General features: G+C 46.5%; 1 protein-coding gene across 1 annotated transcript; it reads left to right on the top strand.

Moving 5' to 3' along the window:
* Positions 1-15,024: 15,024 nt before the first annotated feature.
* Positions 15,025-48,647, top strand: ACKR3 (atypical chemokine receptor 3). Its single transcript, XM_085645095.1, has 2 exons — positions 15,025-15,179; positions 46,638-48,647. The coding sequence occupies exons 1-2, from the start codon at positions 15,081-15,083 to the stop codon at positions 47,763-47,765; spliced, it is 1,227 nt and encodes a 408-aa protein (XP_085501221.1). The 5' UTR covers positions 15,025-15,080; the 3' UTR covers positions 47,766-48,647.
* The last annotated feature ends 23,442 nt before the right edge of the window (positions 48,648-72,089 follow it).

The following is a 72,089-nucleotide window of genomic DNA, read 5'->3' as shown; positions in this document are numbered from 1 at the left end:
GCAGTGCGCTATACAAATGCCTATGATTGATTGATTGATTGATAAGCGCGCACCGTGCGTGCACCATATCGTGCGCGAGCGTAATTTTGATTGGTGGTTACATGTCAGTCAACATTCGAATCGGTCGAAATCAGGAAGTGTCGGCCGCCATTTTGTGTGTTTTGTGTGTGACAGTGAAAAAGAAAGGTGGAGAACGTGAAAAGGGGGCAGGGTAGAGAGTTCCTGACCCTCTAGCCTTTGTCAGGGGGTCCCTGAAGGACCCTGAAGGGTGAAAAAAACATTTTAGACGAGCCATTCCATATTACAGGATACAGTCAATCTATAACTATATACATAGGTAGCTTATTGTAAAATAAATATATACAAAATATAATAAAACATACATAACTTAGCATTAAAAAACCATAGGTTTCACACACGTTATAGTTAGGAATTAGCATTTAAAAAACCTTGCAAATTCACTTAAAAAAAACATAGGTTTCACACATGTTATAGTTAGCTGGACATTTCACTCGTAAAAAACCATTGAAATTCCCTCGTTATAGTTAGTTCAGATAACTATAACTCGCGCGACCGCCACTCTATCACAAGGATGATGTCATCAGTGATGTCATGAGTGATGCCACTGACCATGTCATGAGTGATGTAATATGTGACGTCATGAGCAGTGGATTGCGGGCACGCGAGTTATAGTTATCTGAACTAACTATTACGGGGGAATTCCAATGGTTTTTTGCAAGTGAAATGTCCAGCTAACTATAACATGTGTGAAACCTATGTTTTTTTAAGTGAATATATATATATATATAGATATATATATAGATATATATATAGATATATATATATATCCAATATCAAGACAAATGCTGTACACCCACCACCCTTTTTGGGGCTTAGCTACAGCCCCTCCTGCACTACACCTGATTGGCCCTTCCCCAGCCCTTCTGAACTTGCACGAGCCTGGCCTGTGATTGAAACTCAACCCCTTGGTGCATTTTATAATTGGTAACATGATTTTGGACTAACCCTTCTCCAGTAGGGTGACAAGGCATCCCGGATTTGCTCAGACAGTCAGCTGTCCCGGCAGATTTCTGCTATTTTGACTCATGTCCCAGTTTTTAGAAGGGGTCGACTGAAACCAAAAAGAGGCACTTATTGGGTGTTCTAAAGTTGTGCAAGTTAGCAGCTGTTATAAGTAAGCTATTTAATTAACAGGTATAATGCTGGTTTTAGAATTTGTTTTTATTTTTTATCATTTTTAGTGCTTCTGTGTTCCCATGTTGATAAGAGTTATCATTCTGCACAGCACAGCAAAATTGTAGTCATTCTTCTATTTTTGCAAAATGTCCCGGTTTTTGGTTCTCAAGATCTGGTCACCCTATTCTCCAGCCACCTGGGACTTTTAGAGGCAGAAGACCTCCAGTGGTGTATGGGCAGATCTCCTGGTTACTCAGGAGGGCAGACAGCCTCCATTCTGTACATAGGATGGCCAATCGCCACCTGCCCTCATTGTTCTTTGCATTTTGCAACTGTACCATAGATGTATCCCACAAATGCAGATTTTGACCCAAGGTGGGGCATTGTAGTCGTACGATTCTCATTAAGGGCTTCCCACGTACATGACTAGCAGTGCCACCGCCTCTGATATTCCCAAACTATATGAATTTGTTGGTGTCTCGGTGGTTACACCTTTATCGAGCTGCTGATGGGAGATGGCCTGTCTACCTTAGCTGGCCGGGGACCAAGGCCATCTATGATACACTTGATAATACCTGCATTTCAACCGTACTTCTCTGAGGCCTTTATCGAGGACGGTAATAGGTCCGGCCAATCTTCTGAACAGTCAAGTCAATAAAGCTTTATTCGATTTCCTTTCAAATCAGCACATATGCAGTACATTTGAATTAATTAGTCAATCTGCAACCTATGTTACCACCAGCCCTTCAAACCTCAAGCCAGAGCCCAAGAATAACCGGGTTGTTACAACTCCATAGAGAACCGGTATAGATCCCTTAAAGGCTCCCCTGGTTTGTAGGTTATTAAGTATAGAAGATAGTGGTAGCTTTTGGGATTGTGTTCCTAATTATTTTCTGAGGCAATGAGTAAGCTATTGATATCACCAGAACCGTGCAGGTGAAGCCCGAAATCTTGGTGTATTTCCGCAAAGGTGCTAAGTTTAACCCACATGACCATCTGCTATAGTGTAACCAAACTTTTTCAAAAGTCCTGCCAAAGTATTTCAGTGCCCTCTATGCGTATTTTTCGGTTATCCCAAACAGAGTACCCCACCAGTATTTAACTTTTCATTCCCAGTTTCTTTGGTGTTACAGCCAAAAAGAAGGGAGTGAGAGACAGAATTGCCTTTCTCTGATGTCTTCTTGTCCAAAGACTACAATAAACTCAGTCTTCCCACCCTTCCTAAAAAGGCCCTTTTATATTGTCCACTGTACCATACAGCAGGTATAATACCTGAGAGAGTTGGGATGCAAGCCCTATATTTCCAAGCAGCGGTCTTACTCCCCAAATTCCATGGCCGCATATTGTTTGGGTAACTTTAAATGTGGCCTAGATCCCTATTTATGGGTTCCGGAGTAGGTACTTCTCGCCGAAAAGCGCTTCAACATCTCATCAGGGGTAGCAAGTGCTATATAAATGCAAACCTTCACCCTCTTCTATCCCTCTACTATCCTTCTCAATCCAAATAACTGACTAACATATCCACCAATCAAATTACTCTTGTTTTTCACTATAATAATTCACCGCTAATCCTTTATGGGTTCCGGAGTAGCGTGCTACACAGCGAAAAAGTGCTTCAACACCTCATCAGGGGTAGCAAGTGCTATATAAATGCACACTTTTTTCCCCTCTTCTATCCCTTCACAAGCCTTCTCAATCCAAATAACTGACTAACATATCCACCACTTAAATGACTTTCATTTTTCGCTATACTAATTCACCACTAATCCTTTATGGGTTCCGTAGCAGCGTGCTACTCATCGAAAAAGTGCTTTGACAACTCTTCAGGGGTAGTATGCGCTATATAAATGTAATTACAATACAATACAATCCTAATTTTGCCTACTTTTGGGCCAAAAATAACGCCTCCTTATACTCAGGGCCACTGAAATTATGCAGATTTGCAGATGTGGTGTTTTACACATAAAAGTGGTTTTACCCCATTTGCCATATAATCCATGATCTGCTGCACAATCTGCTGATTTTAGCAATGGATTCCTTTTTTTGTTGTTTCTAGTCTAAAGTGGAAAGATACTAAAAACTGGGCAGTAGACGCCCCATTACAACCGTTTGCTGGTCCGCTTCCTGCTACATATTCATGTATTTCTATGCTAAACTGATACTAATGAGATGAAACCTTTGCCCGGTGTTAACATGTATCAAAAAGACAAATTAATAAAGTAATACTGTACTGCATGATGCTGCATAATTTGGCCTTTTCATGCCTGTAGTGCTAGAGGCACTCTTGTGGTCTGACACCCTGTGATGACCTTTGACTACCATCATTTTAATTGACTTTGGTGTGTTATATTATCCTAGCCTGAATGTACGACGTCCTGCATATGCCTTGTTTCTCTTCAAGGTTTTCTTTCTTGTAATCTTGAGAGAGCGAGAGAGAGAGAGAGAGAGAGAGAGAGAGAGAGAGAGAGAGAGAGAGAGAGAGAGAGAGGGAGAAGAGAGAGAGAGAGAGACAGTAGCGGTGCGTCCATTAGGGCGTTGGGGCGTAGCCCCCCCCGCCCGCAGCGTCGCCCGCAGCACGGGTGTCTTTGAACTTAAGTAAACTGAATCAGTTTACTTAAGTTCAAAGAAGCCGAGGGAGAACTGACAATCATGTCAGTCAGCATGACGTGGGACCGCCCACCCCCTTCAGAGTCTGAAGGGGGTGGGCGGTACGGCGTCATGTTGACTGGCATGATTGTCAGAGGGACCAGGCAGGGGCAACAGGCAGCAGCACAAGTGCGCATGATTGGGGAAGGTGAGTAAATTTTCGCTCCGTGCCCAGTCATGCACACTAGTGTCTGCTCTGGCTGGCGCATGCCCATAGGTAGACCGAGGGTTGAGCAAAGGCTCAAACCTCGGTCTCCCAATGGGCAGGCGGGCGAGCAGTAACAGTGCCAGGATTGGCTGAGAGCCTGAGAGGGGCTGTAGGCGCCAACGGTCGGACCCGAGGCGGCGCGGACATGCTCAGGACCTCAGGTAGGATAAGGATTTTTTTTAATGCATTTTAACACTCCCCACCCCCGCGCGCCTCCCCCTCCACCCCCGCGAGCCACGACTGGTGCCTGGTGGTATATTTACGTCTCTTTTCCATTGTTGATGGTGTGGCTTCATACTCGATCATACATGCGTCGCCTGGTTATTTGTGTTCCTGGCCTTTATTTCGGATATGATCTCGTGCTATGCCGACAGGGAATCCTTCCACACTACCCTGACTAATTTGTGGGTGTTTTGCTTTCTTGCCCCTTGCAATGGTAGTCGGAATTGGATCCAGGTGTTTATTGCGCTTCTGTTCTCTTTCCGGTCACATCATGGGAAAAACCTTGACTACTTGATTTTTCTGAACGGTAGATTTGCTGATAGGCCGCAGTTAGCGAGGCTTGTGAACTGTCTATATAGACGATGAATGAACAGAGGCCGCGGGGAGCCAGCTTGACTTCGAGCTCAGAAGCGTCTTTGTGAGGCACTGGTGTGGAGGACGTGGGAGAGGCCCAAGGAGAAAGCGAAAGCTGGGGGGACCTGCGGAATCCCCTGGAGTATGTTAGAGCCACGACAGGTGCTCTTTAATGGAGTTTGTAAAAATTAAAAGTGATTTCTTCACTTCAACTTGGAAAATCTGGAAAGAAAACTCTATTTGAGCAGCAGCCTGAGGGTGTATTAATTTATTTTAAACAAAAGTGTGTGTGGATGGTTCATTTGCCATAAGCGTGGCTACTGGGGTATTTTTGCCTGCAGCGCGTTGACGAGCATGCTCAGTTAAACATGCGGCAATTAAATAATAGAATTGCCAAGCCCTGCAAGTTTTGCCTCAGTTTGCAGCTCTGCCCTTACCTTGGCAAATGCAAGTGACAGCTGACAGGGCTTCCCAATTCTATTATTTAATTGCCGCATTTTTAAGTGGTGCATGACTGTGCGTGGCGGTGGCAGTAATCACGTGAATGTAGAAAGATTGTAACATCATGGCAGTCCTAGTTATTTATGATAGCTATTTTGTCTGGCAATGAGCTTCACTATGCATTGATAGTGTGAGCTTCTACGAAATCCAATCTACACGGACAGTACGCCTGGGCTGCTTCTGCCGTGTCAGAACACATGCAAAACGTCAGCACGGCCTTTACTTTTAGCTCAGAGACTGATTGAAAAATGTTGTTTCCGTATCCGAAAATACCAATAAGATAGGATGTGTTTCACTGTTTCTGTCATGCTTAAATTCATTCGGAGCTTAATACCATTCACTACATAGCTGACCTCTTTCCCACATAGCCATGTGTTCTGTTGTCACAGTGCTTGAAATAAATGTGGAATTGGGAACAGCGACCAGTGAGAACAATCCAGCATGGATAATGGCCGCTCCTTCTTAAGCCCACGAATGCCATCTTTTTTGTTATAATTGCTTTTCACATATTTACTCACTTAAACTTTAAGTTTTCCTACCATCTTCAGGAAAAGGAAAGACCTGTTGAGTTTTAGATATTTTTATCTAAATACACTGCTGTTACAGAGCAGCTACATCATTAACATATTACATGTCTTTACTGATGTCATAACTAAATGGTATAAAGAAAATGTCAGACGGGTTCTTATAAAGCCAATGTAAATTAATATATATGTCCTAGTGGCATAGTTTAGTACTAGATGTTTAAATAGTTAAAGTCCACACTTTCACTGTGCTTCATTAACCTTGCTTTCTCAAATTTGCTTTAAAATACACCATTTGCACACACTTTTTTCAAAATGTTCCCAGGGGGAGAACCCTCGAACCCTCCTTATGATGGTCGGGCTTTCTTGCCTTGCGCGCTTGCTGCACAACATTCATCCGCAACTTTTACACCCCGCCACTTTCAAATGTCACCAGCCACCACTGGAGAGAGAGAGAGAGAGAGAGAGAGAGAGAGAGAGAGAGAGAGAGAGAGAGAGAGAGAGAGAGAGAGAGAGAGAGGTGTGGAATGTACTTTTAGGTCGCAAAGTGCAGTGTTATGAGCAGTGGTGCACAAATGTGCACTGTGTTGTACATTGAGAGATGAAGTATGTGATGCTATAGGCAGTGGTGCACAAATGTGTTGTACAGTGGGAAGAATGATGAAGTTCTTACTATTGGCATTGACATGGCCTCATGTCATCCTGAATTTTGGCTCTGTGCACAGACACGCGGGTAAGTTGTTTGGGTTAATCACGTTCAAGGATTGTTTTGTGAGAGATTGTTTAATGTATCCTCGAAGACATTCGTGAGCTTTGTCAAGATAAAGGCTGGAACATGCGAGAATGAAGAAGGAACGTGGGAACTCCTTCCTGCCGTAGAATGCTTGCCTGGAAGTTGGCCAGTTCCAGTAAGTCTCCTTGGCGCAGAGGGGAAGACTCTTGAACCTACTAGTGTGAGTTTTGAGACTATAAAGCTGAGGGTTGTTGACAGCCAAGGTTGGGAGCTCACTTACAGAGTAGACGTACTGCTGTAAGACAAACGGAACCTGAGTCCCGGTCGAGAGTTCAAGCCCAGCTGTGAACGGGCCCCCCCCCCCAGCTTGAGTTGGCAAGGATGTCAAGTGAACGATCGGGTGAGGTGATTTGTTTCTGACTAGTGCCATTGTGATGCGTGGTTCCAGTGGGTGTGGTCAATTGAGGTATTTGAGTTTTGATTATTGCCATTGTGATGTGTGGACAGTGGCTCTGATCATTTGAGGTATTTTCTTTGTGATGTGTAAATGAGTCAGAGTGCACGTCCAAAGTAATCATTTGAAGTATTCAATGTATATATCTTTCTTATCTCTTGCAGGACGTCCAGTATATTTGCTTAAGTTTTATCTCATATTATTTGCTGCATCTATTTCATATTCATGCATTTAACTGTTGCATTTACCAAGTGTGTTATTATAGCTATATTTCAATGTTGTTCATTTTGGCATCTGGGAAAGCCTTTCTGTTAGAGAGCATTGCATAAAAAAAACCCAAGCCTTATTCCAAAAAGAGAGTCTTTGCATTTTGTAAAATAAAACCCTTTTCTAGGCATTGTTGTATTTTACGTTATGCTTCGCCGTGTTTGAGCCACCGTGTGGGAGATTCTGTATTATCTGAAGGGCGTAGCAAGACAATGCCACATAATTTTGTAAACCTTGTTGCATAGTTTGGTCCCGTGTTGCTCCATACTTTGGTCCTCCCCTGTTGCATAATTACATTGGCCCTCCCCTGGCGCTCAACGCCCATAGGGCTGAAAGGGCTTCACTCCACCCCACCCTGTTGTATGTCTCAGCCCGGGCTGCTGCAGCCTCAGCTGCTGTGGGCTCAGCTGGGCAGTGTCTGGAGTCTTATCTCTGGCACGCCCAGGACTGGACTGGCTACCGGGTGTTTTGGTCGGCTGTCAAGCTGGGGCCCGATCTTACTGCCGTGGGGGCTGATTTATGGTGATGGGGACCTGCATTTGCTTCTAAGTAAAGAAAGCAAAACAAATGGTTTTAAAGCATACTTTAAAACCATTTGGTTTTCCATTCTTTATTTAGAAAGGCCTGGTAGCCAGTCCGGCCCTGTGCACGCACGCCAGAGTTTTTCACAGGTCTTTAAAGACCATTTCCATATTTATATACCTTTGTAGACTGGTCACTGAGGCTTTGTTTTTTTGTTCTGGTTCAAGTACCCTCTGGGTCCCCACTATGTCTATTCCTTAGATTTGTATTTTACATTTACTGCCTTAGTGTGAGAATGTATTTGATGAAAAGGAATATAAAGTAGGGTTGCTAAATGAAACATACCAGCCATGTGTTGATTGAGCCTGCAATGACCTCGTCTTGACACTAAGGTGCCGATTCCGATCCTGTAAAACCCGGGTACAAATGGTCGTACGGAGCGTTTTCTCCGTATGACTCGTACCCGGGAATTCCACCGTACAAACCAGCAAGTACGATTCGTGCAGAAATACCATTTCCGTACGAATCGTAAAAAACACCGTATGGCTAAAAAATACATACAATTCCAATCCTGGACAGCGCGTACACGACGTCCGCATGGAGTCAGGCAGCGTTTTACGGACCAGCAAGTACGATTCGTACCCACAGCACTCCGCACGGCTATATTTTTACGGGAGCCAAAAAGTTAAGTACGCCGCGATGCACGAGGAAAAGGGGGCCCGATACGCGCCGTACACGCCATCACCCACATCGTACGTGTCATCATGCACGGTGCGTACCCCAACATTGCATATGTACGGACCGTACCCCCAGCCCCCCCGTATGTACGCGCCGTATCCCCAGCCCCGTATGTTTGCGCCGTACTCCCAGCCCCCCGTATGTACGCGCCGTACCCCCAGCCCCGTATATGTACGTGCCATACCCCCAGCCCCCCGTATGTACGCGCCATACCCCAGCCCCATATGTACGCGCCGTACCCCCAGCCCCCCCCGTATGTACGTGCCATACCCCCAGCCCCCCAGCGTAGCGCTGGGGGTACGGCGTGTACATACGGGGCTGGGGGTACGGCGCATACATACGGGGGTGGGCTGGGGGTACGGCGCGTACATACGGGGGGCTGGGGGTATGGCGCGTACATACGGCGGGTGGGGTGTACGCGCCGTACATACGGGGTGGGGGGTATGGTGTGGACGTACGCAGGAGGGGTGGGAGGCTGGGGGGGCCGTACGACTCGTACCCCGGGCACAGGTGTACCCGGGGTAGGGGTCGTGCAAAGTTCGCTCCGTACGGGACGTGTTCCATACGCTTGTGTATTCGGGACGCCGGTACGGATCAGACTTGTGCGCTCGGACTTCAGTTTTACGACTCGTACGTAAAACTGTCCGGGGACGTCTCGTAGACTTTTCCCGAGGTCATTCGTAGGTATTTGTCACGTACGAATCGTACTTCGCCGTTTGTACGGGACTTGTATGATTCGTACGTAAAAAAATACGGATACGAGTCGGACGGTAAATTTTTTTAACGGATCGGAATCGGCACCTAAATAGGGTTATTCATAAAAAAGTATGTATTCATTTGTAATGTGACTTTTCTGTCTTTGTTTCCTTTATTTATCAATCAATCAATCAAAGCTTTATTTCGATAAAAGTTATATCATAAAAGCATCAACATACAGACATAAAAGATGCAGTTTGACATGTAAAAGATAAGTAGATAAAAGTTATTAAATACATTTGATATGTAGTATAATATTTACAATGAGATAAAAAAAGAATTAAATTCGAATATTCATCCCAGAGCTTATGATTGAGAGTAGCAGTCTAAAAAAGGTGAGGTGTTAGAAACTAGGAATACATATCAGAACAGAAAGACTTGAGCCTAATTATCCAGGACCATCCAAGAAATTTGGCTACACCACAAACCAACACGGCCCTGGTATCTGATTGTAGGATTCTAAGGGCTACACGATGGTTCAATGTTCCCAGCTGTCTACAGACAGGACTTAGCCACCTGTCTCTTGGGTTTTTATAGGCTGGGCATTCGAACATGAGGTTTGCAATGCTTTCAACCTTCCCGCTACAATTCAGGCAAAATGCCGTTGTTTGGAAGGGAGGCTTCCATTTGTTAGTGTACTCTCGGGTTGGTAGTGTGCCCAATCTAAATTGTATGTAAAGCGTTCTGTCTCTTGGTTTCTGGATAAAATCAAGATAAGGCTCAAGGCTAACAACTTGCTTGTGTAGATAAATGTCTTCTGTTAACCTACCTAAATTGGGGTTACTAATCTCTTTGGTGTCGATCCATGCCCAATATGCTCTTTTGAGGTCGGTCTTGTTTATTAATTTGCCGAATTCCCAGACTTCTCTAAGTCCCAACAGGGAAAAGAATTTCTTGATGTTACAGAGCCATGCCACTTTATGTGAACCCGGAGTGTTTATCACTTCTCTGAGACCCTCTGCGTACTTTGATAGTTCAGGGGTACGCCATAAATGTGCCAGAAGAGAAGGGGGCGCAGTCTTGCCAGGTCCTCGATTGTACGCCTACCCAAATCGCTAAGTAAAGGTTAGAGGGGAGTACCCCTTGGGACTGAAACCAATGCCCTCAGAAATGTATTCTCTGACCTGGAAATGTCTTCAATGTTGTCGAAGCCCCATAGCTCGGCACCATACAGGGCAGAGCTAACAGCTTTTGCTTGGTAGATCACTAGTGCGGGTGCAATGAGCCTGCTCTGCGAGGAGCGGTGTTCTTTCATATTAGCCCCAGCAGCCCGCCTGTGATTAAGGAGCATCTTGTCCAAGTGGGGCTTCCAGCTAACATTATCCGAGATTCTAATACCAAGGTAATCGAAAACTTTTACAAGTTCAAGGGTAGTTCCATCCAGTTTGGGAATAATTCTGGATGGTCTGCGTAAATTAAATGAGAGAAGTTTAGTCTTCGTTGTATTTATAGACAGACCTCTTAAATTACAAAACAAATGAAATCTGTCCAAGAGCTTCTGCAGCCCAGCTGGGGTCTTGGAGATTAGCAGGGTGTCGTCTGCAAAAAGGAGGGCGGGGACCTTGTCGCCCGCCAGGGCTGGGGCGTCTGCTGGAATGTGTTGTAGGAATTTCACCACCCCGTTCACAAATATAGAGAAGATGGTGGGTGCCAAAACACAGCCCTGGCGGACTCCCCTATTAACAGGAATTTTTGCAGTTTTTTGGTTCTGATTACCCCATCTAATCTGGGCATAATTGCCCTCATGCAAGCGGATGAGGAGGTTATTTATCAGCCATGGATCAATCAGGCAGCCCTACAATAGTTAAAAGAGCTTTCTTTTTATATTTGTTGTTTCAAAGTACGCACAGATAAGTGCTTAAAACATGGCTTTAGGTGACTGTTTATTTTTGTACCGTCAGGGACATCAAAATAATGAGCTGGCAAGCCTAATCACAAGACTGGAAGTTTGGTGCAGGACCAGCACATTATTTATTTCCTCAACCCTCAATAGTTGATTATTACCATAATAGAAATAGTTTAACTTAAATCTAAAAATCTACACCGCCATCAATAACAAGCTGAGTTACTTCAAGTGTCTTGGAATGCACCCTGTATTCAGACAACTCTCTCCTCATTCTCACCCTTCACTTTCACGCTCACCTTGCACTCACAGCGATCACAACGCACTCACCTTGATCCCCATGCACTCACACCATTCACCCTCTCACCCTGCACTCACAGTGATCACTCTTCACCCACAATGCATGTGTGCTGTTCATGCTGTACCTCACCCAGCAGTCACACGAGCACACTACTCACCCTGCACTCATGTAGCAATTCACTCACCTGTCCCCCTCACTGCTCAGTCTGCAATCTCACTCAAACAAGCTCATCACTAACCATGCATTCATTTGTCCCACTCTTCAATTACATCCACACCCAAATTCATAGGGTCACCTCACTCATGTGCCTACTACAAAGAACATGTACCTTGCAGATCACAGAACTGAGTGTGAGTAAACTATGAGTAGCGCCAGGGCACGAGTCGGGGGTACACGCAGGTACACGGCATTCACCCACTATTTTCACAGGGTGGATGCTGTCCCCCCTGCCAGGAAGTTGGGCCACAAAGAAATATGTTGAACTTGTCCCAGTGTAAGACACCGGGACAGGTTCAGCAGTGCCTGCACATTGTGTGCTTAGCAGCAACGTGTAGGCAGCGAGGGGGCTTTTTTTCACCTCCAGCTGGGCCGAAGTTAAGGGGCCATCGGGTCTCCTTTTGTTTGAATATCCTGACTGGAGGCAGCCTGGAACCTCATACCTCAATGTAAATGCCACAGAGGGGAAACAGAGGCACACAGTTGGCTATCTCCTCACAGGTACTTAAGGGAGGCATGCTTTTACCTTTGTTCTGTCCCTCTATATCAGTTCAGACACTGTAAGACTGTCAGATGGGGTGGTCTGTCCCAGTATTTACACAAATAATGTAGATAGCATTATATTATTTCTTTTATAGCGCTGTGTCGCACGCGTCATGATGTCACTTGCATAGTGTCTGACTTGGTCAGTCCCCCCACTTCTTTTTATAGGACTTGTGCCCTGAGTAGCTCTATAAAAAACATGAAATGTTTGTCAGAAAGGTGCTCTAGAGAGATGAGGTGCATTGTTGGTGAGTGGTGTGAGGGAATTCATGGAAAAGGAGGAAATGGTGGAGGGGGCACCAAAAAAGGCTGTTGCACCGTGTGCGACCAGTGTTAGGGCCTGTACTGGTCGCACACTGGCTTCAGGGCCAGCTCCCCTGAAGTTTGGGTCTAGTTCAGCCACGGTCCGTGCAGGTAACAGTAGTGGGGCGGTGAGGTCGGGTTGGGGGGGATGATTTCAAGGGACGACGCCGAGGAAAAATTAAATAGATAAATAATTTTCCCTCTGCATCGTCCATGCGAATCCCCCCTCCCGGCCACACCGCTGTTCCCTGCACGGACCACCTGGTCTAGTTGCACCTCTGGCCCTGCCTATACCCCACTTTTCTCTGTTCTGTTCATGTCATTCCCTGTGTCATTTTCGACAGAGCCTCAAACAATTCCAAGACTGCCTTAAGAGACACCTACACCTACATTAGCCAAAATGCAAAGTAAAAGAGAGTTTTGTGCACCGGGGCCTGCTGTCATGACAAATAGAAATGAAAGACAGCTTAACAGGCCCGTGCCTGACCAGTTCCTGAAGTTATATCACCCACAACGAAACAACCTTTCACCTTTAAGAAAGTGACGTGTAATGTAACTGGTGCTCATGTAAAACGCTCCAACATCTTCGGGTCCAGTTCGCGCAATATACAACTGAAAAACAAAACATTTCGCTTGTCCTGCGAAGTATTTAGCGCGCAGCATGTACTACCTACTTAACAAATCAAACAAATAAATAAATAAAGTGAAAAATAATTCGGAGTCAGAAAATATACTACCGTGTCCTTCCCCCATGTAAATCTATAAATAAAAATGTTTTTTTTTAATCTGTTACGGTTTCATAGAAGTTCCTTCCTATGCCTTATGATAAATGGCTGCTCCGTTGGGGGCGGGACTTCCGTAGAATCAAGCAGTTGACAGCTTTTATAAAGACGCTAGCGATTTGAAAAGGCCCTCGGTTATCTGTGGGCTCACCGCGTGTCTCAATGTCAACATTCCTGGGACTGTGTCAACTGCTTCCTTTTTATACGGACTTGAAATAGTGACGCTGGCAGGGTTCAAGTCTGTATTTTTAAAGCTCAAGCGTTCTTGATCCACCTGCTCCCCCTCCAGGGACTCCTTCGAACCGACCCCGCCCCCACGCTTCATCAACCCGACCCCGTGCATTGGCATGACGAGAAGGTGGGCTCCGCCGTGCACAGATTTCCTGCCACCTGGTGGTCTTAATGGCCCCTGATGTGAGACATTGAATGATGATAAAAACATCTGGAGGTGGGAGGTGAGGAGGCGGAGTAGGCGGCCTCCCTTCACTCCCCTCCCCGCCGCCCCCGTCTCTCAATGGAATACAAATGCTTGGCAGAGCGCACCTGGGGAGGGATGCACAAACAGTGGTCTCTTGGTGAGAGGAGGTCGGGGCGGGAGGGGCCCTGAAGGCGGGCCCGTCTCGAATACACAAACCCAGAGGCACGTTCATGTCTGTCACTTTAAACCTGTGTATACTGTGTCAATATCTGTGTTCATCGGAGCGGTGCAGTTGAGCCTCCGCGCCTCATCTAAGTTTAGGAAAACTACCCACGGAGGCAAACTACCCACCGGAGGACTGACTCGGCGATAAATCTAGAGTGTTTTCAGAAAGCTAATGGAGATGGTAAAGCCCAGTGTCTTTGACAGAGAAGTAGGGCTGAGACAGTCAGTCACATGCAAGTCTAGCCTGGCGTCTATGAAAGGGATGCAGGTCTGTGACCATCAGTCACGTGACAGCCTAGTGTCTTTGAAAGGGATGCAGGTCTGTGACAATCAGTAATATGCGCGATTAGTCTAGTCAATTGTTGATCGTCAAAGACACTGTCTTTGAGCGGGATGTCGGTCTGTGGCAGCCAGTGCTATGCAAATCTAGTCCCTTTGAATGGAATGTAGGTCTGTAAAATTCAGTCACCCTCGAGTCTCGTGACTTTGAAAGGGATGCAGGTCTGTGACAGTCAGTCACATGCCAGTCCAGTCTACTGACTTCGAAAGGGGTTTAGATGTGGGATGCAGTCAGTCACATGTCCGGCTGGAGCCTCTGAAAGACTAATAAGGGTGGGTGGTAGAGGGTCAGTCACGGGTAGGGCGAATACAACTGTAATGCCAGTAGAACTGGGAAAATGTCAGCTGCGTTTAAGCTGGGCCTATAAAAGACTGAGGGACGGCGAGAAATACGGCGAGAGCCAGTGGAGTAGGCTAGAGTCAGGCATGCACCGGGCAGGTGCCTGACACATCAATAGCCTGGGACAGTTAACCATGTGGGGGGCTTATTCATACCAAGACGTTTGTGAGATACGGCATAGTGAAGTCTCAGGAACCCCTCACCCCATTTTCAGTGGGTGTGGGGAGAGGTGGGGCATCATTTTGTTCTATGCCATTGTGGGGGAAGAAGACCCCGAGGTCAGGTGGAATATTATCCAGTCAGTGAAATCCCTGGGCTTAGGGAGAGTGACTTTAAGTCAGGAAGATCCATGGGTTCGGAGAGTCCTTTCCGATCAGAGAGCCCTAAGTCCTGAGAGAGAGAGGTATCCGGATTGACACCTGGGGTTCAGGGTACGTGTCGCTCAGTCACGGATGCCCCGGGGCTCAGGGGAAGTGAGGTGTCAGTCAGTCCGCGAGAATCCTTGTGTTCGTGCGCCCTTGGAAGCCTCCGCCGGAGTCCCAGGGGGCGGGGCAGAGGCGCGGCCCGTTCTTTCCTTTTCTCTCCTCAATCGAGTGTTTTGGCAGCCAGCGCGCTCCGCTGCCCCCTAGAGGAGCACTATAGATATATATGAAGAGGCGGGTCCAGGGAGTCAGATCAGTGACTTGTGCGCTCGGAGAGGACAGCTTCACCCGCAGACAGGAGCGAGCAGCAGCCCCGGACAGAGAGGTGAGGAGCCGGGAGGGGGCAGGGGCGCAGGCCGCCCCCGCTGGGGAAGCGTGCGCGAGCGGCCGCTGGCAGTGCGTGCGGGGGTAGCTGCGGCGGTCACCGGGAGTGTGTCAGGAGCAGTCACAAGCACCGGAGCCAGGGAGACGCACTAGTCCGGGAGCGCCCTACAAGATAGACTTAAAAGAAGCTCTTAGGCAGTGTCTGTGCGAACTGCACTCTATAACAGCGAGGAGATAAAAGGGAGGCTGGAGACGGCGCTTACTTATAGGAAACGTGTGCCAAATAGAGAGGGCTGTGGTGTAATGTACTGTACTCTTGCCGTGCCTTGCGAACTTACGCGCCGCTTGGTGGCTTTGCGGCGGGCACCTGGACTTGCTGAACAACACCGTATTGAGAGCATTGGGGGTCTGAAGTCCTCGGAGCTGTGTGCGTTCCTTATAAAAGCTGCTAGTGTTAGCCTTCCACCGGCCACCGATGCCAGCTTCTCGCACTACCCACTGGAAGGTTGTGGTCAAGCCTCCTTGCTCATTCAATACATGGCCTCTTTGTTGAGAATTAATAATACCCAGTGCTGTTAGTATTGTGACTGAGGCTTGTTTTTTTGGAGAATTCTGAGCCTACCTCTTCACAGACAGGGAATTTAGATAGTCGGTAATACTACAAAGTGTTCAATATATTTATTATTCGTGCCTCATATTTACTATTCTCTGTTGGCCTTTAAGCAGTCCTCATGGAACTCTCTCTTTGTACTGTTCTGTTCCTGTAAGTTTCTAGCTCTGTGTGTTTCTCCTTCGGGTACCCGTACCTTCAGCCGCTATACATCAGGCTATGCATAGCCAGCACTTTGCCCTCGCCCTCTTGGGTGCCGTGTGCGCCCTCTGCGTGGGCAGACCTGCATATATCAGCCTGTGCACACAAGTTGTGTGTGCGCGCTAAAATACAAGGAGCTTGTTTTTATTATGTAGGTCTGCTTGCCGAGTCTAAGCGCTGTACAGTCGGCGCGCATGCCTTCTTTATATACGGTTGCCCAAGCGCACCCAGTGTGTTTGCTGCATGTGTGCGGGCATGCTGTGTGTTTTCATGCCCCGCTCATTAAGCACATCATGTGCAGGGTTAGCTTTCAAAGGACATTTTCCAGGGTAGATATTAAGACAATCCTCTTTGGGGTCCGAATAGTATACGCATATGTTTACAGTACGCATGCGCACTCTTTGTGCGCAGTGAGCTCTGTATGAGTAAAGTATTATGCGTGCGTACTATTCAAGTACACGTATTTCCATGTCATGTCTGTATATTACATAGGGCGTGTGCAGACTGTGTGTGGTATACTGCGAGCGCACGGTGTCTGCCCAATTTATCATGTTGTGTACATTGTCTGTGCATGTCAGCCACTGGCGTAACGAAAGCTGAGGGGGCTCCCCTGCAAGGTACACGGAGGGGCCCCCATTCCGGATTTAATCCGCAGCTCTAAGGCCCGAGTACTGGGCGGAGGGGGCCCCCTGCAGCTCGGGCCCCCCGCACTGCGGGGGATGCGGGGGCCTGTGTTACGCCCCTCAGCTTTGTTCAGTTTATTAAGTGTACATTATATATGTGGATACCATATACTGTAAGCGCGCTCCTTTCACGATATACTTTGTGTCCATGCCATGCATGTATGGTATGATGTACATTAGGCGTGTTCACACATTAAACATTGAACAAGTTGTTTCTTCGGTGTCTCTTGTGTGCATGGATAATGTGCTTGAATTGTGTGCACAACATATAGTTTATAAGGTGTGTGAGCATTCCGTCGGGTCCGTGCCACTCAACACGTGCACCATAGATATGTAATACAGTTCAAAGTTTATAGTGTACATTGCACTGCGTGAGTATGTATGCCTTCCATATATGCGATATTGTGAATGATGCCACTTGGACAGTAGGCTGTGCTCTGTCGTCTATTTCATTTATTGTTTGTGCGTTCTGTTGATTTACAAAATGACACGGGTGGTTGCCGCCTATGCAAGGCACAGATTGTATGCATTCCGCGTCTGCCTGCTGTGTGTTTAGTGTATATTGCGTGAGAGTGGCTTGTGTTTAGCACACGTGTCTGCAGGCTGTTTTCAAACACTATAGTCTGTTTGAATGATATATGCATGCTATATTCGTACTGTACTAGTTTAGATGACGTGTTTTATAGTGTACTGCATGTGCATGTTTGTTTTCTGTGTTGAATGCATTTTGGAGACTGTACAGTGTATTGTGCGTGCAAGCTCTGTGTCTGCAGCAGCATAGTGTGTTTTTACAGCACACCGTGCAAGCAGGGTTTTTTTACACTTTGTTCGTGCTGATTGCACTGTATATTGCGTGAACGTGTCCTGTGTTTTGTGTGTATGCTGCACGCTGCGTGTACAGAATATTCAGTGTTCACACCATGTCGAGGCGCTGTGCATACATTGTCTTTTTTTCTTTACTGCGTTTGTCACCATTCACGCGTCCTCTTGGGCTTTTCAATGTCCCCCGGCCTGAACAATGTGATCCCCCGATATTTACACATTTCAATGTGCCATTTATCACCCGTGGCTGCTGACATCTTACATTGTTACTGATGCATAATGGCCTAGTCTTTAGGGCGCATAAGCTCAGCCGAATCCACAGTCAACGTCTTGAAACCGGCTCCACAAAACGCGTCAGACGTTAATCCGCGTCTGAGTGTCGTGGGGAGCGGGGTGGGGGCACTGATGACTTCCATCCCACTGCGTCACACCATGTGACGTGGCATTGTACCCCTCAAATGTCTCTATCACTGAATGCAATAGACAAGCGTCGTGATCTGGCTGTTTCACTCCATTCATGGTGAACTCCCTGGGCACGTGTCTGTCAGCGCGTCACAGGTGGGAACAAGAGCGCCCCTGTCACGTCTAGGAAACAAAGAGCCCCCAAACATGTCTGTCACACTGCCTCACTGCAATCAACAAGGGTACCCCTGACTGCTAGAAATGTAAAGAGCACTGCAGACACGTCTGTCCCACTGCCTCACTGCAATCAACAAGGGTACCCCCACTGCTAGAAATGTAAAGAGCACTGCAGACACGTCTGTCCCACTGCCTCACTGCAATCAACAAGGGTACCCCCACTGCTAGAAATGTAAAGAGCACTGCAGACACGTCTGTCCCACTGCCTCACTGCAATCAACAAGGGTACCCCTGACTGCTAGAAATGTAAAGAGCACCGCAGACATGTCTGTCACACTGCCTCACTGCAATCAACAAGGGTACCCCCACTGCTAGAAATGTAAAGAGCACCGCAGACACGTCTGTCACACTGCCTCACTGCAATCAACAAGGGTACCCCTGACTGCTAGAAATGTAAAGAGCACCGCAGACATGTCTGTCACACTGCCTCACTGCAATCAACAAGGGTACCCCCACTGCTAGAAATGTAAAGAGCACCGCAGACACGTCTGTCCCACTGCCTCACTGCAATCAACAAGGGTACCCCCACTGCTAGAAATGTAAAGAGCACCGCAGACACGTCTGTCACACTGCCTCACTGCAATCAACAAGGGTACCCCCACTGCTAGAAATGTAAAGAGCACCGCAGACACGTCTGTCACACTGCCTCACTGCAATCAACAAGGGTACCCCCACTGCTAGAAATGTAAAGAGCACTGCAGACATGTCTGTCACACTGCCTCACTGCAATCAACAAGGGTACCCCCACTGCTAGAAATGTAAAGAGCACTGCAGACATGTCTGTCACACTGCCTCACTGCAATCAACAAGGGTACCCCTGACTGCTAGAAATGTAAAGAGCACCGCAGACACGTCTGTCACACTGCCTCACTGCAATCAACAAGGGTACCCCCACTGCTAGAAATGTAAAGAGCACTGCAGACATGTCTGTCACACTGCCTCACTGCAATCAACAAGGGTACCCCCACTGCTAGAAATGTAAAGAGCACCGCAGACACGTCTGTCACACTGCCTCACTGCAATCAACAAGGGTACCCCCACTGCTAGAAATGTAAAGAGCACCGCAGACACGTCTGTCACACTGCCTCACTGCAATCAACAAGGGTACCCCCACTGCTAGAAATGTAAAGAGCACTGCAGACATGTCTGTCACACTGCCTCACTGCAATCAACAAGGGTACCCCTGACTGCTAGAAATGTAAAGAGCACCGCAGACACGTCTGTCACACTGCCTCACTGCAATCAACAAGGGTACCCCCACTGCTAGAAATGTAAAGAGCACTGCAGACATGTCTGTCACACTGCCTCACTGCAATCAACAAGGGTACCCCCACTGCTAGAAATGTAAAGAGCACCGCAGACACGTCTGTCACACTGCCTCACTGCAATCAACAAGGGTACCCCTGACTGCTAGAAATGTAAAGAGCACCGCAGACACGTCTGTCACACTGCATCACTGCAACAAACATACAGCACCCAGATATGCCTATATCACTGTAATGAAAATATAACACCCAGATATGTCTATGATACTGCATCACTGCTATAAATATACAGCACCCGCAGATATGTCACACTGCATCAGCTATATAAAAATAGGGCACCCTCGATATGTCTATCGCATTGCATAAATGCTAGAAATATAAGCACCGCAGACATGTCTGTCTCACTGCAGCACTGCTACAAACATACAGCATCTGCAGATAAGTCTATCGCACTGCATGCATCACTGCAGTCGATCTAGAGCATCCCTGAATATGCCTTTCACTCTGCAGAACTCCGAGAAATAAAGAGCATCCCCAGGCGTGTCGATCACACTGCACCACTGCAATATAAACAGAGCACCCCCAGATATGTCTACAAGATAAAGAGCACCGCAGACATGTCTGGCTCACTGCATCATCCCCTAAATATTACAGTGTGTCAGTAACTGTGACAAATAAGAGTATTTTATGTGGGCATGTGCATCACTCCGCATCACTATGTCTTTTCACACTCCATCAATATGTTTTATCACACTGCAACACCATCCATGTATTTCCACACAGCATATGTCTTATCCAGGGCCACTGGAATTATGCGATTCCGTGGCCGCTGCGATTTTCGCATCATTATAGAATTGCTGTATTTGCCATATAATCCATCTGCCGCATAATCTACAGATTTTAACACGAAAAGTTGTTTCTAACTCAAACGGTTCAAAGGTTACTAGAAATGCGACGGCACGTGTTGCTGCGCAGTGGAAGGACCTTTGCAAACCTGGACTGGTCAAATATTGCTGTATTTGGGTGTTTAATTGATACTAACGTAACGCAACCAATGCCCAGAGAGTGTTACCAAGTTTAAAAATGACGAACTGATGATGTAATACTGTTACAAAATGTGAAGCAGTATGCTGTAAATGTGTCTTTTCTTGCTGCATAATTTACTCAACCCTGTTGCATAATTTGACTCTCTCCTGCCGCATAATTCCAGTGGCCCAGGTTTTATCACACTGCATCGCTATGTCTTATCACACTGTGTACTTACAAGAAGTAAAGAACACACTTGGCTCTTATAGCTCACTGACGCACACCCCATGGATGTGTATCTTTCTGTATGACCCCTTATCACAAACAATGCACATCTGACGCATTTGATCCCACCTCATCTCTGCAAACCGCAAGGAAGAACTCCAGTAGTTCTTACCTCACTGTATCACTGCTTGGAACAAAGACTACGGCGTGGTGGCATGTTTATTTCACGGTATAATAAAGAACAAACGGAAGCATCTTTATCCCAGGGACCACTGTGTGTGCCACCCCTCTACAGTAAGAGGTGTTTTCGGTAGTCCGGGTCGCTGACTGCTCGGCATTTTTATGGGGTTTCCCTGAAGTTAGGTATGAAGTTTCCTCTCGCTGTTAAGGTGGAAAACGAGAGCGTTGAACTTTTTACCGCCTTCGGGTTAGTAGAGTGACAGGGCGTGCGAAGTGAATGTAAAGGTGATCCTCGCTGTAACCCAAGATTTAATTTATTTTGTACACGTAGCGAGCGGGGGGAGGGTGGGGTTGCATGATTTGACAAATGACTCGTGGCTGATGATAGGCGCAGTTTACTCCATCTTGTCTTACTCTATCTAGGCTTCCTGCAGCACAGTAATACGGTTTGAGTTAACTTGAGAGTTCTTTCGTTCTCTGTAAATCCGGAATGGCGCTTCCTGGTGGAGAGGCCACGTGCAGCCGACCGAACATGAGCGCGCGCTGGGCAGCCCGGCCCAGCCTTGTGCCTCTAAAGCCAGTTCAAGTGATGAAATGTTGCTCCAGGCATGCTACGCTATGCGATTAGGCCAGACGCAGTGGCCCTCGTCACTTCCGGGTCTCGGTTAGCAACAGAGCTGTTTTCAGCGGTTCCCTAACCTGGCGGTAGTTTGACCCGCCCGGATTGGCTGGCTGCAGAGCACTGCGGAGTTGGGCCCTTTGCCCAGAGGGTCTTCCCTCCGTGGTTCGTATTTTTAAAGTACATGTGGCACTATTTGTGTTTTGCAAACAGCAGTGCTTTCTTAAAACCATAACACACTGTAGCGATGTCACCACCTCGAATAATTTTTCGTAATTCACCCATAAGATTCACATAACTCGCATGAATAACATTTCAAACCAATGTGTACTCGTTTTTTTTTATCTAGAAAATATACTCTGGTTAACGTGTCATAAGGCCCCACGTTGCTATTGTTGGGTTCTGGTGCCAAGTGGATTGCTGTCATGTCACTTGAACACCGAAAGGACATTTGAGGTATGGGGGTTACCCATTATGGTCACTGTGTGTGCGTCGTTCGCCTGTCATCGCCTGGCCTGAGATGATTTTGGATGTGTGCATCCAGTAGGGGGGAAATTTGACCCAAACTTCGGTGGGGGATGGGTGGGAGGCTAAGACTTCAAGCCACAGTGATGGGGGTACCACTTCACGCAATGCGGGCAGAGACGTCCTCAGGGCCAGTATGAGAGCACAAATTGCCAATATGTCTGGCTTTAATGTGCTAATGGATGCAGACACCATGTGTGCTTGTTTGCATTTTCATGCTTCAGCACATTAATGCCAGATTTATGGGCTTTGCCAATAATTTCCACTCAGACACTAAGCAATGCTGGAGCTTCGAGAGTTTCACCAGACTGCGAGCATCGGATGTCAGCAAGATGTTTGGTAGATAGAGAGTCTTGTGCCTGAGTGCACACCTAACATATGGAAAAGAAAGCACTGATGCCTTATTGAAAGTGATCTTTTCATACTAAAAGCAATGTAAGGCACATAAACAAACAAAACTTTCCATGAGACACATAAACAAACAAAACTTTCCATGAGACACATAAACGAACAAAACTTTCCATGGAACAAGAAGATGTGAAACGTGGATCTCCTAATAAACACACGAAAGTGCTCCCACAGACATCGAGAAGTTAACTTTTGGGCACCGTAATAGAGGTGTGAAATGTGTACTGAGATAAGTGAACGTATATGGGGCTTCTATCGGAATGTCATAAAATGAGTGGGTTCACAAAGAGCTCAAAAGGAAGGGGCGTTTACAGAGTGGAATAAATGGGGTAGCTGAGCAATGTAAAACATGTATGTGTTTATATTTATATAGTACAGACTTAGCTGGGGAGTACCGGAGCATTGTACAATTTGGGGAGTGAGACTGCATACATCAAGTGAGGTTTTACATCTTTGAATTATCCAGTTATGCACAATTACAGCATCATAGCAGATGGGGTGATTTGCCTAGAACAGCACAAATTCCAGTGAATTGCCCCTGTGAATACAAAATCAGGCCCCACGGTTGACTTAGTCACTACACTTCAGTCTTCTTCCTTAGCTGATGTTAAGAAAACATTCGAAAACAGATTAGGAGTTAAAATGCTCCAAAAGTTCACCTTCACCATTCCTCGTGAACACATATTTTTGGTGATATTTTTATTATACTGTGACCCCCATGCTATCTAGTGAGTAGATTGAATGCTACTTATTGTGGTATCTAGTTATTTTACAGGGGTTGCATCTTGACTAAGTTATCTCTCCTTTAAGGTTAAGGGTTTTATCAATGTGTACATGCACTATGGATTAAATTGTAACATGATATATAGCATTAATATTTACATATTTAGCAACAAAATAATGGCGTATTAATAGGGATGCATCACCATTGTACCTGTCAGGGTGAACCAGAGATCATAGTCCAGATCATAAGTACCTTTTTTTAGCTGTTGTATTTTCTATATTTTACAATAATATACACAGGGTTGATGAATCTTTTTCCAGTTTTTGGCCCTGCAATCCTTTCTTGAAATGGCAATGCGCTGCTGTGACACGAAAGAGCCAATATTGCAAAAACAGCTATAAAGACAGTTACTGTTGTTAGTTGCAGGTTAAATATCTTTAAAAAGTGCAAACATATGCACAGGGCAAACTTGCACTTAGTCACATTTTGTTCTTCTCTGAATAATCGGGGGTTAGCGAAAGATGTCAAAATGTAAATGTGCACATGCTGCACCTGAAATTCATTACAGTAAATGATGTTGTCAGCCTGTGAAGGAGCTGAAGCGGTGGAAACATGAGAATACATCTTATTATGGTGAGTATCAACAGCACAATACACTGCTGCATGATTAGATTGAGAGATATGAGGATAACCAGATGGAGACGTGGGCATAGACCCATGTATGTGGAAAGGTGTACGCATGCCCATGGACCTGCTGCCCCCTGGCACTGGTATGCTGCAGCTCCAGCTGATGCACAACCCCTGCACCACCAGCTAGGGAGGAGATCATGGTCCCCCACAGGAACTGATGCCTGGTGGTCTCTTGCAGGGAGATAGAAGTAAAAGCGAGCAGTCTAGGTGAGTGTTTACACCTTTGGCCTTTTGTCTGCTGATGGCACTACGATTGGAGCGGGAGGCTGCTGAAGGAAATCCCTTCTCCTCCTCCTTTGGAGTTGACCTGCTTGCAAAGGCTTTATGCTTCACACACCCATCCACTCAATTTGGGGGTTGCCTGCTGCAACCAGGTCTGGAGAGGTGGTAGCACAAACGCTGACAGCTGGATCACCAGTGAATGACAGCATTGTGCTATGTTGTCTTGCCTAGCAGGGCCCTGGCAGGAGTTATATCCATTGGCAGCAGGAACTGACTGTGTATGATAGCCGCAGCACTCACTTGCAGTCACTAGAGGACGAGTTGCAGGCATGACAGCATTAAGACCAAGGGGCACTGAAAGCAGGACTCAGTGACATCAGCAATGCTCAAGGATATGACAAAAGTTGGAGTTGTGGTAACAGCAAGACTCAATGTGACAGCTTTAGAAGTTTCAGGTTATGTCAGAAGCATCTCTAAAAGCATCTTAAGTAAGTGAGGGTGACAACACATATACGATCAGGATGCCACTGAAATGCGATTGGCAGGGGCACTCCCACTTTCACCAATACAGCAATGAGCAGAAAAGCAAAAGACAAAGAACTAATATTAATAAAGGGGGCTCCATGTTGTGGCACCGGCATTTAGGCAGGGGCCATGGGGAGGAGGTGGTGCCCAATTGCAGTTTTTTGCCATTGTGTGCGAAAATCAAACTTGCAGCTGGAGCCGAAGAGCAGGCGTCGAAGCTTGTGAAAACGCAACCCTATGAAGTCAGGTGAATTGTAGATTTTGCTCTAATTATTATCCCGCAGAGCGCAAAACAGCAGCACACGCAGATAGAAAGTGTCCATCCATTATTTTCACAGGGTGGATGCCATCCACCCTGCCAAGAAGCTGGGCCTCACTAAAATATGATGAACTGGTTCTGGTGTAATTTTCAGACCCCAGAATACATTCAGCGGCACCTGCACTTTGCCTGCGGCGAGGGAACTTTGTTATTTTAAATACCAGCTGGGCCCAAAACAAAAGCTGAATTTAAGGGGCAACCAGGCATCCTTTTGTTTGAGTATCCTGGCTGGGAGCTATCTGGAGCCTCACGCCTTAATGCAAATGCTTGTTATCATTTTGTAGGTACTAAAGAGAGGTGTATATAAGTGACATGCATACATTGTAAGAATGTCAAGTGTTGGTCTGTCCCAGTATCTATACAAATAACAATTTAAATATCACCATTTTTTTTTAATCTTTAGCACTACTCATCCTAATGCAATGTGTCAGAGCACTTTACATCACACGTACACAATACATTGACAATAAATCATGCAAGTGTGTAAATCAATGTACAGGATGTGTTACATAAGACAGTGAGTGTTTCAAGATGTAGGAGCCGCATATGCTAGCTCACTGTGCTATATTAAAAGGATTACAATTGATAAACGGCAAGTAACAAAAGGATCTCTGTGTTACAAGTGGGAACCCACTTACTGATTAGCCATATAATTTATCACCTGCTTCATACTCTGCAGATATAATTTTTAAAAAATGTGTTTCTGGCTCTAATAGTTCAAAAGTCCCTAAAAACACAGCGACGTGCTGCTGTACAGTGGAATGGCATTTGTAAAGTTTCAACAAACCAAAGCACTCAAGGCGGTATAGTATCACAACATATACTGTCTAAAAAGTAAGGACTTGCAAGGAGCACTGTTCCTGTTTATTGTAAGGTATAAGCAAACAGTCTTCTGACATACATGATATACAATTTAATGTTCTTTGTGGATGAACAGCCACAATGAACATTACATTGTATATCATCTATATCAGAAGACTATCTGTTTGTTTATACCCTAAAATAAACAGGAACAGTGCTCCTCACAAGTCCTTACTGTTTGGACAGTGTATTTTGTGACACCATACCACTTTTAGTGCTTTGGTTTGTTAAATGATATAATTCGACTTTGTGGACCTTTTCCAGTCTGTCATTGGCCTCCTTTGGCAGTAGGGTTCTCAAAAGCAGTATAGCACCACCAGACTATCTTTTTGCTCTGTTTATAACACTTTACCCACAATAAATGTATATAGACTACCCATTATTGATCTCCTTTGTAAAGGTTGACTGGTAACCTCTCTGTTGCTTATGGCTTTATTTGAGTGTTAAACCGGTGCTAATGAGGTGCAACCTATGATCAGAGAGTGTTAAAAAGTGTAAAAATGACAAAATAGTAAGGTCATACTATCAGAAAATGTGCCGTATTGTGCCGCAAAATTTGCATTTTCTTACCACATAATTTGGTCATCCTTGCCGCAAAATTTGGCCCTCTCCTGACACATAATTCCAGTGGCCCTGCATATAATTTGTAATCTGTGGTTCTTTACTTGGAAGGTCCGAGATTAACATCCAGGTTGGGTAACAGGGCAGAGATTCTTTCAAGTCTGGGTCATTGCAGTTTTAATGAAGAATCATTGTCTGTCCTTGAAAAGAATTATGAATTCTTAAGTACAGAGCCCTCCACAGCCAGAGCCCCCACCATGGGGTCCAAAAAATACCATAGTATAAACCACTAGTGACCACGACCTCTTCGTTAAAGAGGGGTCAGAAGCTGAACGTGCCTCTCTTAAAAAAAGAAAACGTTTTCTCTGATGCCTGTTTCCCAAGAAGTGCCTGTTCGGGGTGTCGTTGTGGGTTTCGATTGGCAGGATCGGTTAGACAGGGTGGAAGCACATCCTTTTGAAGACATGGACTGGTGCCTGCAGTGGCTTGTGTGACTGCTGCAGACTTGAGTCGCTCCAAAACACCCCACTTTTGTAGAGCAATGTCATCTTAGGAATTTTGGGAGCCCTGGGTAAAACATATTTCGAGGGCCTCTGTAGAGAACACAATTAAATTTTATGACCAATTTCCTGCTAATCCAAGCCCACATGAAGGAAGTCAAACAATGCCACATTATATGTTACATTTTAACAGGGTCACAAAAAAACAGTTGAAATATTTCTCCCCAAACATTCTTAAGATGGCACTGATTAGAGATTTAAAGGGAGCCATGGTAGAGAGTGAGTGAGGTTTAGCTAGAGAAATAGAATCGACAGAGGTCTAACAGAGGGTAAACTCAGTTTCCCAGGAGGCCCCTTGGCAATTGTCCACTTTGCCCATGTCTTCAAAATCCTCTGCTGTAGAGAGCCCTGTCGCTGTCTAGCCAGGACAACAGTTAAGAAGTCCCAATACTGACTACATCCCCTCCTGATTTGTAGTCTGGAGCTAAACTTTGTAGGCCTCGTGTTCCCTGCTAAACAAATGCAGTTTTTCGCAGTTTTACAGCTGCATTCAAGCTGTGTCGGACTGGGCAGAAGATAGGTCTGGGCATAAAAATAAAAGTGGCCCTTCGTTAGTGAAATAGATACCTAAAAAAATTGGCCCATGTTTGCAAATTGAGGCTGTTTTGAGCTTGTGAAGACACACTGTGTAGGTGTTTTGCATAGCATGGAAGACTGCATGGATTTGAATTGCTGCAGACAATGTTTGTTTTAATATCAGGGAAATCAACAGTAAAAACCAGCCCAGCAAAACTATAAAACAGGCAAAAAGCCAAAAAAGGCACACACACTGACCTGTCAGACCAGTCCATCAGGCACTGCTTGATTGCCCTATTGGACAGTCCGGCCCTGCATTTAAGGGGGATGCATTGCCACGTGCCTTATTATGAAACTGGAATCAAGAGGGCTTCATCAACTGAGAGCACAGAGTTAAAATTGTTGCTTGTCTTAGGTTAAAATGTTTCAGAATTTAAAAAATGGACATGATGATGAGGAAAGTGCTAAGGAACATTTGCTCTTTTTCCACATTTGCATTAAAATTATGACTTTTAAAACACTTATATCACTAAAGGTAAATTAGAATAGAAAAGTCTGAATACATTAGCTGTTGCGTGTTGAAAAACTCTGTAAAAGAAACAAAAAGTCTTTAGTTTTTCCTTTTGGCTACATTTGATTGGAGTAAAAGCTATCTCGCTAGACAGAAAACCTTTACATAGGAGAAGGCAACCTTAATTATGAGGTTTACAATGATTTCCTAAACACCATCTGAGAAGGCATGTTTCTTCAAGTCAGTGGCAAGTTATTGCACCACTGAGAGCCAAGCTGGCTAACAAAGTACCTCCAAATCTGGATTTACTAAAACATGGAACAGCTAGCAGGATTTTAAAATTGGATTGCAGACATCTTCTAGAGGTGCGATATATAAACATTCATGCAAACATGAGTGACAAATGTCATTACAGAACCGTGTGCATGAGACAGAGAGCTTTACAACAGGCTCTTTGCTTGAACGGAAGCCAGTGAAGTTAGATTCCTACTTGTGTTATGTAATCATATGTAGTCAAATATGTGTCTTTATGCACCAAGAACTTAAGAGTTCTCTGTTTCTTGGCTATACAAGTTTCAGATACTCACAAGTATAGCAAGTTAGAGCATGGATACTTGCAAACATTTTCCCATGGGCCAAAATGTATGGTCAGTGATGTGACCGAGGATTTGCGCAGGTGCCAGTAAGGTGGCAGTTGGGGATTTGGGGTGAAGGGGGTTGGCCGGTAAGGTGGGTGTAGGGGATGCAAATCATATACATGCAGTGGATAAACTGCACTACATGAAACCAGAAAACCTGGGATTGATCCCAGCTTCTCCACTTGACCAAACTGTGTGATACTAGGCAATTGTTTTATTTCACTTTCCCTCCTCTTTCTTCATAATCACATGTAAGACAACCTTGAAATACATGACTTCAGGATGTGTGCTGTACAAAACCTTCTCCAGTGCTTGATTTAATAAACTATGATGTTCATGCATAATAGGAACACAGGTCACTCAAAGAGAGCACATTACAACGGATTTACCTCTTAGTTCACTATTGACATGACATTGTCGTCGTGGGGGGCGGGGGGTAGAAGAAATAATGTTACCAAATTCTTGTTTGAAAACTGGGCCGTACTTTGAGTATCCTGGACAAAACTGATGTGCAGAGTACTTGAGTGTGGAGCACAGGTGCTGAAAAAGAGACTCGTTTTCCTAGGTATATAAGGCTGTAAGAACAGACGTTGGTGAGTTCTTGTATCTGCACATTGAATGGCAGCTCCTTAGCAAAGACGATTCCTCGATCAATAAATCAATCAGCATTTGTAGAGCGCCGCACTGTCACTTCTGGGGTATCTGGGCGCTGGGGTGCGAGGTTTCCCATTTTCAGTAGGCCTCCCAAAGGGGGAGGGGGGCAGCCAGAGAGATTGGGGCGCATGCAGTCCCTGCGGTGCTTTGGTGGTTGGTTCCTTGTCAATAAGTCTTGAGTTTTCAAGCGTCATATTTCTAGCTTTGGCAAAGGTTGCTGCTAAGTCTCCCTGTGCACTTTCACCCAGAGGGGGTGGATGTCTTTCCACACTTTGATGTCATTCTCCGTGCATAAAGGTCATTTACACTGTAATTAAATCTCCCCAAACGAGAAAATGTCCGCAGATTATTTCTCGGTCGGTTTACCATTGATAGTTTGGTATTGCACTGGGAAACAACACAGTTTTCTGTAAAATATATCTTACGCAGAACCTTTTGATATATGTGAAATACCTTCTCAGATAACTTGCGATTTTCACGTGGTCACGGTAAAGTGAAATCTCTGCACCCTTCCAGAAGTTTTCACACCAGTGATGTAGACACAGTCCCAGGCAGCTGGGCTGAAGTCAGGAGGTCTTTTACGCTGGTGCCTGACCGTCAGTACTGCTGTGTGTGTCCGTCTCCCTGTGCTTACAGTGAGTGACCCCTGAGTCCATGACTCCGGGGTCACTCAGCAGCAGATCTGGCTGCTGTGAATTCAACCGAGTCCCACATGTAGCAGGAGGTGGGACAGATGCCACTTTAGCTTCATGTAAACATTGAGGTTTTCAAGAAACTCTGGTGCCTCTGGAGTGAGAGGCTGGGGTGGGGGAGAGTCAGTTACATGTCAGGCTGCGCATGCCATGTGACTGACGCGGCCCCAGTCCCACCGGCCTGTCAGCAGAGTACTCCATTTCCTGCAGGCCTGTCATCCAGGCTTGGATGATATTACCTGGTTCTGATTGGTGCTTTGTTATGTGTATTTGTAAAGTGCGCTATCACTCGCGAGGGTATCCGGGCGCTAGGGGGCGTCATGCACAGTGGAGTAGAAACAGACTGACATTCCGAGAGGACTTCAGCGAGTGTAAGGCTCCTGGACATTGAAACGGATAGGAGCCCCCTGGTGCCAGAAAAAACTTTCAGGTCACATTCAGTTGTGTGTAGAGCCAGTGGTCGCCTTGTAATGGGAGGTCCATTGTTAATGGGTAGGACCTCCTGTTAGAGGGGACCAGAGTCTAGACCAATCGAGCCAGAGGGAACCAGACTGGACCAATCAAGCCAGAGAACCCATTCTTCTGTTGATCTGCATTGGATTGAGTTCTGGGATTTCTTTAGGGCGCAGGCAGACATTGCTCTACTGCTAGTGTCAGATACCAAGGACAGCAAAGCGGGAGCCAGCGAGGGCTGCATGGTATACAGGGCACCCCAAGGCACTGTTATAATTGGGGGTGTCTCATTGTACCACTGCATGGAATGAAGAGCATCCCCGGGCCTCACTGCACCTCTGCTTTGAATAAATGACACCCTAGACATGTCTGTCTCACTGCACCACTGCATGGAATGAGGAGCAGCCTTAGGGATTTCTATCCCATGCCTCACTGCATGAGATAAACGCCATCGCATGACGTGTACATCACTGCATGGAACGAGGAGCATCACCAGGACTGCCCGTCTCACTGCACCTCTGCTTTGAATAAATGACACCCTAGACATGTCTGTCTCACTGCACCACTGCATGGAATGAGGAGCAGCCTTAGGGATTTCTATCCCATGCATCACTGCATGAGATACACGCCATCGCATGACGTGTACATCACTGCATGGAACGAGGAGCATCCCCAGGACTGCCCGTCTCACTGCACCTCTGCTGAGAATAAATACCATCTCAGACATGTATCTCACTGCACCACTGCATGGAATGAGGAGCAGCCTTAGGGATTTCTATCCCATGCATCACTGCATGAGATAAACGCCATCCCATGACGTGTACATCACTGCATGGAACGAGGAGCATCCCTGGTCATTCCTATCTTCTAATATCACTGCACTGCTCGCACTGCACCAGTGCGTGACACAAAGAGCACTCCATACAATTCTATCTCATTTTATCAGCGCCTAAAGTAAAGAGCACGTCCAGGCACCCTCTCACTGGATCAGTGCATGGTATAAAGTACATCCGGGCCTTCTGCTGCTTTAATCTCACTGCATTAGCGCGGGAGGGCGAGTTTAAACCGGACCATGGCCGGACCAGGGCTGGGCCTCACAGGATGCTGTGCCCGCGAGCCCCGATAATGAAGCCCGGCCCAGGCCGCGCCGGCTTTGAACTCTTTGAATGCAGTGTTTGGCGGATGGCTGTAAGCTCCTTGGGCTCAGGAAGCTGGAAATCTGAAGGTTAAATAAAGGGCTCCTGATGGAATCACTGCACATTAATCCACCGAGGTTATCTGCGCCCTTTTGAAGGCGGTAAACCTCGCTTTGATTAAATGCAAACACCTTAGCCCGCGTCTGTACCTCGTTTATGAATGTGCGCACTGGGGCTTATCTTGGAGAAATGATGGCCCCACCCAGCCGAATATCACGAGGTGGCCCTAAATATCCCGTATTTCACAGCCTTTCATTGGTTGTGGGCTGAATGGGGGCCCATCTGAAGGGCTGTGGCCCTCCTTTCTGCGCCTCACGCTTGCAGGGGCCTGGTTTGCACCCCTGGGGTTCACAGACCACCCTGTGCGCCTATCTCCCCTTCCTCCCAGTCCAAACTAGAGGGACCATTTCATTTTCGCTGGGAGAGAGCGCAACGACACAAAGAAAGGGAACAAAGAGTACAGTGAGACTGTGTGTATTGCATGGCTTACATCTGCGCCGTGAATCCCGGCTTCCACTCTGACTCTCCGTGTGACTTCGGGCTTCCTGTGTCTCGGTCATGATAATATGTGGCGGGTGAGGTGGACCAGCCTAATCATAGAGCAATAGAGTCCCAGACATCACATTCTAAGCAATAGAGGAAATTCAAGACCACGTTGTAACTTAAAAAGGCCCCTGGGGTGGGGCGCAGTTTGTGTCATGGACGAACATATATATTTATGAGGCCGGTAAGTCTTTCTCTCTTGCTCCTAGTGCCCAAGTGTTTGGCAAGAGGGCAAACAATACAAGGCTGGAAGAAAGGACATTGGCTAGAATAGAATACAATCTTAACAGCAAATGTCTTAATACGTAGAGGTGGTGCACACACACCTCTTTTGACCCATACCCCCTACCCAGCCCCGCCCTCCACTGCAGCTGGATATAGAGTGTACTTGCGAGCCAACGCATAAGGCTGGGTGGGTTTTGTGTCAGATTCCGCCATTTTAGTGATACAGAAAATGCCTCTGTTTACCGTCGTTCTGTGGAAGGAGGGGGCAGCCGTGTCACCAGCAGCCATGTTGGGTTAATGCAAAATACCCCTGTTTAACAATGCTGTCTGGTAATGGGGACCTAAGCGTGCATAGCAGCGGCATCCCCCGCCAGTCACCACTGGTCATGGGGGGGGTGGATGACAGGGACCCTGGTCTAGGCAAGGAAATGCCCCCCTTGACTGCTTTTGCTCTAGTAAAATACAGCAATTGTCAAGTGTTCAAAGCGTCCCTTGGGGCTTTGGTCCCCGGTGCCACTGCACCTGTGCACAGATGGTAGCTACGCCCCTGCAGAGGGCCCCACCGTGATTAGTAAACACATGGTGTGTTAGTTAACCCTTGATATGCTCCTGCACAGGAGGACGCCTTCTAGCGTGAAGCCTGGAGCATGAAATCGGTTATGTAAAAAGCCCTCGCTGTGAGCTCTTAAAATATTTGGTGTTCTCGGAAATGCTGGTAGTCAGTTTCCTTTGAACTCTCTCCCGTCGCTCAAATTTAAGGCCGCTATCAAGGCGTTGTGTTACCGTTTGTAAAGTCTTTCTGTGCCTAGTTAAAATCCAGCGAGCCATGTTCAATTTAAAAGGGAAAACCTGAATAATTTTGTTTCCCTGACTTTTCGGGCAAATTAGTCGTTTTTTCCCGAGCCTCTCCCAAACCCCTCGGCCTTGCCGTGGAGACGCCCGGCTGTGAGCAGGAGACGGGCTGTCCCGAACCCCCGTGTGTTAATGAAGAGGTGTAAAGTTGTCTTTCAGCGACACTGCGAGGGTCAGAATAATTAGACCCTAAGATTGAAAGAGTGTCTCATTTAAAAGGTTTACGACTTGCTGAAGGCCATTTGTGACATCAACAGCCCCCTCCCCTTTGGGCAGTAGCGATTTTCTGGTGTCAGAGACACAGATGTTACTTTTGTGCGCCCCAAACCCACCCATCCCCCCAGGGAGATCAAACAGGGCCCCCCAGGGGTTCTTAACCACTGCAGCTAGACACACTAACAGGGGAGCCCTTCTTACCAACACCGAGGGAGTGTTCATCATCTTTTGATGCGCCCCAGAAGAGCAAAAAACAGGAGGACGCCTATAGGGACAAGAAAAGCATGTTCTAAACCCATGCAAGCGCAGAGAAAAACACGAGGAAAGGAAAAAAAACAAAAACATAAAACACAGCACAGTACTCGCAAATGTGTCCGACATTTTGTGGCCCTAAGACAAGGTTGCTGTTTGTTACTTTGGATGACTCAATGCGAAGAAAAGCTTAAGACCCCGTATCCCGCAGGGTCCTTGACCCTCGGTTGGACGCTTTTGTCCAGGGCCTGGCTAGCTTATGACCCCTTGTGGCCCTGGGATTGGAAGCACTTCCTAAACACATGTTAACACGAAAGGGATTAGGTTTGGGCTCTGAAGCCAAGTGGCCCAGAGGAGAATTAGGGGTCTGGAGACAGCCCCTGAAAGCCGGGTATGTCTGCATTCGGGCCAGTCACCCCTGCGGGGCCTGCAGAAGGAAGGCAGCCCTGGAAAGAGTGCGTGGATCCTAACCTGGCTCCTCTAAGAGGCTGGTGGGGAAGACAAGAGTCAGTCACAAGTCAGGCGCTGTCTCTATGAGCCTGGTAGTGCAGTGTGTGTCAGTGACACGTCAGGCATCTGAAATACTGGCAACACTGACAAAGAGCGTGTCAAATGTCAGGTTTATGCCCCGAAAGCACCAGTCACCAGTCACGCGTAAGGGTGGTGCCCCTGAGATAATGTTAGCACTCGGCTCTTAGGATGTAGGAAGAATATGTCACATTTCAATTCCATCTCTCAGTAAGCTTGCTATGGGTGTTCTATAGCCCATAACCTGTTGGACCCCAAAGACTATAGCAACATAAAAAAAAAATGATGGGTGGAATGCTGAACATTGTCAACCATTCGCACCCAGTCACAGATCTGGGTTAAATCCATCGTTTTTTGCTCATCATGCCACCCCAGTTTGGACCCAGCCATATTCAAATTAGCCATGACCCTGCTCCCCATGGGAACAGTCCGGCCAGAATCGCCAGACCAGGTCCTCCCTGGACCGGAAACAAGCATCCTGGAACCGGTTCCGGGGAAACACCCCTCATCATCCAGGTTAGCTTGAATCCACTGGCACAATGAGCACGGGACCCTCATCCGGACACACCCTTCACACTTAGGGCGACTATAGCAACACAAAAAGTGATTGACGTAATGCTGAACATTGTCAAACATTCAACCCCAGTCACAGATCTCGGTTAAATCCATCATTTTTTTGCTCACCGTGCCTCCCTAGTTTGTGCCCAGCCATATGCAAATCAGTCTTGACCCTGCTCCCTATGGGAACAGTCCAGCCAAAACCACCAGGACAGGTCCTCCCTGGACCAGAAACGAGCATCCTGGAACCGGTTATGGGTATCCCCCTCAACAGCCAGGCTAGCTTGAAAGCAGTGGCACAGTGAGCATGGAACCCATGTCTGGGCATACCCTTCCCACTTAAGGTAACTATAGCAACACAAAAATATGATGGATGGAATGCTGAAGATTGTCAACCATTCATCACCAGTCATAGATCTTGGGTTAAAGCCATTGTTTTTTTGCTTTCGACACCACCCCACATTTGGCATCTTTTTGTGTTGCTACAGGTCCCAAAGACTGATTGCACTGGGTAAGAAAGAGTCAGTCACATTTAAGGGTCATGCGAGGGAAAGACTGGTAGGTAGGTGCAATTTAGCAGCATGTCAGCCCTAAGCCTGGTAGCGCTGGGCAAGCAGTCAGTGACCGTCCAGGCTGCTGCCTTTGAGAAATGTGTATATCTGGTAAAGAGTCTGTCATATGTCACCCTGAGGGACTGGCATCACTGATAAAGAGTCAATCACAACAGAATGGTGCATGTGAAAGGATAGTGACACTGGGGAGATATATGACACATGCCAGGCTCGTGCCGCTGAAACACTTAAAGCAAAGTGTCAGGTACACATACCACGATGGCGCCCATGAACGAACAGTAGCCCTGGGAAAGGCCAGTGCTATGCGAGGGTGGTGCTCCTGGAAGCTGGTATCACCGGGGAAGAGAGAGTCAATATCACACTGGTTCCTCTGCGAGGAGGGTGGCACTTAAAAGAGTCAGTCACAAGTCAGGGCTCTAGAAGGCTGTTAGGGCTGGTCACTAGTGAGTGAGGCGAGCTTTGCCTGTAACGCTTAAAGGAAGGTAGGGCTGGGTCGACAGAGTCCCTGCCGGTGCTAGTGCAGCCTTCTCTGGGGTCTGTGATCCCCCCATGGCCCGTGGGGTAATGGTATCCTTTGGTTCGGCTGATCCCATAGCTGCTGAGATCCTCTGATCTCAGGATATACAAAGGATTTGGTCAGATTTAACTCCAGCTGCTCCTCCCTGGGAGGATTAGGAAACAAAAGAGAGGTCATGTTTCTGCGGGGCTGGACCACCCTCGGTGGGTGCCCTAAGAGGTGGTCTCGGGGAGGAAGTTTAGGTTCTGTCTTCTTCGCTCTCATGCACCATGTGTTTTCTTCTGCACCATCTCTGCCACCTACTGATCAGTATGGTAAAGCTGGTCTGAAAAGTATGGGGTGGCAGTGCCTACTAAGAGCAGCATGGGTGGTGAATAGGGGTCCTTCCAGTGACACAGGAAGTGGTTCTGATCCGCACATATAATATTCAGCACCTGGTCCTGGCGTCGCTCAAACCGAGACGGGATTGTGTTTCCTTGGCCAGGCCTGTGCCCAGCTCTTCTTGGAGGGGGCTTGAGCTCGAATGTTGGCCCACGCCCTCCCTCTCACAGTCCACTTTTATCACAACTCTAACATAGGCATATTAGTAGCAGCCCCCAGCTGTTTCATTTGTGTTCAGATGATGCTACAGAAGGCTTATGGTAAAGTCTTCACCAATGATGATGTTGGCCCAGGGCCTCCTACTCTTGCAATGTGGCAGGTTCATCTACTCTACTTACTCGGCGTGTGATCTTGCACTTCTGTTTCCACACAGGTACCACCGATCTCACGTTTAATGTAATTGTATAAAGCTTGATTCATTTTATTCCACAGTAAAACATTTTGGGTGTGGGATAATTATAGCTGCCATATTTTATGCCTGGTGTTGACAAAATGGAAGTATTTTGCCTGGTTTGTATCACATGTGATATCCTACCATGTCCCACCCTAACTAGCTAAAGTGATGATGCTATACCTCCCCGACCAACTACCTAGACGGAGTCTCTCAAAACAATCTATCGCTCATTCTCAAGGCTCACCTCAGTGGAGCCCTCTCTCTCTTGCCTTGCACCTCAAGACTGACAAAAAAATACCTAAAAGTCCTGAAAGCTAACCTCTTCTGCCAAGTTCTCTGTCGTGTCCATACCCAGCCTTCCATCCTCAGCAATATAGGGTATTTTACAAATTCGCAGTCATTGTGGGTCTCTCATAGGTTGAGATGGTGAAAAAAATAAAATGTGGTAAATGGAATGCCTGAATTACCCATTGGCAAATATTTGGTCCGCTCCCTAGATTGTCTCTTTTTTTGCCTGCTATGACACGCCAGACAGAGACCATCCATGCGGATTTTTTTTCTGGTCCACCAGGGACAGTTCCGCCTGCACCGTGAGGCAAGCTGCCCTTCATATGAAAATACAAGCAACCTCGGAGCATTTTCAGCCTTTTTGCTGTTAGCTACTCTTTTTCTAATTCTTTGATAACCACTTTGCTACACTGTGTTTGAGCCCGAACATCTAACTAGCCTCTAGAGTAAACCTTGACTTCCAACCAAAGCGAACCGCCAAAGAGTAAAGGAAACTATGGTAGTCTTGGATTTGTTTCATGTATTAAGAGGGGCACTGGAGCTATGCGATTTTGCAGCTGCAGCTTTTTCAGCATAAGTATGGATATGTCACATTTGCCATGTAATCCATCGTTTGCTGCATAATTTGCAGATTTTCATTTTAAAAAAATCGTTTTAAGCCAAAAAGGATCAAAAGGTACTAAAAGAACAAACACGTGTTGAAACTCGGGGGAAGGCCCTTGGCAAAGTTTGATTAGTTGTCTTTCTGTTGCTTATTCTTAATTTGGGTTTCAGACTGGCAGTAATGAGGTGAATCTTTTACCACTTAGTGTTAACGTGTAAAAATGACAAGATAATGAGCTAATATTATAACAAAATGTGCTGCATTTTGCCATATAAATGGTCTTTTCTTACCACTTAATTTTGTTAACCTTGCCGCATAATTTGGTCATCCCCTGCTCCATAATTCCAGTGGCTCCTGTTAACAATGATCCTGCAACAGTGAGGAGAAACAGCAGTATAAAACACTGATACTGCCCGGTACTCACAGCCGATTCCAAGACCAGGAGAGGAGGACACAGATGCTGTTTACTGCTTTGGTCCCTGGAGTGAGGAATCATGTGCACGTGGTTTGTTATGGGAGGTGATTGCTTGTGGCATAGTGCTCATAGGACTCTGAGTGCAATCTGTTATCTGCAGGTTGTGGATTTCACGAGGGTGTTACTCAGAGGTAGGTTTGGATCTGGGGACATTTTGGATCTGGTGACCTTTCACCTTACCCTAGTGAGCGCCACCTACAGATTGTGGGTTATCCCCATATACGGTAGATGGGGGGCAGTCTTGGGGGCTTTTGGCTACCCGGGCATTTGATTAGGGGGTCGTGTGCATGCGGTGCTCTGTTGGTGGCATGAGATTGTGTGGTCGTTTTATCTATTGTGTTCCTCTGAGTGTTGAGTTAGAGGCGCTGTGTAGGGGACGAGATTAAGGACTCTGTCATGCTGGTGTTTGTGTTGTGTCTAATGCCCCGTGGGCTGCTTCAAAGCGCCACAGGGAGGGCTGGGAGTGACAATGTTCACCTTCCTTCCTTTCAGGAGGAGGCCATATACGCACGCCTTAGAGAAAGCTTCGTGGGTCCCTCTACTGGGAAGATCTCTTGCGATTATCTACCAAAGGCAGCTTTAAGGGCACATATGACAGTTTTTGCATTCCATCTTGTAAATAACAAGCATTGACAACTCCAGTTAGTATGGCATTAATAAGCATGGCAGTTTTTTTTCTATTGCAGGGATATGCAATCGAAATCGAAATTTTAAAGGGAAAAAATACTATCTCATGGTACAAAGGGGGCATTCATATCTTTGCTCGTAAAAATACATAAAAAGTTCACTCCTTTTTAGGTGGCTCTGTAATGCGATCAGGTTAAACGCCACCAGTCACTGAGCCAGAAGCCCCTTTCTGTAAACATGTGTGTATTTTTTAGTTATCTATTTTTAAATCATGAGGTGACGAAATAGTTAAATCTGTCATCGGGCCAGACTTAAAACCAGTGGCAACCCTGAGTGTGCCCGTCTTGAAGAACTTTGGATTTAATGACAAATATTTCTGCAAGCTGCACCCACACGGACGTCATTGTTACAGAAACTTGAATTCAGACTGCCCGGTGCAGCTTCAGTTGCACGAGGGCCTCCCTGGTAGTTTCCGATAATCCTTTATTGGTTTCCACCTTCACACTTGGTTTTTCAAGACATGACTCAAACACTGGTTTGAGGTTTCCCAATGTTAAACCACATTTCTCTGTTCTTCGCCTAGGGGGACCTTCCTTTGAAAGAAAGAAAAAAAACACTGCATCAGTCCAAGTTAAATCTCTCTCCCTTTCCTCTGCTAGGGCTAATGCAATGGACATGAACCAGCAGAGACTGCAGGGGGCAACCCCAGAACACCCCCAGCCCCTCTGCCGAGGGGAGTTTCGCTTAGGCAGTGATTTGCTCTCGGTGGGAGGGAAGCCCCACAGGCACACGTTGAGCCCTTGAGTCAGTTTTTTTCACTACATAAATGTTATTTTCTGAATCAAATTAACTCGGCCCTCACCTCCCGGGGCCCGGAGCTCCTTTCTTTTATTATTTTGGGAATGTTTGTACAAGTATGTGCCAAAAGGAATGACCTGGAAAGCAAGATAAGGCATATTTGTGTGAATGGAATTATTTTTTGTTTAAAAAGTTATGAATGCTTCTACGCTCTGCGATGAATAGCTCAGGGAAAGGAACACTTTCCAAGCATGTGCTTTAATCCCTTAGAGTGAAAGTAACATTCAACGAGTTTAAATGATATCATTGTAGTTATATCGCGCCTTAAAGGTCTATTTGGCAACAGGCTGTCAGAGTGGACCTGTTCACAAGGCTCGTCAGATGAAGACACGTCACTAAATCCCAAGCATGGACAGTTCTTTTGTTTGGGACAAGGAATTTATTTATATTTTTTTGTCCACGGCTCATTAGGTCTCACCTACCAGACAGCGCACGCTGGCCTTTGGCAAAAAGCCCTGTGGTCACCTTAAAGTTGTCTTGGGGCCCTCCAATTGCTTACTATTGGTTGGTTTTACTGTCACACTCATTTGCTTGCTTTTTATTCGTTGGCTTGTGTGGGCTTTCCTTCCTTTCCTTGTGTTTGTCACTCCCCACAAACATGGACGCACTCCTTGTGTGCTTCCGCTGCATGTTTTTCAAGCTCTACTCATTTCTTCCGAGTTAGGCACTCGTTGAGAGCACGTGTGTTTTCCAGCAGTCTCCTGTATACTTCTCGCCCCCAGTGCACTCCCTGTCGCTCTCTGTTTCCCCTTCCCCCTCCATTTTGTGCTTGCCCTTGTTTACATCTCCCTATGCGTTGCTTTCTCACCTATGTGCTTCTCTCCCATCTACTATATGTTGGTCTCTCTCGCCCATTGCCTCTACCCACTGCATCCACCCTCGGTGTTTCTTTCTTTTCCCTGCCCTCCATGCTGTTGCCCCACCTGCACCTCCTATGTTGGTTCCAGCACCTGCGTCCTTTGACATGCATGCCCCAGCCATGTCCTTCTTGTTGCCCCCCCCCCACCCGCACTTCAAAAAAAGCAAAGCACTTGGATGCTCATATTTTTTTCTTTCTTTTATCCACCCATCGCGGTAAATTTAAAAAAATAAATGCTTGCGTTATTTTGTAGGTGCACACATGAAAGGTGCGCTTGCCTACAAACTGATGCAGTCACCACATCATAGCGCCTTTTTTTGGTTTGTTTTCTTTAGCCAGACTGCACAGCATCAGAGATGCTGTACTGCATGGCTAAATATCATTGACAAACAATTAGTGAGATATTTGGCTTTGCCAATGCTTGTTTTTCCCTCTGGTTCGCTGTGCTTTTGGCGCATCCCCCAAGCGCTCTCTGGCAGAGCTGTTGCAGGAACGCATCTGGAACACGGGTTGGTTTTACAGGGTTTGTGCCGCTAACCACTTGCTTTGTGGACTTTCCTTTATACTCAAGCTTCCTAGCGCTATGAATAGGTAGTTCAATACTTTTTCTTTGCATTCTGGAATTTGTGGCATTGTTGATTGGAGTATAAAATCAGGCCTACAAATCCCAGAATGCTAGGGGAAAAACCTGCACCGGAGGAGCTACTTATGCATGGACCAGGAAAACATCAGAGCTCTTTAATGACCCAGCTCGGTAGACCTTGAATAACAGGCCCAGTTAAATCTCCTTAATTCTTCATGTTTCTTAGAGACCTTGTTTGCCGTGTTGAGGTTGTGTACCATATGCAACACTTTCCAGCCTTGTAATAACCATTCTTCTTGCCCACAGTACCTCTGACAACCTCCTGACGTTCCCATAACCCCTTCCCACCATTCCAGATGCTAGATGGCTCTATCTCCATCACTCCAATGACAGATCTCTTGAAATTGTTTGGAATACAGTCACGAGTGTTCTTTTAACCTCACAGAACAATCAGTGTCTTTACAAGTATCTTTTCACATGGTTGTGACAGCAGGGACACATACTTTTCTCTATCATACATTTTGCAAGCCCCTCTTCAAGCAATGCACAGCGCTGTCGGCGTTTCAGCAGTACTGTGCTGAACCTCTCTACCAGGGACACTGGGAAATAGCATTTCCCTTCTTAAATATCTAAATGGGACCTCCTAGCTAGTCTTGTAGAGCCATGCTGTTTCATCACACTCAGTGCTTAATTTGAGCCGGTGGTTTCGGTGCTAGGCACCGGCACATAATTGTCAACACCAGTGCTTGTGAGAGTTTGCCACAAGGTGGCGCTGTCTGGGGAATTTAGAGAGGACCACAGCAATTTCAATATAATTTCAATACAGATTAAAAATGACTGTTATCTGCCACCCAAGCCATTCTTATAGCTTTGGGGGCCTTGAGATAGTCCGAATTGGCACACTTGGAGGAGTGTGATGGTTAGTAGTTGAGTTGTTACTGTCATTGGCAGCATGGCAGGGGTTATGTTTGGTGCGAGCTGCAGTGGCCTCCTGACGAGCGCCCTGGCACTTATTTTTTTTTTACAAATTAATCACTGTTCATACTTCTGTGTCATTTCAGTTATGCATTCATCCTTCTTTCACCATTCGTCAGTACAGCTAAAGGGGCAGCTCTGTGAGAAGCCTGCTGTGCAAAGGTAGTCAGTCAGTCACTGACTAGTATTAGCCCCACCCCCCGCACATTTTTCCAGAGATCGGAAGTCAGGAGAGAGTCTTAGAGCACTCTTATTTATTTATTTATTTTATTTTGAAGGTTTTATATAGCGCTGGCTAGAACCAGAGGTATCAGAGCGCTTTACAAGATAAGGATAGTATAAGGCACATAGGGTATAAAAGCATATGAAAGGTAGTGCAACAGAAATTTGAAATATACAAAGTACAAACAACATGAGTATTATACAAAACCAGATAAATAAACAGGGGAAGGAGCTATACATTTAAGTAATTAGGTAAATGGTGAACAGGAGAACAGGGTAGATAATTACTGAACAAATATAGTATGATAGATAAGAAATCATGAGTAGGACACAGGTTAGGAACCCCAATAATAATTGAGGAGGTGGGTTTTGAGGTCTTTTTTGAAACTAGAATTGGAGGGATTATAGCGCAGGTTTTTTGGGAGGGCATTCCAGATGATAGGGACATTGCCAGAGAAGGAGCGAGACTGTGTAGATTTCTTTTTATGCAGAGGTGGGATTGGGAGTAGGGTGTTGGTGCTTCTCAGAGGTCGAGTGGAGCCCGCAGAGTGGAGTTTCTTTGACTTTATGAGTAATGCAGGCGGTTTTATAGGCAGATCTTCCTTCGATAGGGAGCCATTTAAGAGATTTGAAAGCCGGGGATATATGATCGAAGCGTTTGCGGTCCGTGATGAGCCTGGCAGCAAGGTTGAGCACAGCTTTGATTGGAGCTAGGTGTACCTTGGGGATTCCATTGAGGATGGCATTATCATAATCAATACGTGACAGAACAAGCGACTGAACTACGAGTTTGAAATCATCGGTGGGTTTGATTTTCTTGAGGTGACGGAGAGTGAACAGGGCTCCTTTGGCAGAGTTTTTGATGTGAACATTAAGGGTTAGGGTGTTGTCGATAGTGATGCCAAGAGATTTGACTCTTCTTCGATGGTGCATGCTTGAGTTCTTTTGCCATTCCAATGGTGCTAGACTTGAAAGGTAAACCTCACACAAGCACTGGCAAACCGATAAGTCTCGCCTATGGGACCTGCTGGCTTTAATCCATGCTTATAAAAGGACACAAGCATATTTTTTCTATTTATTTACCGGTTTGAGATGGATTGGTAAATTAAAAAAACACAAGCGAAAAAGCACTTTTAAACAATGTAGTGCAAGAGCGCTTTTTAAAATGTAGCGCAAAAGCTAAAATGGGTGCCTGGGTTTCAGAAGTAGGTTGGGAAGGGGTGCGGGATGTACAACACAGTGGGGGAAGAAGCAAAGCGATGGAGAGAACACAGGGTCAAATGGAGATACACAGGTGAAAGAGAGCAACGTGGAGCATGGGGGAAAAGCACATGGTGAGAGAGAGCAACACAAGTGCGGATGGGGGTGAAAAACACATGGATTACAGAGAGCAACCTGGAGAGAAGGATAAATGAAATGAGGGTTAGAGCTAAAAAAACACATGCAGCCTCATGGAATGCTGAAATAAAAAGAAAAAACGTAGTTTCCTAAAAAGAAACGAGAATTCAGCCAATCAAAGAGATGGTAATGACGCTATGCTTCATGGGTGGGACAAACACAAGATGAACATGCTGAATCTATGAAAGGCAAGCAATAGAAAACAATCAAATAAGAGAGACAGTAAAGCGAACCATTGGTAAGCAATGAGCGGGCTGCAAGCCCATGTATGTTCTTGGTAGGACCACAATATGTCTTTCGCACATTTACTTGTTGCTTCCGGGCAGGTGACAGTGAATACTGATGGAGACCCTCTCCCGGACTCCCCCCTCTTCATCTGATACAGTGAAGGGCTGGTGTAAATCACCAAAAGACACAGTTGAAGTATGACCGGGGAAAGAGACACCAAGGAGTGCAACAAACCAAGCTTGCATGCTATACACTCCCTAAATGAGCGCCTGCCACAGAGGGCACCCCGGATGGGCCGCTGCCTATGGCTTTCCCAGCCTGCATCTATTTGTGACACTAGGTTAGCTTCAATTCCTGTCCCTTTTGTTGCAAACATAGAACCGGTAAAAGCCTAGCAGTGAAGGGCTCACTTGGTAGGGTGAAAAGTGCAGAAAAACTGTCAGTTTCCAAAACATGTCAATCAATATGATTGACATTTATTTTTTACAACCAACTCCACCACTGTCTCTTAGAGTCTAATGAATGCCTGACCCGATCGGCCACAAAAAGAGTGATCATAAATTGTCAGTTGTGAGTAGCTCATCCAATCCGGCTCTTTTTCTTCACTTACTGGTGGCTGCGGTTTACGTGTCCCGTTATGATAATAACAATGTTAACATCAGGATATTTCGATGACCCTGGGGCTGAATGTGATACACGCACTGGCATATGAGGGATAGAGATCTCTGATCACTGACGGATTGAGATCTCTGATCACGTCAGCATTTGGAGATACTGAAGAGGGTGGTATTGTGGTGCGGCACAAAATTTGATAGTAGCCTGTTGATTTCCTTAAGGGGGAGGAAGGGGAAGGGTATTTTAAGATGTGGAAAGAAAAACACCAGACGTACCAACCTTCTAGCGATAGTTGGCACCCATGGCCATGTGTTTGCGTCAATCTTCCATTGGAGTCGTAGTGTTCCGTGGTTCCCATCACTAAACGTAACTAAATTCATCTATTTCATAGATATGCAAATGCCCAGAGTACATTAATAGGTGGTTTGGCACAGCCCTTGGTCCAAGAAGTTGGGGCCTATGCATGAGAACCCCCCCTCCCTCTCTCCTGTCATATTGCATTCACGGTCCTCATATCCCACACGCCACCCCCCACCCATCTTTCGACTTCAGCCCCCAGAGAGCAGGCATTCCACAGCTGTGTTTGGGGGTCTCTCTTGACAACCGGGGTTACTTTTTGGTTCTTTAAATAGCGGCTTGGAACAACAGAGCTGGGGCTGGCAAAGTTTCTCTCCGCTGTGCCAACAGGCCGGGGGCTTCTTTCATTCTTCATTCCATTGCCCAAATCCCCTGCTTTCTATGTAAATTGGGGTCAGAAGTAGCCCGGAGCTTGGAATCTTAGTTTTCGTAGGAATTATTTGTGGAGAGAGTGTAGTGTCGTGTGGGTGTGCGTGTGTGTGGAAGGGGGAGGGGGGAGGGAGGGTGGAGGGAAGGCAGACATGCTTTGGAACAAACATGCAAATGCAATCCCCAGCCTTGGAAACCTGCAATTCTTAATAAAAACGGTATAATACCTCCTGCCAATCAGAGGCTGGTGTAAATTATATAGCGGCTTATTAAGGATCTGTTTATGGCTGGGGTTAACGAACTGACAATCAGCGTTTCCCTGTATCTGTGGTACTGGGGGGGGGGGCGAGGGGGGGGGGGTGGACGGCCGAGGAGCGTATACTCGATAAACCACACAGCACCACGCAGATGGGTACGGGGACTTGCCCCACGCTCACCTCCTCTCCCACACAACAACCCAGAGCTGTCACGTGTCTGTGGGTGTCAATGGGGGGACTGTCAAGTTTAATGGAATTTAATCAAATACGGGCAGCTTCCCCCCCCCCCCCCCCCCCCTATCGCTTACAGTAGGCCGCGGAGAGTCCTCTTAATCTAAGGTTCTACACCAGATTTCAACTGGGTATCAGACACCTTTACTTTGAGACGCAAAAATAATGACACACGTACACGCTGGAAACTAATTTAAGTGACGCATTATTTTCGCAAAACAATGTGTCCCTGGGAAGTCAGCGTATTGAACCGAGGCATGAGCGGCCGCAGCTGTGTTGTGCCTCACGGTACAAATCTCGCTGACAAGCGGCTGCTGATGGGGGTGTCCCGGTGCTCTGCCCCCGCTCCTGGGCGTGCAGCCCCCAGCCTCAAACAGCCGCTGTTCTTCCTGGACTCGGATCGAGTGGCGGCCACGCCGCCTCGCGCCAGGAAGGAGCGGCCAGCTTCTGCAGAAACCGCTCTGAGGAGAATTAATTCACTCGCTTCCGGCCTTCCTTATTCTGACTCTTGGGGCTTTTTGAGGCTTGGAGACACGACTGTCATTAAGTATTAATGCTAAGGGAATTAGCGCATGTTAATTCAAAGCACAGTAACCCTTTTTCAGCCAAGTTTTTTTAACTATAAGGAGGCTGACCTCAAGTTCGATCTCGAAACGTCACGGGATGAATTAAATCAACAGAGTCCTGAAATATAACATGATTAATGACTGCAGATACTGCATTCTTATTCCCCTAGTTGTCAGTATAATACAGATGGATTCGCAAATAGTCTAACTAGTGTTTTCACATTAACAGAAAAATGAGTTTCTTCGAAAGTGACAACCTAGTGATCGCCCTCCATGAAACCGCACTGCACACCTCTGCCCAAGCTTTTCACGCTGACACTGAAACTGTAGTGAACTTAAATGATGTTGATCACAGCAAAAGGTATTATTAAAAAAAAATAGATATGTGACTCAGGGATGTATAGATTACAGTTTTTAAGATCAAGGGTGCTGCCGACTGCAGTAGTCAGGGGTATCAATTTGAATTTTAGTTTGCGTTTGAATCTATTACACGTATGTGTTGCGCATTTCTCAACTTTCTTCAGTGTGCGAGGTGATGCCCAAGCTATCTATCTAATTGTGATTCTTATCTTCCATTCTTCTAGGTTTGTGTGAGCACGAGGCGACCAACCATGAGTGCCATCGATTTCACGTCCATCCTCGATTACCTGGAAAGTGCAAACTTGACTGAGATCAACTTAACATGCTCCAATGGAGAGTGTGTCACCTTGGAGTCTGTCTCATGCCCCAGCACGCTGAACAAAAGTGCCTTGCTGTATGCACTCGCCATTGTTTACATCTTCATCTTTGTCATTGGACTCGTGGCCAACTCAGTAGTGGTTTGGCTAAACATCCAAGCCAAGCACACTGGGTATGAAACCCACCTGTATGTGTTCAACCTAGCCATCGCTGACTTGTTTGTGGTGCTCACCATCCCTGTCTGGGTGGTGTCGCTGGTCCAGCACAACCAGTGGCCTATGGGCGAGCTTACCTGCAAGATCGCTCACCTTCTCTTCTCTATTAACCTGTTTGGCAGCATCTTCTTCCTCACTTGCATGAGCGTGGACCGCTATTTCTCCATCATCTTTTTCAGTGCCTCCAGCAATCGCAAGAGGAAGGTTGTCCGCCGGCTCGTCTGCATCTTTGTCTGGCTTCTCGCCTTCACTGTGTCTCTCCCAGACACCTACTTTTTGAAAACGGTGACTTCAACTTTGAGCAATGAAACCTACTGCCGCCCTTTGTACCCAGAAGAAAACTTCAAGGAGTGGCTGGTTGGCATGGAACTTACCTCCGTCACATTGGGGTTCATCATTCCGTTCCCTGTCATAGCGGTCTTCTACTATCTTCTAGCCAAAAGAATCTCTGCCTCTAGTGATCAGGAAAGGAGCAGCAGTGGGAAGATTATCATCTCCTACGTCATTGTCTTCCTGGTCTGCTGGCTGCCCTACCATGGGGTGGTCCTCCTCGATGTTTTCTCCGTTCTCATGTACATTCCGTTCAGCTGCCAGATGGAGAACTTCCTCTACGCTGCCCTCCACATCACCCAGTGCTTCTCCCTTCTTCATTGCTGCCTGAACCCCATCCTCTACAGTTTCATCAACAGGAACTACAGGTACGAGCTCATGAAAGCCTTCATCTTCAAGTACTCGGCCAAAACTGGCCTCACAAAACTCATTGACGCGTCCAGAGTCTCAGAGACAGAGTACATTGCGGTGGATCAAAACGCCAAATGATGCCCCATTCCAGCTTGGGCAGGACTTCTCTCTGGAGCCTTCCAAGGACCCCAGCAGCAGGACAGGAAGCAGACTCAGACTTTCAGGGACTTTCTTTCTGTTTTTTTCTTTACAGAAGATAACCAGAAACCCTTCATCGATGGGCCTCTAGATGGTATCAACATAGTCTGGCTGCCAGCAGTACAAAATCCAATGGAGCCACCATGAGGAAAGCTATGTTGACAGTGCTGTAGCCTGCCCCAAGAAGAGGGCATCACTTAATTCTAGGAGGCTTTGGCACACAGTGGGCAATAACTGCCCAAGGGAGCTCACCTGTACTTCTCATGAAATATAACTAGTTCAGAGCACTTTTTGTTTGTGTTATTAAGACCACCGGTTGCATCTTCCAGCTGGCATTGATGTCAGCCATTCTAAATGGTCACTTAAGCTGCAAAGCAAAAACAATGATCAAATCAAAGCAAGTTACAAGGAGGGAATACATTCCCTGTTTTTGTTGTGTCGTCAGAGTAGTTTTGAGGGTTACTTCTACAGACGTTCCCTTCCTTCACACCTCTCCTTCCACACAAAGCTATGAACTGACTCAGCCAGGCGTTGAGTTGCAGGAGGAAGGTACCCTCAAAGGTTTTGTAAATTAGAATATATTTTTTATTCCACTGTCTATTTTATATACCAAAATGTATTTAAAACCAATACTTTATTTACTTTAGTTGTACATTTTTGAATATTTTGTGGTTGTGTCAATTGTCATCCAAAGGGCTGGAGCCAAACCTTGCAAATTGACTGGCATTTCATACTTGTGAATTGCCAGGATAATCTCATTGACCATTAAAATTGTTCGTAAATATCTATATCTATATAAATACATATGTATATATTTCAAAATGGAGTTACTGTGTGATTATTTGATGATGCTGTTTATGTATGTTTTGTAATCCTGAAGCTTAGATGTGCGATTCTGTAAAGATTCTCCGTTCGCAGGAGCGATGGTTCTCAGACAGACTTAGCAGTGGAAAAGCAAATGTAAATTTAGTTATGTAGTATATAACACAAGCATTTTATTTTAGCCTACTGAAAAGCGCTTACAATTTCAGCTGATATGGGAATTGATGTCTGAAGAGAAAATGCGATAGTCCCAAAATCACACACTGTAGTTGGTTAAGCGAGGAAACAGAGTAGAATATTGGTCTCTTAGATCCCAGGTTAGCAACATAGGCGTCAGTCCAAATCCGCACAGGAGCGCAGCATTGTCACTTACCAGTGGCCTGGGAAATGTGCTGATATTTCCCAACTCTCAGAGTTACCAATCCTAGGTGTATTGGGAAGTCTGGTGTCAGGGAAAATCCACCCAATCTCGAGTTGGGTTCGGAGGATCTACAAACAAATACAGCAACCCACCTGGGAAATAGTTAATTCGAGATCTGATTCCCCTGGTAATTCCTCATTTTGCCCTCAACTTTTCTCCAAAACTGTCAGTTTCTGCAAGCAGCTGAATTCTCTGGGTGAACATAAACACATCCACAGTGTTTCTGAGGATCACATGGTTTCTGTTGGGGCCAGTGATCTCTGCTGCCGTTCCTAGTGGACATAAGGGGTCATTCATAATGAGGACCTTACGGCCTCATTTAGAGTAGCCTGGTATTTGGGATGCGGATACCGCACTCCGACACCAAAAAGCCCACTGCAAGATATTGACACTGGAATGGGGAATAACATGCAAACCCAAGAATAACCTTTTACACATGCCATTCCCCATCCTAAGCAAATAGCAGGTCCCTTTGACGCTTCCATTTACCACCTGATTTTAGCAGGTGCTATATGGCAGCAGGAAAAGCACTACTGTTCAGAAGCTGACGGCAGTAACAGCACAGCGGGGCATGGCAGTGCCAGGGGAACTGTATCTGCCCCAACTGTGCTGCAGAAGGAGGCTGACTGGCCTGCTCATGTACCCCTGTTCCTGAAGCCCCTGCATGGAGTCATCCACATTTTCACCAGGTGCAGATTTGCACCTGGTAAAACTGAGTCTGTTTCCTGCAAAACGACCCCCTGGACTGCACCCCCCCCCCCACACCCCCCCAAAAAAATCTGCCTCCTCCCACTCCCTGCTGTCTCCCCCTGGAATACTAGCCTAGGCCAGATGTTTTAAGGCATGGACTAGGTGGGCAATTGCCCAGGGCGCCCTCCTTTCAAAGGGCAACCCTTGTAAAGTGGGTAGGACAATCACAATTCCTGCCATAATAACATTGCTCATAAAAAACTGCTTCTTTTTCTACTTTCACAGCCAAGCATGTTCAACAGATACGTATGTCCTGCGCTGGGGCAAAGCAAAGTCGAGCAAAGCAGCTGAAACTGCATGGGTATTTACACTCCAGTGCAAATGGTAATTTGTTCTGGAAACATACCCTTTTCTCAGCACAAATACTGCTTTGCTGTGCTTTGTACCACTTTGAGCTAAAGTAGCATTACTTGGGTTTAACTTGGGCAGATTAGAGCAAGAACTCCTAGATTTTAGTGCAAAGCCCTATCTACTGGGCTTTGCATAAACAAATAGTGCCTTCTTTAACATGGAGAATTGCCTTCATGTCTTCAAACACCCCACACATTGCATGTGTACTACACTGTATCAGATACAATGTGTGGAATGTTTAAGATTGTGTCTTGGCATAGGATTATGTAGTTGAAGAGTATGCTTTAATTACAAATCCTAGACAGCCAAACATACCTCTGCACTATGGGGCAACGGTTGTGTGTGGACCAAGGCAGTTTATTTGTGAATGTAGTGAGCAACAGCAGGGCCTTTTTAATAAAAAATAAATATGGCTCAGCGCTGTTTTCCCCTGTACACAACTCAGTGCTGCAACATTGGTTGCTCTGCAGTGTTGCACTAAAAAATTCTAAATCTGCCCCCTAGGGTGGATACCTGGCCTGCCCATGCTTAACCCTGCACTCTCACGCAGTTGGTGGCAAATAAGTTGAAAAAAAATCTTTATGTGTATTTCCCTCTCCTTTCTTCATATTATCTTTTCTACCTTATCCCTCTCTCTTAACTTACCTCTTTATCTCTACTTTCCTTTTTCCTTTATCCTCTCCTTTTTGATCTCTCTAGCTCTCCTTTTTTGCCTCCTGTATGCCAAATTACCTCACTCAAGCACACCACCCTCTCCCATGACCTCCCCCATCTCTGTCACTGTCTGTGACTGCATTAATATCTATCACTCTCAACCCCTCACTTCACCTCAGCAATCTTTCTACCTCCTCCCACTCTCTGTACCTCACTGCACCTTTTTCATCTGGCCTCACTGTATCTCTCTTCCATCTGCTTCACTTCTCACGCAACCGTATCTTTTTCTCACCTCTTCCCCCCTGTCTCTATTAACTCACCTCTCACTACCTCTCCCTCAAGTCTTTCTCTACCTCACTGCTACCCCATCTCTCTATTTCATTTCTCTCTCTCTTTGACTCACCTCGCTTTACCCAGCCACTCACTCTCATTACCTTACCTCTCAATTTACTTCACCATTTGTTATTTACCTCACTTCTCCAGCTCCTCTTTTTCTCGTTTACCTCTGTTTCCTTTCCTTCACCTCTCTCAATCTGTTACTCCTTTGTGGTTACCTCTATTTCTGTATCCCTACCCCTTTTTCACTGGCCTCAAATCCTGTACCTCTCTCTCTCGCGCTCTGGACCGAATTTTCCATTTCAACTGACCCCTCCACTTCAATTATCTCTCGCAACCCCTTTCTTTATATATATCTCTACATCACTCTCTTCCTATTTCAAAAATGTCTATCCATGTTATGTATAAACTGTACCTCTCATTCTCTATACCACATTTCTCTTTCTAACCTTCACCCCTGTCTTCACCTTTCTCTCTTCTCCACTACCTCTTTACCTGACCCGTTTCCTATATCTCCTCTTATTTTGCTATATCTCTACTTTGCATTTCTTTGTTTTTCTTCAACTCTCTTTGTCTACAGTTACCTCTTTTGCTGTGTGCTCTCTCTAATTCACTACATTTTCTATATAGCCTCTTTCTCTCTACCTCACCCCTTGGAATGCTGTACTTTTCTCCCCATCTACATTCCCTTCTCCTCCCTGTCTCTCTCTGCCGCACTCTAAATTCCTACTTGTCTCTCGATCTCTCTTTCTCTACCTGCGTCTTCCACTTGTTACCTCTCCTTATCTTTCCGTCTGGCTATCTCACCTTTCTCTATTTTCTTTGCTTACCTCCCTAACTCACTCATCTTTCTACATCATTTATATCTCTACCGACTTTTCCTGCACTTCACAATCTTGGTAGACTGAACTCTTCTCTGTCAATCACTTGTAATTTGCCCATCTAATTTCTCTTACTCAGCAGGTTAATAGGTAACAGTCTAGACAGAAAAGTGCACACATAAAAAGAAGAAAATGGAGACAAGACAGGGGAAGAAAAATTAGGAGAAGGTTATAAGATTTTAGCCAATGGAATAGTGAAAATCCTTAGAGCAGAGCTTTGATTCTCACCGGTGCAGCAATAATGCAAGTAGTGTAGGGTGATACATTTATAATTCCAAATATTGGACAACTATAGCTACAATTCTAAGCTATATGCTCACATCTCTTACTTTAGTGGTGTAGTACATAATATTAAACATCTAATAAATCACCCTTAGCATGTTTTACCTACAATGGGAGTAACACGCTTCTTTGACGATATATTATATATAAGGCCACGCTACAACGCATGCGATACATCGCATGCCATTACAACGCTTTCATTACAACAACTGTGTTGTTACATTGCATACCATTACAACGCAAGTGGTTCCAACAACTTGCTGTCGGGGGCGCGCAAGATTTTGGAATAGTATAATTTACTAATCCAACTCCAGTCTGTGAAACAGTAGGGAAGGTGTTGGATTTTAGATCCAACACCCTTTGCCCCCTACAGCAAGTCATTGTAACAACTTGCCTTGTCATGGTTTGCGATGTAACAACGCGGTCGTTGTAATGACCGCGTTGTAATGGCATGCGAAGTATTGCATGCATTGTAAATGATGTTTCCCTTCTTGGACACTGAATTCCACATAAAATGTTGTTACAAGTAAAGCAAATCTAGAGTCAAACTTAAATAGAAATGGCTTTGTCAAACCTTGTTCAGACTTTCTTTTGGTACTGTTGGACTGACATACTCAAGGCAGCTTGAGCTTTTGACTCTTTTTGTATACTCCAGTTTCTGAAAGATTACATATAATTCAAAATTGTTTGCCATCATGAGGGTTTGAATGAGCTGAAAAGGCATAATAAATTCAATGTTGATCCACACATGGGGGCTCCAAAATATATTCTGCCCACGGCCCCACATCTACGGGCAACTCGTAATGAGTTTCTCAAGTGATCAGTTAGTGCATTCCATCTTCAGGTATACTTGGAAGTGATTATATACACAGGTGCAGCAGGGACATCTACTGGCCAGTCATAGTATGACACTGGCTCTGCGCTTGCATGCAGTGGAATCACAACAAGCAGACTAAAATGCTATAGCTAAATCAGTATGGGCGAGATTGCAATGCAAGTGGGGGGGATAAAGAGAAGTGCTGGAGCGTCACCTGCTCTCCAATCAAAACACAACCAGTGCTTAATTTGTAAAAAAATAAATGTGCAAGGGCCCTCAACAGGAGGACACAGGAGCTTGCACAACCCATTGCCCCTGCCAGTCCCAGTAGCAACGCAACTACCAACAATCACACCACACTCTTACAAGTGTGACAATTCAGACTATTCCATGCTCCCGAAGCTATAAGAATGGCTTGGGTGGCAGGTATTAGTCTTCTTTAATGTATATTGAATTACTAAACAACTGTTGTGCTCATCTCTAAATTATACAGAGTGCGCCATCATGTGGCAGACTATCAAAAGTGCCGGTGTTGACAATTAATTACTAGTGCTGAGCACTGAAAATCACCGGCTCAAATTAAGCATTGAGCATGACATTGGCTAATGTCCACAATATAGTGAAAAAAAACTATTGAAGCAGTGACACCTTGTGACACGGTACAGGCTACATTTTTAAAGGAAGCCAGTTGACGGCAAATTGACGGCCAACCACGCTAGTACAAAGGAGAATTGGAATGAAATAAAATGTTATTCTAACTATATGGCAATGCTGGGTCCCTGTCTGAGTAGCAGGTACACAAAGCCCTTAACTTGAAAAATATGAAATGTCCACTGGACATGTAGAGTGCACGAACTTAACCAAGAAAAGTGGGAGGTGTTCTATAATATTGCACCCTTACATACACGGACCTATTTGGACTGTAACTATTTCATGTGGATTCTTTTAAAGCTAATATCTTAGCTGAGCAATCCCCAATATCCAGTGTGACTGTGAGTTGCATGAAGAAGTCTCCCTGGGCGGGATACCGCTCCGTTCAATTGTAAGCGGCCTGAGGTTACCGTAAAAGGTTTGCCCGGATGTAGGAACACTGCACCCCATTTTTTTCCAGATGTTAAATCCATCTAGTAAAACTGCCTTAGGAACGGGCTGCAGTGCAGCCGGCCCACTGCCCAACCCAATTCTAAGGCATGAAGCAGCCCTACTGAGCCACATTCTCCCCTTCTCCTAGCCACACACCTGGCCCACTTTCTACCATCTTGCACCGTCCTCCCTGAACACATTTTACACCCGTTCGGAGCAGTTGGATAAAGTTCATGTTAAACAGCACTGGACTGGAAATTCAGCGGCATATTAGCAAGGGCCTTAACGCCACTTTAGCGTCCCTTTTTGCCAAATAAAGCGGCGATATTTCATTGCCATATTAGCATGCCAGTGCTAACATGCGTTAGCGCCAGTTTTCCGGCGTTCTCTGCCGGTTTTTCTATCGCCTTGCATGCCAGCTATAATTATCGCTAATGACATGCAAGGTAGGCGTTCCTTACAAAAAGCACACGGATAAGGTCGCTAAAACAACTTCGCTCTATTAGCAAAGCAGTCCCGCGATGACAAAAGTTGCGCTAGGCCCCCATCATCGCAATATTCTATCGTCTGATTGAAACCTGACTTACCATTAATGCCTATGGGAGGTGGATTGCAAGGTTAAGTCCACACTCCCCTATTACCAAGCCTGACATTAGCGCTGTGAAATCATCGCAGGATTTCACACGATAATGTTCATTATCGCAGTCTATCGCAGGATTCCACATCGCCTGTTAGCAGCGTGTTGGTAATACGCCGCTAACACGGCGATAGTTTCCCGCGATAGACGGCGATAAGAAAAGGCGCGCTAACTGCGGTTAGCGACAAATAATCGCATTCTCTTGCTAATATCCCCCATAGTGTGCAATTCTGCCCGGTAAATGTGGGTCTGCGCAGCTATTCTCCTTCTCCGAGGGGTTTAAAGTTGTGGAAGGCAGATATATGAGCAGGCCATTGTCCAGAAATGGAACCCCAGCCAACCATTATCCCCGCACATATATGCCCCTGGCACTAAGCCGGCCCTGAGCGGGAATCATCTGAATGCGGGCTGCTGATGTCTGCCCTGTTTGCTGATGTCTGCCCTGTTTGCTGATGTCTGCCCTGTTTGCTGATGTCTGCCCTGGTTGCTGATGTCTGCCCTGTTTGCTGATGTCTGCCCTGGTTGCTGATGTCTGCCCTGGTTGCTGATGTCTGCCCTGGTTGCTGATGTCTGCCCTGGTTGCTGATGTCTGCCCTGGTTGCTGATGTCTGCCCTGGTTGCTGATGTCTGCCCTGTTTGCTGATGTCTGCCCTGGTTGCTGATGGCCACTTCTGGCGAGCAAGACCACTTCTGCCAGCAAACCTCGGCCTCGACGGTTTCCGGGGTGACGGTAAGCCACCTTTCTTCCATCCTACGAGGCCACCTCAGGAATGATCTGCGAGGCCACGTGTGCGTGGCCCCACATCTGGAAAGCGTAGAACCACGAAGGACTCTGCAAACGCTGGTACCGCACCTGTCATTAGATCTCCATGAGACAACATCTGTACTTTACCCGTTTCAGAGAGCACTTCCTGCAGGACGTACACTGCTCTAATCACCCAGCTGTTAGTGATAAAACCCTGGGATGTATTCAGGAACTAGGTGAAGGAAGAAAAAGCATACGTGTGTGAACCAGACCCCGGTAAAAAAATAAATGAATTGTAGTCACGTAAAAAAAAACTTTTTAGAATTTCAAGTAATTTATTTTCTTGCGTGATACTGACTCGAGAGGAAAATGTGTCGCCCCAAAAACTGCCTGCCAAAAACTTGTGATTTTGCGTCCCGCTAGCCTGAAGGACTAGCTCTAGTAACATCAGGGTTTTTTTCAGACTCAGGATGACACTAATGTTAACTTTACAGCAGTGAAAGGTTCCCTAACCTGCTTCTGGTGACCTCTATTTAATGAGCAGTATTGTTTGTTCACTTCCAAAGCTGTGCCAGGCTACTTCAGTTTTAGCCAACTGAAAGGTACTACATTGAGCACCTATTCCACCAGATTCTAGTGTGTCTTGTGCCCTACACGGTTTACAAACTGATGGCAACAGATGGGAGGGAGGCCTTGGGACTGACTTTTAGCCAGCACAAAGAGAGGGGCTAAGTTACTAGTTTATGTCAGTTCAGTGCATGTCATATATGCATTGCTACTGGAATGATGCTGCAGGAGAGGACATTATCTGTCAGAGTTGACTAAATTATGCTGCAAGAAAAGGCAAATTATGCAGCATCATTTGTGCTAGTATTACTTCATTATTTTGTCATTTCAGCCATGTTTACGCTGGCTTAGCAAAGGTTTTCCCTCATTAGTACCACTTTAACACTCAAATACAGTAATAAGCTACTAAAATGTGACCCGTCAACCTTTGGGAAGTGCCTTCCATTGAGCGGCAACTCATGTTGCCGCATTTTGTAATAACTTTGCGATCCGGTTGAGCTAAGAACAATTTTGTTGTTAAAATCTGCAAATTATGTAGCAGATGATGAATTATGTGGCAAATGAGGCAAGTGCATAATTATGCGAAAAACGCCCCTGCTGTAGAACCGCACAATTGTAATAGTCCTGCATATATGGCAGCACTAGGTTATCACAAATGACAACCACCACATTGCGGCTAGCCCTTTTACTACAGGCTGAAATGTCTCTGTCTATATTAGCAGAAAATGCTGTAGGCCAGCTTAGAGATACATTAACAGATCTATGTATAGACCTCCGACCTGGAATAGCAGTGGCAGAGACGTGTTAAGATTTCATTACGGCAATAAAAGGCCTCATGGGTCAGGACTAAAGTGACCCGGCAGAGCTATATATAGGACCTAATAATGTAAAGGCAGCAGACCATTCAGAGACTGGTTAAGATGAGCTTGTGAAACTACAGTCAAGAGCCCTTCAGCACACCCACACCCCCTCACAGACATAAGACATCTAAGTGATCTTTCCTAAGTCAAATCCACTTTATCTGCACACTAACTCATTCTGAAATAACCATTGAACTTTACTGCCCACAAAGAACCAAACACCAACACACAACTGAACTATGATGCTTCCGTATAAAAGGGAATCAATATGAAGGAAGCGTCTCAGTGCCATGTTAATGGTTATAAGTGATATACAAATGCCCATAACATACATACATGTCTGATTATTGAACTGCATGGGACTGCTGCAGGACTGGAGGTCACATGTACTGTAGAACTGTGCATGTGCCGCACAATTGGCAAATGTGAAGCTGGCAGGAATAAGTAAAGATATCAATAACTGGAGGGTTAGAGAATCCCAGCCCTCTCTGGATGGTCCAATTCTCTCTTAGAAGCATCTGGACACAGATGAAGAAGAGGTGCCTACGACTTCAATAAATGGCCAGTCACCACACTAGATTAACAAAACATGGCCGCCCAGACGAGAAAGGATTCTAGACTTGAATTTACATTTTTGGCAGACCTCGGAGAAGATCTTTTCTTTTTTCCCTTTCTTCTGTCTTTGTTTTTTATAAGCCGGGGTAAAATCGCCATTGAGATGGAAGGCACGGTTTTGGTGGAGTTTAACAGAAGCTGCTTTTTTTCTCAGGGGCCAGGAGGGCTTGCATGGCCAGTGATGAGCAGGCGGAACAAATCTGGGTCTCATCAATAAACATGACTAGGAACAAAAAACAAATTCCACAACAAAGGAAGACAGTGAGGAGCTGAAGGCTTGCGCCCATCCAGCCGCCTGCGCTGTCTATCATCAGGCCCACCATAGGAGCGGGACTCAGAGTTGTGCAGGCTCTGATGACAACATTTGTACAATCCCCTCTGTACAGGCATCTCTAGACCAGGAGAAGAGGCTATGACAGGCAGTTCCAAAAACCCTCTGCACAGGCATCTCTAGACCAGGAGAAGAGGCTATGACAGGCGGTCCCAAAAACCCTCTGCACAGACATCTCTAAACCAGTAGAAGAGGCTATGACAGGCGGTCCCAAAAACCCTCTGCACAGACATCTCTAAACCAGTAGAAGAGGCTATGACAGGCGGTACCAAAAACCCTCTGCACAGGCATCTCTAGACCAGGAGAAGAGGCCATGACAGGCGGTCCCAAAAACCCTCTGTACAGGCATCTCTAGACCAGAAGAAGAGGCTATGACAGGCAGTCCCAAAACCCTCTGCACAGGCATCTCTAGACCAGGAGAAGAGGCTATGACAGGCAGTCCCAAAAATGCATGCACAGTCATCAGATAGACAGAATACACAACTGCACGACAAACACTCATGCATGCACAATCACCAAATGGACAGAATACACATCCGCATGACGGACGCTCATGCATGCACAATAACCAGATGGACAGAATACACATCCGCATGATGGACACTCATGCATGCACAGTCATCAGATGGACAGAATACACATCTGCACGACAAACACTCATGCATGCACAATCACCAGATGGACAGAATACACATCTGCACGATGGACACTCATGCATGCACAATGACCAGATGGACAGAATACACATCCGCACGATGGACACTCATGCATGCACAGTCATCAGATGGACAGAATACACATCTGCATGACAAACACTCATGCATGCACAATCACCTGATGGACACAATACACATTCACACAACGGACACTCATGCATGCACAACTGTGTCTAGTTTACGAAATACACATCTGCCTGACAGACACTCATGCCTGCACAATCACCAGATGGACAGAATACACATCCACATGATGGACACTCATGCATGCATACTCACCGGATGGATAGAACACACATCCGCACGATGGACACTCATGCATGCACACTCCCCAGATGGACAAAATACACATCTGCACGACGGACACTCATGCATGCTTAATCACCAGATGGACAAAATACACATCCGCATGACGGACACTCATACATGCACCATCACCAGATGGACAGGATACACATCTGCATAATGGACACTCGTGCATGCACACTCACAGGATGGACAGAATACACATCTGCACAACAGACACTCGTGCATGCACGGACACCGGATGGAAACAATACACATCTGCACGATGGACACTCGTGCATGCACAGTCACCAGAAGGACAGAATGCACATCTGCACGACAGACACTCATGCATGCACAGTCACCGGACGGACAGAATAAACATCTGCACAACGGACACTCGTGCATGCACTGTCACCGGATGGACAGAATACACATCTGAACGACGGACAATCATGCATGCACAATTACCAGATGGACAGAATACAAAACATCCGCACAACAGACACTCGTGCAGGTACACCTGTCTCTAAACTGACAGAATACACATCTGCACGACAGACACTCATGCATGCACAATCACCAGATGGAGAGAATACAAAACATCCGCACGACAGATACTCATGCATGCACAGTCATCAGATAGACAAAAAACACATCCGCACAACGGACACTCATGCATGCACAATCACCAGATGGATAGAATACACATCTGTGCAACGGACACTCATGCATGCACAATCACCAGATGAACAGGATACACATTCGTACAATGGATACTCATGCCTGCACAATCACCAGATGAACAGAATACACATTCATAAAATGGATAGTCATGCCTGCATAATCAACAGATGGACAGAATACACATTCATACGATGGATACTCATGCCTGCACAATCACCAGATGGACAGAATACACATTCGTACAATGGATACTCATTCCTGCACAATCATCTGATAGACAGTACACAAAACATCAGCACGGCAGACAGTCATGCAGGTACAACTGTCTCTAGACTGACAGAATACACATCTGCACGATGGACACTGATGCATGCATAATCACTGGATGGACAGAATACACATCTGCACAATGGACACTCATGAATGCATAATCACAAGATGGATAGAATACACATCTGCACGATGGACACTCATGCATGCACACTCACCGGATGGATAGGATACATATCTGCATGATGGACACTCATGCATGCACAACCACTGGATGGACAGAATACACATCTGCACGATTGACACTCATGTATGCATAATCACCAGATGGAGAGAATACACATCTGCACGACTGACACTCATGCATGCACAATCAGCGGATGGATAGAATAGGCATCTGCACGATGGACACTCATTAATGCATAATCACCAGATGGATAGAATACACATCTGCACAATGGACACTCATGCATGCACACTCACCGGATGGATAGGATACACATCTGTATGACAGACACTCGTGCATGCACAATCACCGGATGGACAGAATACACATCTGCAAGATGGACACTCATGAATGCATAATCACCAGAAGGATAGAATACACATCTGCATGATGGACACTCATGCATGCACAATCATCAGATGGACAGAATACACATCCGCACAACAGACACTTGTGCAGGTACACCTGTCTCTAGGCTGACAGAATACACATCTACACGACAGACACTCATGCATGCACAGTCATCAGATGGACAGAATACACATTCGCACGACGGACACTCTAGCATGCACAATCACCAGATAAACACAATAAAAAACATCCGCATGACAGACACTCATGCAGGTACAACTGTCTGTTGACTGACAGAATACACATATGCACGATGGACACTCATGCATCCACAATCACCGAATGGGTAGAATACACATCTGCATGACAGACACTCATGCATGCACAATCACCAGATGGATAGAATCCACATCTGCACGACAGACATTCATGCATGCACAGTCATCAGTTGGACAGAATACACGTCCGCACAATGGACACTTATGCATGCACAATAACCAGATGGAGAGAATGCACATCTGCACGATGGACACTCATGCATGCACAATCACCAGATGGACAGAATACACATTCACACGATGGATACTCATGACTGCACAATCACCGTATGGACAGAATAAACATTCGAACAATGGATACCCATGCCCGCACAATCACCAGATAGACAGAGTACAAAACATCCACCCGACAGACACTCAAGCAGGTACAACTGTCACTAGACTGAGAGAATACACATCTGCACAACGGACACTCATGCATACACAATCACCAGAAGGATAGAATACACATCCGCACGATGGACACTCATGAAAACACAATCACTTGATGGATAGAATACACATCTGCACGATGGACATTCATGCAGATACAGCTGTCTCTGACAAAATACACATCTGCACGATGGACACTCATGCATGCACAATCACCGGATGAATAGAATACACATCCGCACGATGAACACTCATGCAGATACAACTGTCTCTAGACTGACAGAATGCACAAACATATGTCGTTTGGACATATCTGCCTGTGCAGCGTTCACACGTGCCTCGATTTGATAAAACAAAATAAAGTGCAGTGGCCCAAAGTTGTACTTAAGAATCTGCTGCTGGCAGGGAATTGCTGGGTTTACCAAATACTCAGGCTACCTAGTCTTGACTCCACCTTGTGCCTCTTTTATTTGCCACCCTACACTGCCTGTCACCTTACCACACTCCACTCTTGCAAGTTCTTTTTCATTCCAATGTTGTTCCCTTGTCATTGCTTTCCTCTCTTTCTTTTTTTCACTTTTCCTTCCTTTTCTGCCTGATGATCAAAAATTAGTCATGTCCATCTCACTCTTGCAAGTTACTTTCATTCCCTTTTGTCACTTAGTCACTGTTTTGCTTTCTTTCTATTGCTCCTTTTTAGGTCTCGCCTGACCCAGCGCATGCGCTGGTCTGGCGAGACATTTTGTGAGGGCTCCAAAAAGTGCTACCAGGCCAGCCTGGAGCTACAGTGCATGTGCACGGGCGCGCACGACGTGCTTTACCGCGATTACTTTCACTTTCGCGGCCGCTTTGATGTTTGATCGCGATCACTTTCTCGGCCGCACGATGTTCTCCGTGAGGCTTCAATAGATTGCAGCAGTTAAAACAAGCATTGGCATAGCCAATAGGTATCGCTTTTGGGACCTTATAAGTGTTTAGTCATGCAACTGTTGCATGGCTAAACACTTATAAGGTCCCAAAGGCGAGACCTATTGGCTATGCCAATGCTTGTTCTTCCTGTCCCTCTCTTCCTCTGGATCAAAGGCTGACAATAAAAACAGTGGCCCGATGGCCAAACATTTGTGCCAGTCCCTGCCATCAGCAACCACCTGCAAAAATTAGGCTGTGCTCTCGCTGAATGAAACACATAACATTGTGCCCTATGGAACGAATTCACACCAGTGCATCATTCAGATTATTGCACATATGAAGTTCTCACTGAATGAAAAACACAACATCTCAATTTTCAATTGCAATCACATTTAGACACTTTCATCTATCCACCCTCACTGGAGATCCACTGAGCAAACCTATACTGCTTACAGTAGATCTCAGATGCAGAACAAAATTCTATAAATGACTCCTGAACGATGAGACCCCAAATAGAGTACAAGGCATTCATTTTCTCACGAGCACATAATCTAAGACTAAAAGAAAAACATACAGAGCCTTATTGCTAGAATGCAAAAAGTTGGATCATTTTTTTGACTCAGTCATGCATTCAGCCTATGACACAAATAGTGTTGGCTCCTCCACTAAGGCGGAGGAGCGTAGCTCCACTGCTCTGTGGACAGTTCAAAAAGGAAAAACAAAATGATAATAACGCAATGCTATTGTCATTTTATTTTTCCGTACTAACTTAGGCGCTGGGCGGGTCTGACTGGCCAGAGCAGGGCCTACGGGGAGGAGTTGTGGGCAATCTTTAGGTGTGTATGACAGTTAGGCTGGCCGTCTTGGGCTGGTCAAACAGTTGTGCGCACTTTGCATGTTCTCCACCAGCTGCATTGCACAGCATGGTTGGAGAACATGCACGGGCTCCCAGGCCCTGTCTGAGTGCCTAACCACGACGCTCAGACCAATCACAACACTGCTGTCATGCTGGTGACAGCAGCGTCGTGATTGGCTAGGAGAGTCTGTGTGCTTCATTTGCCGAGGACGAAGATGACCGAGAGGCGGGAGCCGGCCTGCAGGTAAGTGTATTTGTTTTCCATCAACTCCCTCCTTCCACCGCTTACCACCCCCATTAAGCAGCAGCTGCCACTGGACACAAATGCAATGAAACAAACACAAATTCAACAACATATGCGTTGTATTAAAAGAATATAATAAGTGAAAAGAAAACATGTTACCATCTAAACACAGCAGGCATCTGCTTGGAATAACGAAACTAAACATTGCAATCTATCTTGCAGAGGTATTATAAACAATCTACAGTTGTTTTAAATTTTCAGCATGAATGTCACATCTAAACCCAATGTGTAGACCATCTTGGAATGCTTAAACAATGATATACTATGAACAACAGGATTCCATAATAGTCTACTAGTTTATACGAAGTTGTCACGTTGTATATGGTGCACTGAAGATGAAATGACTGGGAAGCATACGACCCGTTCGCAATACCTGAAGAGCTGCACTATCCCCTTAAGAAACATTAAAATGAAAAGAGAAGTTAAGCAATGAAGGGAGAATTATAAAAAGAGAAAATTGAAAATTGATAACTGAAGCACTGGCCATCTATCTATCTATCTATCTATCTATCTATCTATCTATCTATCTATCTATCTATCTATCTATCTATCTATCTATCTATCTATCTATCTATCTATCTATCTATCTATCTATCTATCTATCTATCTATCTATCTATCTATCTATCTATCTATCTATCTATCTATCTATCTATCTATCTATCTATCTATCTATCTATCTATCTATCTATCTATCTATCTATAGCGACCTCTGACCCTGTTTACCAGGCAGGTCGCTCCCCTCGCAGCCCCATGTGTGACCGCTTCCCGCTGCTGCTGTGACCTGACTGCCTGCGACCGAGTGCCAGTGTCCTCCTTCTATTTCTGTACCCCGAGTGAGTGCCTGTGTTCGCCTTCATTGTACCTGTCTCATTCTTTGCCCGGATTTTGCTCCCTTCACCTTTTGCCCCGATTGTGATCCCCTTTCTCTTCTATTCCTGTGCTCGCCGCGTCACCCCCTCGCCGCCCGTTTCCCGCCGCCGCGTCCCTTAGCTCCGCCCCCTCGCATCCCATTGGCCGCCCCGCTCCCACCTCCCAGCTGCTCCTCCCTCCCTCTCCCACTCATATGGAGGCCACGCAGTGGTAGAGAGAGCGACCTCTGACCCTGTTTACCAGGCAGGTCGCTCCCCTCACCGCCAAGCAGCCCCCTGTGAGACCGCTTCCCGCTGCTGCTGTGACCTGACTGCCTGCGACCGAGTGCCAGCGTCCTCCTTCTATTTCTGTACCCCGAGTGAGTGCCTGTGTTCGCCTTCATTGTACCTGCCTCATTCTTTGCCCGGATTTTGCTCCCTTCACCTTTTGCCCCGATTGTGATCCCCTTTCTCTTCTGTTCCCATGTTCGCCGCGTCACCCCCTTGCCGCCCGTTTCCCGCCGCCGCGTCCCGTAGCTCCGCCCCCTCGAACCCCATTGGCCGCCCCGCTCCTACCTACCAGCTGCTTCTACCCCCCTTTCCCACTCATATGGAGGCAGCGCAGCGGCCGCGCAGCGGCCACGCGCAGCGGCCACGCGCAGCGGCCACGCGCAGCGTGCGCGCCGCTGGTGCGCCAAAGGCAAGCCCATCTGCGCCCGTCCGCGCCTGGCCCGTGCCCAGCGCCAGACCCCCTGGCCCCCGCAGATGCCAGCCCACCCGCCACACCTACAACGCCGCCACTCTCATCGCACTCAACACCGGCCGGATCCCCGGCTGCTGCAGAGCCGCCCCAAGACGCACCCACGGACCCTTCACCTGCCAATCCTGCAAGTTCTCCTGCATCCGGACCCGCACCGCACCCGCCAAGCCAAGCACCAGCAGCAACCACCTGAAGTGCATCCTGCTCAACACCCGCTCCGTCCACAGACATGCCGTGGAACTCTGGAACCTGCTCGACACCACATCTCCAGACGTCGCCTTCCTCACGGAAACATGGATGAACGCCTCCTCAGCGCCCAACATCGCCATCGCCATCCCGGACGGATACAAGATCACCCGGAGGGACCGCGCCAACCAGACAGGAGGAGGCATCGCCATCATCCACAAGAACACCATCCGCATCACGACCAACTCCGACGACACCCTCACAGCCGCCGAACATCTCCACTTCCAGATTCACACCGACCCCAAGACCACACTCAGAGGCACCCTCATCTACAGACCCCCAGGACCCCGCACACAATTCAGCGAAGACATCGCAGACTTCATCAGCCCGCACGCCCTCCCATCCGCTGACTACATCCTCCTAGGGGACCTCAACTTCCACCTGGAGAACAACAACGACAACAATACCACCGCCCTGCTGGACAACCTCGCCAACTTCGGACTCAAGCAACTGGTGAACACCCCCACCCACTACGCCGGACACACGCTTGACCCAGTCTTCTCCTCCAGCAAGCACATCTCCTTCAGCCACTCCACCGGACTCCACTGGACAGACCACAGCTGCGTCCACTTCGGCTTCAGAAGAACCATGACTCACCACCACCAGCAACAGGTCCCCCGCAGGAGCTGGAACAAGATCACCACCGACCAGCTCTCCACAGCACTGAGCCAGAACCCTCCCGCCAACTCAACGGACCCCAACCAAGCAGCTATCAACCTCACACAGTGGATCACCAACTGCGCTAACGACCTCGCACCTCTGAAAAACCATCCCAACAGGCCCAAAAGCAAGACAGCCCCCTGGTTCAACGACGACCTCAAGAACTCCAAGAAGAACTGCCGCACCCTTGAGAAAGCCTGGCGAAAAAACCCGACTACAGACAACATGAACGCCCTCAAGCACGCCTCCCGCAAACACCACCAGCTGATCCACACCACCAAGAGGACAGCATTCAAGGAACGACTAGACAACAACGCACACAACAGCAAGGAACTCTTCAGCATCGTCAAAGAGCTCTCCAACCCCAGCGCCGGAAACAACTACATCACTCCCTCACAAGACCTCTGCGACTCACTCGCCTCGTTCTTTCACCGCAAGATAACCGACATACACAACAGCTTCGGCGCACAGACCACGCACCCAACCACCGAACCAACGCCCCCCCCCACCACCCTCCGCGCCTGGACCCCGGTCAGCACCGAAGACACCATCCACACGATGAACACCATCCACTCCGGATCACCAACCGACCCATGCCCCCACCACGTCTTCAACAAGGCCGACTCCGTCATCGCACCCCAACTCCGGGACATCATCAACTGCTCCCTCAACACCGCCACCTTCCCGGAGCGCTGGAAGCATGCCGAACTCAGCGCCCTCCTAAAGAAACCATCAGCAGACCCCACCGACCTCAAGAACTACCGCCCCATCTCGCTCCTCCCGTTTCCGGCCAAAGTCATCGAGAAGACCGTCAACAGACAGCTTGCCGCCTTCCTCGAGACGAACAGATCCCTCGACCCCTCGCAGTCCGGCTTCCGAGCCAACCACAGCACTGAGACCGCCCTCATCGCAGCCACTGACGACATCCGAGCCCTGCTCGACAACGGGGAAACAGCGGCCCTCATCCTCCTAGACCTCTCCGCAGCGTTCGACACTGTCTGCCACCGCACCCTAGTGCAGCGCCTCAGCAACATCGGAATCCAAGAGAAGGCCCTAGAGTGGATCATCTCATTCCTCGGCGGAAGAACCCAGAGAGTCCACCTCCCTACGTTCAGATCCAAGGCCACCGAAGTCATCTGCGGCGTACCACAAGGATCATCACTCAGCCCTACCCTCTTCAACGTCTACATGAGCCCCCTCGCAGCCATCGCACGCCAACACAACCTCAACATCATCTCCTACGCCGACGACACCCAGCTGATCCTCTCCCTCACCAACGACCCAGCCACCGCCAGAACCAACCTACACAAAGGGATGAAAGACGTAGCCGAATGGATGATGAACAGCTGCCTGAAACTGAACTCCGACAAGACGGAAGTCCACATCCTTGGACCTTCTCCCTCTGCCTGGGATGACTCCTGGTGGCCCCCTGCCCTGGGCAGCGCACCCAAACCAACGGACCACGCTCGCAACCTGGGCTTCATCCTGAACCCCTCCCTCTCGATGACCAGACAAGTCAATGCCGTCTCATCATCATGCTTCAACATCCTACGCATGCTCCGAAAGATCTTCCGATGGATCCCCACCGAAACCAGGAAGACGGTCACCCAGGCACTCGTCACCAGCCGTATGGACTACGGTAAAACCCTCTACACCGGAACCACAGCCAAACTACAGAAAAGACTCCAACGCATCCAGAACGCCTCCGCACGACTCATCCTGGACATCCCCCGACACAGCCACATCTCCGGACACCTGAAAGACCTGCACTGCCTCCCCGTCAGCAAGAGAATCACGTTCCGACTCCTCACCCATGCACACAGAGCCCTCCACGACCTGGGCCCCAGGTACCTCAGCAACCGCCTGATCTTCTACACTCCCACCCGCCAGCTACGATCGTCCAGCCACGCCCTCGCCGCCGTTCCACGCATTCGAAGAGCCACCATGGGAGGAAGATCCTTCTCCTACCTGGCAGCCAAGACATGGAACTCCCTCCCCATCCACCTCCGTCATACCCAAGACCACCTCTCCTTCAGGAAGCATCTCAAGACCTGGCTGTTCAAGCAGTAGCGGATCCCCCTTCCCCTAGCGCCTTGAGACCTCCCGGGTGAGTAGCGCGCTTTACAAATATCCTGATTGATCTATCTATCTATCTATCTATCTATCTATCTATCTATCTATCTATCTATCTATCTATCTATCTATCTATCTATCTATCTATCTATCTATCCATCCATCCATCCATCCATCCATCCATCCATCCATCCATCCATCCATCCATCCATCCATCCATCCATCCATCCATCCATCCATCCATCCATCCATCCATCCATCCATCCATCCATCCATCCATCCATCCATCCATCCATCCATCCATCCATCCATCTATCCATCCATCTATCTATCTATCTATCTATCTATCTATCTATCTATCTATCTATCTATCTATCTATCTATCTATCTATCTATCTATCTATCTATCTATCTATCTATCTATCTATCTATCTATCTATCTATCTATCTATCTATCTATCTATCTATCTATCTATCTATCTATCTATCTATCTATCTATCTATCTATCTATCTATCTATCTATCTATCTCTCCATCCATCCATCCATCCATCCATCCATCCATCCATCCATCCATCCATCCATCCATCCATCCATCCATCCATCCATCCATCCATCCATCCATCCATCCATCCATCCATCCATCTATCTATCTATCTATCTACCTGTCCATATATCTATATCATATATATATATATGTGAACAAGGGCTTTTGAGCCCGAAACGCGTCATTTGCTGAGAAGATATGGTCAAATAAACATCTTGCCGAGTGGTCCGTCTCTCCTTCTTCGCCGCCTGGAGGTTGCAGGAGTTTACATTTACTGAATATATATATATTCACTGAAAAAAACATAGGTTTCAGGCACGTTATAGTTAGGAATTAGCATTTAAAAAACCTTAGAAATTCACTGAAAAAACCATAGGTTTCAGGGGCGTTATAGTTAGCTGGACTTTTCACTCGTACAAAACCATTGAAATTCCCCCGTTATAGTTAGTTCAGCTAACTATAACTCGCGCGCCCGCAATGCACTGATGATGACGTCACATATTACATCACTCATGACATGGTCAGTGACATCACTCATGACATCACTGATGACATCTCAAATGACATCACTGATGACATCATCCAGTGAATGTGTGTTTTTCTGAAAATTACATATGTTTTATATATGTATATCTGAAGGTCGATGGAAGAATAAATGGGTATATAAGTGTCTAAATGGATGATTTGTTTTTGAAAAATTGATTGTATAACTGACTGATTAAGTGTATCTTAGTGAATACATGGCTTAGTGAGTAATGTTTAAATGTGTAAATATCTGTATCAGTCTCTCACTTTGTGTATAAGTGGCTGCATGGGTTGGTGAGTAGCTACATGAGTGTCTATATAGGTTATTAGTTGGTTTTTTGAGTATCAGTATGAGTGTCTGAGTGTCTGTATGGTTTGGTGGGGGGTATTACGTAGTGCATAGGTGCATGAATGAGTGACTCACTGTTTGTATGTGTTGAAGACAGCATGTGTGCAGGACTGTATGGGTGGATGAGTGTGTGCATGGGTGTGTTAGTGAGTGATAGACTGTCTCAATAGTGTCTTTATGAGTAACTACATATGTTTTAAACTAGTATATGTGACTATTGGTGTGAGTATATGTGAGAGTGAGAGATTGAAAGAGTTCCTGTATGAATAAGTATGTGTTTCTATAAGTGATTGTTTAAAAGACTAAGTATGTGTAAGTTTCTGTAGAAGTAAGTGTGGTGGTGTGTGTATAACTGTATATGCAAGCACATGGATGTTTGATTCTTTATTAGCATGAGTGACTATGTGTGTGAGTAACTCTATGGATGAGTGGCGTTGTGTAACAGGATGTATAGGTGTGTGAGTACATATGATGAGTGAGTACATGTATGAGTGACTGTATAGGACTGTTGGTGACTGAGTGGATGTGTATGTGGATCTTAGAATTACTGAATAGGTTGTTGTAACTGGTATTGGTATGTCCATTGTTTTGAACATTGTAGTTTCTATTTTTGAATGTGTGTATCAAAGGTTATATTAGGGGAAGAGGAGGTCTGCCACTCTATCACAAGGATGATGCCATCAGTGATGTCATTAGTGATATCATTTGAGATGTCATCAGTGATGTCATGAGTGATGTCACTGACCATGTCATGAGTGATGTAATATGTGACGTCATCAGCAGTGCATTGCGGGCGCGCAAGTTATAGTTAGCTGAACTAACTATAACGGGGGAATTTCAATGGTTTTGTGCAAGTGAAAAGTGCAGCTAACTATAACGCCCCTGAAACCTATGGTTTTTTCAGTGGATTTCTAAGGTTTTTTAAATGCTAATTCCTAACTATAACGTGCCTGAAACCTATGTTTTTTTCAGTGTATTTCAAAGGGTTTTTAAATGCTAATTTCTAACTATGCCTACAGAGATAGGACATGTGAAGAAAGAAGAAAAAACGCACAGAAAGAAAAAAAAGAAATGCAGAAAGAAGCAGCAGAAGTCCTCAAAGACGAAGAAAAGTGCAGGAAGAAGGATAATGTGCAGAAAGAACAAACAGAAGAGCAGAAAGAAGCCTTGTTGCAAAATCATCCTGTACCGTCAACTTTTTCAGGCGGATACTGGTGGTAACTGAGTCTGACTAACCAGTCCTAGAGCCAGTGCTATGTTAAAAGACACTCAGAATACAGTGAAAACACCTACATACACTAGGGAACACTATGCGTTGGGGTCCCCCTGTGATCAGCATGACCTCCTCTGTAAGCCCCTAGTATATAATAGGGCAGGGGATTAAAACTACCTTTTGAAACGCGCCACAGGGCGTGTTTGCACAAGTCACCTCAGGCCCCGTCCCCTCACTTCCCCACTGTGTAAACACGCCCTGTGGCCGTTTTAAGTTGGGAGATTAAGTCCCCTTGAATCCTGAGGGTCCCTAGGGTCCAACTAGACCACTAGGTACCTCCAGTAAGTGCCACAGAGCTGCGTTGCAGAGAGATGTAAAAAGGGGCACGGCCTAGACCACCTCTGTGCAACGCAGCGGAGTGGTGCTTACTGGAAGCACCTGGTGGGCTAGTTGGCCCCCAGGGTCCCTCAGGATTGAAGGGGAATTACTTCCCCAACTTAAAACGCGCCACAGGGCTTGTTTGCACACGTTAACTCAGGCCCAGTCCCCTCCCTTCACCACTGTGTAAACACGCCCTGTGGCCATTTTTAGTTGGGAGATTAAGTTCATTTGAATCCTGAGGGTCCCTAGGGTCCAACTAGCCCACTAGGTACCTCCAGTATGCGCCACAGAGCTGCTTTGCAGAGAGGTGTAAAAAGTGGCACGGCCTGGGCCACCTCTCTGCAACGCAGCTCAGTGGTGCTTACTGGAAGCACCTGGTGGGCTAGTTAGCCCCCAGGGGCCCTCAGGATTGAAGGGGAATTATTTCCCCAACTATAAACGCGCCACAGGGCTTGTTTGCACACGTTAACTCAGGCCCCATCCCCTCCCTTCACCACTGTGTAAACACGCCCTGTGGCTGTTTTTAGTTGGGAGATTAAGTTCATTTGAATTCTGAGGGTCCCTAGGGTCCAACTAGCCCACTAGGTACCTCCAGTATGCGCCACAGAGCTGCGTTGCAGAGAGGTGTAAAAAGTGGCACGGCCTAGACCACCTCTCTGCAACGCAGCGGAGTGGTGCTTACTGGAAGCACCTGGTGGGTTAGTTGGCCCCAGGGTCCCTCAGGATTGAAGGGGAATTATTTCCCCAACTTAAAACGCGCCACAGGGCTTGTTTGCACACGTTAACTCAGGCCCCATCCCCTCCCGTCACCACTGTGTAAACACGCCCTGTGGCAGTTGTTAGTGGGGAGATTAAGTTCATTTGAATCCTGAGGGTCCCTAGGGTCCAACTAGCCCACTAGGTACCTCCAGTATGCGCCACAGAGCTGCGTTGCAGAGAGGTGTAACAAGTGGCACGGCCTGGACCACCTCTCTGCAACGCAGCTCAGTGGCGCTTTATGGAAGCACCTGGTGGGCTAGTTAGCCCCCAGGGGCCCTCAGGATTGAAGGGGAATTATTTACCCAATTTAAAACGCGCCACAGGGCTTGTTTGCACACGTTAACTCAGGCCCCGTCCCCTCCCTTCACCACTGTGTAAACACGCCCTGTGGCCGTTTTTAGTTGGGAGATTAAGTTAATTTGAATCCTGAGGGTCC

Source organism: Triturus cristatus, chromosome 3_1 (assembly GCF_964204655.1).
Source record: "Triturus cristatus chromosome 3_1, aTriCri1.1, whole genome shotgun sequence".
Classification (NCBI taxonomy): Eukaryota; Metazoa; Chordata; class Amphibia; order Caudata; family Salamandridae; genus Triturus; species Triturus cristatus.
This window is presented reverse-complemented; position numbering and strand designations above follow the sequence as displayed.

Excerpts from the sequence above, each read along its gene's own strand:
- ACKR3 (XM_085645095.1), top strand. The coding sequence starts at position 15,081 with ATGAAGAGGCGGGTCCAGGGAGTCAGATCAGTGACTTGTGCGCTCGGA. Across the intron at positions 15,180-46,637 it reads CAGCAGCCCCGGACAGAGAG|GTTTGTGTGAGCACGAGGCG; the intron begins GTGAGGAGCCGG and ends CCATTCTTCTAG.